A 72,089-nucleotide genomic window follows, 5' to 3' on the forward strand; every position below is an offset into this window, starting at 1 on the left:
AAATCTTTCCACTCCACACAATCGTATTCTGGTTTTAGACTTCCCTTTCCCTCTCTCTCTCTCTCTCTCTCTCTCTCTCTCTCTCTCTCTCTCTTTTTAATGTCTATTTATTTTTGAGAGAGAGACAGAGCCAGAGAGCGAGCAGGGGAAGGGCAGAGAGAGAGAGAGGGAGACACGGAATCTGAAGCAGGCTCCAGGCTCTGAGCTGTCAGCACAGAACCCGACGTGGGGCTTGAACCCATGAACTGTGAGATCATGAGCTGAAGTCTGAGGCTTAACTGAGCCATGCAGGTGCCCCAAGACTTCTTTCTTCTTCTTCTTCTTCTTCTTCTTCTTCTTCTTCTTCTTCTTCTTTTTAAGAGCATTGTTACCTATGAAAATATATGTGAGAGATAAATGAACCCTGACACTCTAATCTCTATAGATTAGAGACTGAGTTATTTTTGTGTTAAATGTGAAATAAGAATATAAACTTAACATTCAATAATGTATTTAAATTTGGTTTACATATGGGAAGATAAGTGTTCTGGTCTAAACAACCTGCCTATATTGATAAGCCATTAGAAAACTACAATACACATTTCTGATTTACTGTACATTCCTATCATAGAGTTTGTCATTTATAGCCAGTAACTATATTTAATATTTAATTGAATTCTGTGTATAGCAACCACAGCTAGGTTAAGTGGAAATTTATTTTTGATCAGTGCTTTTTGATGATAATAATTGGAAAATGATGAAAAAGTAACTGAATTAAACTTATTTATATTTGAGCAAATCCATTTTTGTAAAAATGATTAATTAGAATATTTATAAATACAGTCTATTATAGACTGTCAGATACACTTTGACATAGGATAAATGGATCCTTCCGTTTATTTCTGGAAATGTGCTATCTGAAAAACAAACTAAGGGAAAATGTGCATTTCTCTAAGGGTCTTTAAATATCAAAGTAAACAGAAAATAAGCAATTTCTGAGGGAAGATTCGGTTTACTCCATACCACTACCAAAATAGTCACTTATAAACTTAAAGCAAAAATCTGTTGCAAAAGTAGGAAATCAAGTATTGTGGAAATTGAACAAGCATCTTTTTCCCCAAGCTTAACTCATCTGTAGGATTTCTATCACAGTAGACTGCATTCACTTAACTATGCACCCTTTTATTTGTTTGCTTATTTATTCCTTCTCATTCTATTCCTCTATCAGGAGAAGTTATTAATAAGCATAATACATTTATAGCCTCAGGGCACCTGGGTGGCTCCGTTGGTTAAACGTCTGACTTCAGCTCAGGTCACGATCTCATGGTCTGTGGGTTCGAGCCCCCGACAGCTCAGAGCCTGGAGTCTGCTTCACATCCTGTGTCTCCCTCTCTCTCTGCTACTCCCCCCCCTCAAAAATAAATAAACATTAGAAAAAATACCTTTATAGCCTGTCTTAAAGTGTCAAAATCAGTATCATAAACCCAGTGTTAAAATTGTTCAGTCTAGTTAATAACATCACCTAAACTTGCAATATGAACCAATATAAAGTGGGTTTTAACTTATTTTCTTAGGAATATTGCTGATGAGCTTTTTGGATAATAACATTTATGAGCAAGATGTGTTGTTGTTATTGTTGTTGTTTTGTATGTAGTAATAGTTTAGGTGTTCTTCTTCCTGGACCATAATGGGTTTTAATTCATGGCAAGTACATGAAAATGAGACATGTGATACTGTTGTAAACACAGATCATTTAATTTCTCATATTGATAGAAAAGATGTATCAAATGATAGCTTGTCAAAAATGTAGGAGTCCATATCAATCCAAAGGTTTAAAAAGGAGAGTTAAATTTAGCCTGGGCCACTTGGGAAGTGAACAAAGAATGTTGTCCTTGTTTACCTACAAGCTGGATCTTCCCTTGCTATGTTGCATTAGCTGGTGAAGTAAACAAGCTGGGTTATTCTTTTTATACATAGTAAAATCTCCTGGCCAGTTTAAAGGAAGCAAGGGGAGCAAGTCCATGGATGAGTGGTGAGAACTTTGCTGAATAACTGAACATAACCTTTCTCTGTAAGGTAAGGTTAAAGAAAAAGTGCCACATGCCGTCAGGAGTGGCTGTTTCATTTGCCAAAGCTTTCTAAAACCCCAACATGCTATGGTGAAAATACAAACGTTTGCAGCTCAGGTATCTTCTATTAAGACTAGTTAGAATCAGAAAATATGTATTAGGGTACCACATTCACAATGGATTGTTGAAGGAAAAGTTACTGCTACGTGGCTTTCCCTAACCCCTGCATTATACGAAATTTCCATGTAATTTAGAGAAGATAGAAATACTTTTGGCTTACTGGATTTTATGATATTTGATTTTATGAGGTCTGATACCTGCATAGAAGTAGGCATTGCCAGAATCCACATCTGGCTCAAGGGAGAACACTTTATAAAGATTTATATGCATTATAATTTTTTTAATGTTTATTTATTTCTGAGACAGAACACGAGTGGGGGGAGGGGCAGAGAGAGAGGGAGACACAGAATCAGAAGCAGGCTCCAGGCTCTGAGCTGTCAGCACAGAGCCCAGTGGGGGGCTCAAACTCACAAACCATGAGATCATGACCTAAGCCGAAGTCAGTCGCTCAACTGACTGAGCCACCCAGGTGCCCCAAGATTTATATGCATTATAAACCACCCTGCCCTATATTGAAAAAGCTTTTAAAATTTAACTCCTTCTGTCTATCACCCATCATACATCCTATGACAGAACCTGTGGATTTTATCTAAAGAGATGAGAGCATCAAATGTGAAAGCTCAATCTTCAACTGAAAATTTTGGAATGATTATACAGATAGGAATCTTCTCATGTGAGGGCTGATCTTTGGTATTAATACTGAAAAATAATGAGAAAAGAACTAATAGTAATAGACACAGATTTTTTTTATATTATATCCTTAATGCAAAATAGCAGAGAAATAGAACGTCTAATTCTTAGTAAAGACTTTGCACTATCATCATGAAGAAACCAGCAATAGCTCCCCAAATACAATAGAGTATATGAATTAATATAATGGAAAGGAATTCTAATTCTCCAGAATAAGACTGAAGATGTTGAATGTCCTCTTTGCTGCAAAATGGAATGATGGGTAGCATATGCCTGGGAGAAATGTGAGATTGTCTTGAGCTCCAACCTGCTTCTCACTGGAATGCTTTCTCAAGTATGATTTGGTGTTCTACATGAATACATAGTACGTAATGTACTATATTATACATTTTATCATATACCTTTACATTTTTATCGAAAAATTAGAATTTTCTTTATATTTTTTATTGGTATGTTGAATACACTTATCTAGAAGCCGTTTGTATTTAACTTTTACATAAATACCTAACAAGTTAGGAATAATTTGAATAAAGCTAACAGGAAGTAAGAGACATTCCTTTTTTTCTATTTTTCACTTAAAAGGACATTTGCCATTAAAAATAGAGGATTAACATGAAAGTTCATATACTAAGGCCTACATCTTCTCTTGGTCATTACAATGTTACAGATAGGGGCCCCTGGGTGATTCAGTAGGTTAAGCATCTGACTCTTGATTTTGGCTCATGTCATAATCTCACAGTTCGTAAGTTCAAGCCCCATGTCGGGCTCTGCGCTGACAGTGTGGAGACTGCTTGGGATTCTCTCTCTCTCTCCCTTTCTCTCTGACCCTCTTCACTCTCTCTCTCCAGAATAAATAAATAAACTTAGAAAAAATAATGTTTACAGATAAATGTTATCCTCACAGGCAGGAGAGAGAATTATCTTCCCTGAGGTTTTGCCAGCCCATAAGTTGCTTCCTGCCCAGAGCATTTTCAATTCTCTTCTTAGTGCACTAATCAAAAATATTAGCAAATAGTTAGAGATCATTAATTTGAGGAATGTGCTAACCAGAAAGGCAGACCAAAATGCACAAAAAGAATAAGTAGAAAGGATAAAAAAAATTCAAATAATTTATTAATGTACTCAGAAAAATAAAAGAAGACATTATAATAATCCATGAAACAAAAGGATTGTTCAGAGAGCTAAAAAAAAAAAAAAAGCTATAAATACATGTGTGTGTTCAGAAATGTTTTTCAAATACTCGTTTGAAAGGTTGGAAGATAAAATTGAAAGTTGGAAAATAGAAAAATTGATGAGAAATAGTTGGGAGAAGTTTAGAAAATTAGAGGAAAACAATACTTCTGAAAAGAATAAAAAGAACAGGGCAAGCATGAAATATCAAATCATCTAAGAAAGTTTCCCAAAATAGTAGAACATGTTGTCTAGGTAGAAATAAGCCACTTAGTGCCTAGTACTCCCTGTACCAAAGCCCATCAAATGGAAGGAAACTCTGGAAAACTGAAGTTCAACAAACAGAGGATCCTGAAAGTTTCCAGAGAGGAAAAAAGATATAGGTTACTTGAAAAGGACCAGGAATCAGAATGGCATCAGCCATCTTTACAACACAGGCAAGCAGGAGAAAATAAAAAACCTCTTCAAAAACCTGAGGGAAATTGTTTGCAAAATATAAACCAAAAGTCAATGAAATTTGATAATAGAAAAACAAATTTTGAGACATTTAATCTCAATATTGTCTCCGTTGCCTTTTTTCTTAGGAAGTTACTAGTTGCTATGTTTCACCCAAATAAGGAAGTAAACCAAAAACGAAAAAAAAAAGAAACCTATGTGACCTAGGAAGAAGATTCCATGTAAGATGAGGAGAAAGGTATCTCCAGGATGAGAGAGGAAGATCCTCAGTCAGAAGCCTCAGAGCCTTCAGCCAAGACTGGAGACTTAACAACCCCGGAGAAAGTGTTCCCTCAAGCCATTTAAGTAGGTAGGGGCGCCTGGATGGCTCAGTCAGTAAAGCATCGACTCTTGAAGAAAGAAATTAAGTAGGTAAAATATCTGATGTATTAAGGGGAGGTGGATATTAACACGAGAGATTTTAGAGCAAATTAGTGATAAGTTCTTAGATAGCTGAGCAAATTACAAGGCAAATAATTGTCTGGGAAACCAAGGTTCTTCCAGAAGGGGAAACACCATCCTGATACACATTACCGCTAAATTAGGACTGGTCTTCACGTGCTTATTTACCGTAATATCAACCTTGGATATTAAACTAATAAAGTTAAATTATAAACATATTTTGGGAAGGGAGTGAGAAGTGTGAAGTGTGGAATGCACACATAAACAGTGGTTTGAAACATAGAGAACATGAGAGAATTTAGTACTTAATTTTCATAGTAGGAAGCCCATAGAGACTGGCTTTAAAAAATCACAGAGTAGAACTGTAAGCATGTTATTTATAGATATGAGAATAAGTGCTTAAAGAAAGAGCTAAAAGAATGAGATGAGAGCATGTGACTGCTATTGCTCTTAATAGGCTTTATAGATCCATTTGATGGTGGAAACTATGCTAAAAATAAAAAAAAATGAATTAAAGAAAAAGAAGGACTATACCTCCGTATTTGGTATTACTGAACAATATGAAGTTATCTCTATGGTGCTGACCTTACAGAAATATTGTCATTTTATACAGAATAATTGAACTTTTCAAAAAAAAAACACCCGGTGGTTGCTTTTGAAAGAATTCATATACTTTTTAATTGGTATGTTCCTCCCGTGTTTGACAAAATTCAGGCTACCGTAACATTTTGATAACCATGGTAATAAAACCAGCTTCCTAATGTAGGATCATAGGATTTTAGATTTAAAAGGAACATCTGAAATTATATAGCCAATCTCTTCCTTTTAGACATGAGGAAACTAAGGTCCAGAGAAATTAGTGACAGAAATGGAACTATTTTCAGTTAATTTTTAAAAGAACCTATCCACGGAGATGAACAGGAAGGATCATAATACAGAAGGTATAGAATCAGATTGATCTGGCTTCATATTCTGTTCCTACCTCTTATCAGCAAGATAATATCTGACAAATTAATCTCTCTTAGGGATGAGAGATGATAGTTTATTGGATTAAATAAAGTAATGTATATAAGATATATCCCTGGTATAGAATGCTCAATAAATTATAGCTTTATTACCAATAGAGTTAAGAGTATACATCCATAATATGTACAAAACAGAAGTTATTTTCTAGTCTGGATGACCATATAATTTATCATGCAAAGTAGTCTCTTCAGAATGAGAAAGCTCACTATTAACAATAATGCCCAGAACACAAGGTTTGGGGGTGGGGTGGGGAGCATTTTCTGGTACTTACTTTAATTACAGATTTTTCTAGTGTTATTGAGATAAAATTGACAAAAAACTGTAAGATACTTAAAGTAAACAATATGAAAATTTGATAATTTAATATGCGTGTTTATTGTGAAAGGATTCCCTCAATTTGAGTTAATTAACACATCTACCACCTCAATTATTTATGTGTTTTTCCTTTGGTGAGACTATTTAAGTTCTATTCTCAGCAAATTTCAATTATATAATACACTGTTATCAACTATAGTCACCATGTTATACATTCAATCTCAAACCTTTTTCATCTTTTAACTGAAAACGTGTACCCTTTTACCATCCTCTCCTTTTTCCCCAGTTCTGGCAACTTTTTTCAGTTGGATGCATATATACTTAGAGTCTACATATAAGTGATACCTTGTGGTATGCAGTGTTCGTCTTTCTCTTCCTGGCTTATTTCACTTAACATAATGTCGGGTTCATCCATGTTGTCACAAATGACAGGATATCCCTCTTTTTAAAGGCTGAATCATATTCCATTGCACATATATATGCTATCTTCTTTATCCATTCATCCATCAATGGACATTTAGACTGTTTCCATACCTTGGCTGTTGTGACTAATGCTTCTATGAACACTAGAGGAAGGATATCTTTTCAAGATAAGGATTTGATTTCCTTTGATTATATGCCCAGAAATGGGATTGCTGGATTAGGGTAGTTCAGTTTTTTTACATAGATATAATTGACATATAACATATTAAGTTTAGCTGTGCAGCATAACACATTCTATATGATTCTATATTTGTATATGCTGAGAAACGATCACCATGGTAAGTCTAGTGAACATCCGTCACCAAACATAGTTACAATTTTTTTCTTGTGAAGAGAACTTTTAAGATTCACTCTTTTAGAAAATTTCAAATATACAATGCAGTATTATTAACTACAGTCACCATGTTGTGCATTATATCCCCATGACTTATTTATTTTATAAATGGAAGTTTGTATCGTTTGACCATTTTCACCCATTTTGCTCACCCCTTACTCCCCACTTCTGGCAATCACCAATCTGTTCTTTGTAACTGAGTTGGGTTTTCGTTTCTGTGTGCTTGTTTGTTGGTTTTTTTGACTCCACATATACATGAGATCATGTAGTATTTACCTTTCTCAGATTTATTTCACTAAGTATAATGACTTCAAGTTCTATGTTGTTGCAAATGGCAAGATTTCCTCCACTGGATGTATATATAAACTTGTAGTGGTTTTTTTCACTCCTCAGTGAGTTCACTCCATTCCTCAGTCTTTACCAGGAGTAAACTCACTGCTGGGGTGGCTTTGAGAAGCCTAGAGAAAGCAATGTCAGTGCTGAGTGATGTGAAAATGATCAAGTTGCCCTGGCAGACAGTAGAGCAAGAAATAAAGAGGCTGAGGTTAAGTGGACATGTTGCAATGGATGTATTACACAAAGTGAAAAAAAAAAAAAAAAAAAAAAACCACTACAAGTTTATAACGGCCCAGAGGACACATGAGGAATGAGTTGTGGGAGGACCAGCATCGCTATAAAGTTCATTTCTTCTGCAGGCCAGGACTAAGAGTGGGAGAGGAGTCTGGTCACAGAGCTGAGTTCCACATGGGGATAATTGGACCCCAAAGTAATAGGGACCGGGTACACCACGCCACAAAATAGGCCAGGAAACTGAAATTATGATTAGAACCAGCAAGGTTGAAGGGGTAGAAAAAGGAGTGACAAACAAAAACCTGTGGAAATGGTTCACAGAATGTGGTATTCTGAGGCACAAAATAGAAAGGCAGCTGAAAAGGGTGTTATTTAACATACACAACTAGCAAAAGGTCAGAATTAGAAGAGTTAGAAACTGGAAGTAAGATCTTTCGTTTAGGTCTCAGTCCTGAGTCAGTTTTTAAACCAGAAATCTTTTTGACAGGACTGGTCTCTATGTTCCTAAACTGGAGGAACTTGCAGCACTGCAATGAATGTATATAATTCCTCCAGGACTTGCCCAAAGGAAACTATGGCCATTTACTCAGGTACACTGGAGAAAGTGGTTCTTAGACATTTTGAAGATTATTGGACATAAAGTCTGAGTTGGCATTGATGCCTGGAGACCTAAAGTATCATCATGGTTCCACTCATAATGGAGATTTATCAGGACTGGGCAGTAAATGGAGTCCTGGCTGAAGCCCAGCTCACAGTGGGCCTCCTTAGTCTCCATACCCTCCCAGCGGTCATTTTCCAACTTCCTGAGTACAATATTGGAAGTGATATACTTGGCAGTTGGAATAAACCTTACACTGGGTACTTGGCCTTTGGGGAATACTCAGCTGAAACCTTAAAAAATGACTTAAAAGAAGTGAATCAAAAGTAGGATTATATCCTGGGGAAGGGGAGACATGGCAAATATTAGTTCTACCAGTAAAATCCGAAAGTATCAGGAATAATGTTCCTTACCTTATAATTTCCTTCGCTAACCTGGTTCCTGCAGAAACTGGATGGGTCATAGAAAATGACTATAGACCACTGCAAGCTCAACCAAGTGGTAGTCCCATTCACAGCTGCTGTGATGGACGTGGAATTATTCCTGGAGAGGATTAATAAGGCTTTCAGTATGTGACGTGCAGCTGTTTTGTTTAGCCAAGAGGATCAGGAACAGTTTGCATTTGCCTCAGTTGGACCACAGTATTCACTGGCAGGGTTGCATCAGTGATATGTTAGCTCTCCTACCTTATGTCATATTCTGAAGAGGTATGTACCACCTGGAGTCCCATAGAATATCAGACGGATTCATTAAAACAAAGGCATCAAGGGGCGCCTGGGTGGCTCAGTCGGTTAAGCGTCCGACTTCGGCCCAGGTCATCATCTCACGGTCCGTGGGTTCGAGCCCCGCGTCGGGCTCTGTGCTGACAGCTCAGAGCCTGGAGCTTGTTTCGGATTCTGTGTCTCCCTCTTTCTCTGACCCTCCCCTGTTCATGCTCTCTCTCTGTCTCAAAAATAAATAAATGTTAAAAAAAATAAAAAACAAAAACCAAGGTATCAAGTTGACCAGCCAGGATGAGCAAGAGGTAGCTAAATTATGAGAACTTTGTTCTATCACACATATGCTCCAAAGGGCAGAATTAAGATTCAGTGACCTGTCACTTCAGTCAATTTTTATTCAGGGACATGTCAATCCCTAATCACAATGAATGAAACACAGCTCTTGATAGACCTCTTTGAGTTCTTGAGGCAACATATTCTGAACCTAGGAATACTGCTTCTGACAAACTGAGTGATAGTGATTTGAATGACCAGAGGCTACCAAATTTTGAGTGACACTTAGAGCACCAAGGGCTCTGTAGCAGGTCTGGGCTGTAGGGAAAGCTGTTCGGCTAGTAGGTCCAGATGACACCCTTAAGCCTTATGGCTCTAGAGATGCCAGTGATTGGAAAATATATGGTATGTAGTATTTGTCAAGCTCTTGTGAAAAACTTATAACAAAGTGCCCTGGGGTTCTATTTGTGTGCCTGTCTACAAGTAGCTCTTGGCAAGTCCCTGGGATTCTGTAGACATGGAGCACTAGACAGCAGGCCACCAAATGACCATGCTTCTATGATCTGGGTTATGTCAGACATTCTACTATGGTCTGAATGTTTGTGTCTCCCCAGAATTCATATGGTAAAATCCTGACTGTTAAAAGTGATGGTATTACAAGGTGAGGTCTTTGGAAGGTGATTAGGTCACACAACTGAAACCCTTATGAACCGGATCAGTGTTCTTGAGATCCTTATCCTATCTGCCATGTAAGGATACAATGAAAAGTCTGTAACTTGAAAGGGAGTCCCCACCTAACCGTGCTGATACCCTGATATTGGACTTCCAGTCTCAACAACTGTGAGAAATAAATTTCTGTTTATAAACTGTTCAGTTAGTGGTATTTTGTTATAGCAGTCTAAACAGACTAAGACCCTTCCAAGTCATAAAGATGTATGGGCCCAAATAGCAGCTCATCCTAAAAAGGAAACTGAGCAGGAAGAGGAGGAACAGATAAGCTGACTGAGCAGAGATCCCAGACCCCCAGACCTTCCACAACAGTTCCATCAGGGCCATTTCCCCAGTTCGCACCTATGACCATACCAGGGAAGAGGTGGGGTAAGAAGTCCATACCAGTAGCTAACAGAGGAGGAAATTTCAAACTTCTAACTTATGGATGGGTCAGTTTGATTTGAAGGCAAAAGCGAAGAATGGATGATGGCTATATGATGGTCATATTCAGGGCTGATTTTGAAAGAGTTAGGAAAATACCTTCCCATTAGGCAGAACTATGAGTATTACATCTGGCCATCCACTTTAAGCTTTTTATGTGGGAGAAAAAAAAATGGCTGAAGGTGAGAGTATGTGTGGATTCCTGGAAATTACCAATGGCTTGATTGTTGGGTCATGGGCCTGAAAAGACAATTATTGCTATAGCAGATATCTAAAGGTTACAGTTTACTGAGGATTCCGTATCAAAAATTACATAGCTTTCAACTTGCAAAAAAAGGACATTTAGTAAACTCATCACCTTTAGAGAGTTTTCTCTATGTCAAAAGAAATTTCTTTTGAAAAATTTCAGTTTTCGGTCTGGGTTTTAAAATATGTACCTTTAAGTATGTTGTAACTTTTCAGCCATATTTGGTGGCATTTTTCCTGTGTGTGTATGTGTAGAAGAAAAAAGTAAATGCAATTGTTTCCTCCTCTTGATGGAAAACAACAGTCACCAAAAACCACAACACGCTTGTATTTTTTCCACTGTGGAATCTTGAAAAGGAAGATGCCAGAGTGTGATGACATATATGTTGCCACCAAATACTTTAATTATCACATTTCTTCATGGAGCTTAGTATTTTCTTAGACGCAGCCACCACAGAGTGGGATGTCAGTGATCCAAAAAATTAGGCTTGCCTCAATATGCTTAATGTCAGGATTTCTTCAAGCATCTGTTAAAGTTTCAGTTTTTTCAATTTAATTTTCTTGCTAGCTTAATTTTTGTTAGTTAGGAACATTATTTTCAGACTTTCAAAGTTGACATACTTACATATGCTGTATAACCACCCATGCTTTCTGTATAACAGATGGGGAAAATCACGTGTCTTTCAAAGCATTTTCATCGTAGGGTGCCTGGGTGGCTCAATCGGATAAGCATCGGACTTCAGCTCAGAGTATCTGACTTTGGTTCAGGTCATGATCTCACAGTCTGTGAGTTTGAGCCCCACATCGTGCTCTCTGCTGTTATTGTGGAGCCCTCTTCAGATCCTCTATCCCCCTCTCTCTCTGCCCCTACCCTGCTTGCACGCTGTCTCCTTATCAAAAATAAGTAAATATTTGAAAATAAAACAAAGCGTTTTCCTTCTCGTGGTAAATATGTCCGTACAACTTGATTACACATCACTGTGACAGATTGTGACAAGGAGATATTTTCTCAAATGGTAATTATGTGTTGTTAGGTGCCTAGTAGAAAGATGCCTAACATGAAATATTTGAGCGTTCATGCATACCTTAAATGTAGTGATTCCTCTTAAGTATGAATGTTTTAAGGATTAGTACTCTCATTGTCTTATGAAACCATTCACCATCAGATGTGAAGTTTCAGAGAAGTTTTGTGTCTGTGTAGATTTTGGTCCTTTACTGGAGACATTTGATCATTGTTCCTCAATTTTAGGCAGAGATGAAGCTATTGCAATAACCTAACGGATCCTCTAGCAGTCATTGTCCCTTTTATGCTTTCATACCTATCACTTACTAATTATACTTTCAAAAGTGTATGTCCAAAGATTTTCATGACATCTTAATGCATCCTGCTTCAGGGTAAAACTCTTAGCACGACATTCAAGAACCTGTATGAAATGTACTCGTCTCACACTTTCTAGTCACATCTAGTACCATTGAGTATTTTATGTGACAAAAAAACGGGGGCATTCAGCTCCCTATTTTTTCTCAATGCTCTAAAAACCTAACCAGGGTCTTAGACCTCTGTGTTTCCTCTAGAGTACCTACCACAATATATAAGACATAAAGGAAATATAAATGCCATGGATTTATTTATTTTTTTTAATTTTTTTTAACGTTTATTTATTTTTGAGACAGAGAAAGACAGAGCATGAACGGGGGAGGGGCAGAGAGAGAGGGAGACACAGAATCGGAAACAGGCTCCAGGCTCCGAGCCATCAGCCCAGAGCCTGACGCGGGGCTCGAACTCACGGACCGTGAGATTGTGACCTGAGCTGAAGTCGGACGCTTAACTGACTGAGCCACCCAGGCGCCCCTAAATGCCATGGATTTAAAACTAGATGATTACCTTTTCGCGGCGCCTGGGTGGCTCAGGCAGTTAAGCATTGGCTCTTGATTTCTGCTCAGGTGATGATCTCTTGGTTCGTGCGTTTGAGCCCCATGTTGGGTTTTATGTTGGCAGTGCAGAATCTGCTTGGAATCTCTCTCTCTCTACCCCTCCCCACATCTCTCTCTCTCTCTCTCTCTCTCAAAAATAAATGAATAAAATTAAAAAAATAAAAAATAAATAGATGGTTACCTTTTCAACTGCATGAAAAAGCTATTACAAAAATGTAAGTATCCTGTTGGAATATAAAAAACTTGAGTGCAAGACCTTGAATACAATCCATTCCTTGCCAAAGATTCAGCATTCTGATGAAAGAACACATTGGCAGGAGGTGGAGAGTCTCAGTCCTTCAGAAGGAGAAAATGTGTGGTTTTAAGGACTAATAGTTAAGTACAGTTGAAAAAATTCACTCTTTATGATCAGAAATTTTATGGGTAAATTGCCTTTTGTGACCTTCTTGAAAAAAATTAATAGTCCACAATACTGCTGTCACAGAAGAAAGCATCTGAGTTCCAAAGGCTTGAATTAAAAGAAAAAATTTTATATACAACCTTGTTGTAGGATGAGGACTATGTTTCCAGTAACCTACACTCAGAGGCTTATATTTTAATTTAGAGATAGTCTTACGTGACATTTGTCATTAACAATATGACAGAGCCAACTGGGAAGCATATCTACAGATTAATGGCAAAGCAGAGAAGGCTCAGATTCTTTACAGTATGTTTGCTATTCTTCATGAAATCTGATTAGCATACATTTTGATGATGATTCATCTCCTTTGCACATTAGTAATATATCATGTCATTCATCACAAAGATAAATGTTTATCCATTTATTTACTCACCGTACATATTTTGAATCTCTTCATACCAGTCACAGAAGAGGCAGAAAAGAACAAGATGCTCTCTGCATGAATCAGCCTCTAGGACATCAAGGTAGGCAAATAAATATGGACACACACATGTGGCAGTCCAATATGGTAAATGTAATAATAAGAAGCATGTTAAATGTAGAGAGCTATCACAAATACAGTAATTAACTCTATGCATGTATGTATAAAAGCTTTTCTAATTATCCATGCCATGCTAATTAGGAGTACTCTAAGGAGATAAAGTATGTGTGAGGGTGTGTGTGAAAGCATGTGTGTGTGTGTGTGTGTGTGTGCGTGTGTGTGTGTATGTGTGTAATTATTCCTAGCTGAAGAAATATTACGTGTAAAAGAATGGAGTTATAAAATATCTACTCCACTAAAACATAAATCAAATTTAAAGGAAATGAGGCAAGAGATTTAGATTGGGACCGTATCAAAAAGGGTTTTGTAAGCTAACTACGAGGTATGGGCTTTAGAGCATAAAGAATTATAAGTCATAAGCATTATAAGCAGGGGAATCAAACTAAGGTTTTTGTTTTAGAAAAATCGATTTGGTGGCAATAGGAAGAGTAAACTAGAGGGAGAGGGCAAGACTAAACACAAGAGGCTATGAAAAATTTGCAAGAGAGTTTGTAAGAGATTGAGTTAACATGTAAAAGAAAAGAATGATGGATAGATTTGATAAATAGCAAGGAAGAGTCACTGAAAGTACTTGACCAATTTGATGTGGGGGAAAATGCATGGAGAAGATTCTTGTGCATGGCTTACAATATAACATGAAGGAACTGGTAGAGTGGTAGTGATTCCAATACAGGAAAAAGAGGACACAATTGATAGCATACATCTTGAGCTGAGAACTGGATGAGTGCACGTAATTCAGCTTTCAACAATAAGATACCAGAAGAGGGAAATACCACGTAGATGCAGATTTAATAATAAAGTGGATACATTTGTAGATCTTTCTTTGTTTTTAATTTTTTTAATGTTTATTTATTTTTGAGAGAGAGAGAGAGGCAGAGTGTGAGCTGGCAAGGGGCACAGAGAGAGGGAGATACAGAATCCGAAACAGACTCCAGGCTCAGAGATGTCAGTACAGAGCCTGAAGTGCAGCTCGAACTCACGAACTGTGAGATCATGAGCTGAGCCGAAGTGGGATGCTTAACTGACTGAGCCACCCAGGCACCCCCATTTGTAGATTTTTCTTAATGACAACAAAGTCTCTAAAGAATAAGGGATGTTATGTTGACCAGAGAGGACTAATAAGCAGTGTTATGGAGTCAACTAAGCTAGAAAGTAATGTTTTTTTTTTTTTTAAACAAAGACTATAGATATCAGTTACTAGGCCCAATTCAAGGCTGATGGATTGAATATTGAGATCCACAGATTAATGTTATAAATGACTTCTGAGTATTTGTGTGTATTATATATATATATGCATATGTATGTGTATACTTCCATATACACGTGTATATTCTCTCATTTTTTGCCTCTCACACATACATATATGCACACACATGTACATATAGGTATATGTATGTACATATATATATGCATACATGTGTGTGCATATATGTGTGCGTGTGAGTATTTGGTACATACCAGGAATTCACATAGACATGAAATTTCAGAGGCAGTTCGGCAACAGGAGGCTTTGTATAACATCCTGAGGTAAAGAGAGGTGGTAGGTATTTGAGGATACAAAGGGGAGGAAATCATTAGCAGAAAGGTGAGAGGAGATATTTGGAAAACAAAGTTGCCCTATTATGCAGATAACTCTCAAGTAAAAAGGAATATCTATTAATAGATCTTTTTGTGGTACAGGCCCTCTATCTAAATTCTTTTTAGGCAGTTGGGGAGGAGATCAAAATTTTTTTCTGAGTTTTTTGTGCCTGGATTGTTTTCAGTTAACAATAATCTACATGCCACTGTGTCCCATCTAGGGGCAGCCTACTTTTGACCCCTACAGTACACACACACACACACACACACACACACACACACACTGCTTTCAATTATTTATTTAGTCAACCAATACTTATTTGACTGCATCATTGGTAACAATACATGCAAAATAATTTAAAGAGAATTTTGACATACATTTCATTTGGTAACATGTTTAAGCAGTAAAGTTGGAGAAAAGTAGGTCTTTGGATCACCGGTCCAGGGCAATTTCAACTCTAATACATTCGTTGTCATCCAACTGCCTACATTTATTTCTTGTTATCAGCAGGGTATGGTTAATGAATGTTAACCAAAGAATACTTTTTTTTAAAGGAAGCTCAAATAAGCCACAGGATTTGAAAACTCAGTATGGAACCTAGTACATGAATATGTTCATTATTCTTTTCAATCGTTTTCTTACAGTTTTTTTTTAGAGAATCTGCTGAGACCTCTTTAAAATGTGGCCTTTGACACTATAAGAACCAAAATTTCTCTTTTAAGATATTTTTTAGTCTTTGATCAATAAAGCCAAAAAAAGACCTGTAAAATTACAGTACTATTGCTTAACAAATTGTCATATGTAGTTTTTGCTTAAGTAAATCAAAAATTCTTCCTTTATTTTAAGTTATCATTCCAAACTTATAATAAATCTCTTAAATTGGGTACCTCCTATTGAGAAGAAGAATGAAGATTATTGAATCACACACATAAAATGGCTTTGCTGCAAATTATATACATTGGAATGATATGTAAAGAAATTGAACAGCTTTGTTAACAAATTTTAAAATAAAAAGTCAACTTTTGTTGGGAAGGGTATCTAGGTCAGTCTTGTTAATCAAAAATAATGAAAAACCTAGAGCTGAACTTTATAGATCTATCACTTTGCATAGCCAAAACATTTTAGGCGAATGCAATCTTAAAACCACACAGATTAAACATATCAAAACATTTATTAACCAACCGGATAAGAATAATGTTGAATTTATCAAACCAAGGGAATCTTCTTCTTAAAACATTTTCAGATTGAGAAGAAATTGCCTAAAGCCGTTCTTCTAAAATCACAGTGGTAAGGAAACCTTCTGTCTTTTCTCCCTCCCTCTCTTCCTTTTGTCCCTCCGTTTCTTCCTTTCCTTTTCTCTTTGTTTCTCTCATTCCTTCCAAGCTTTCTAATCCAATGTAAACAAATACTTCTGTAAAATATATTTGATGTTTGCTACTGATCCCTGCTAACTTCTTATCAAATCTCCTTCTCTGTGCCACAAAGCCCTCAACTTCACACTTTCAAAAGCCCCTGTCTCTGTAAGTACCCCAGTCTTGTCTCCAACACTGAAGAACTGTGAAGGATCTGAGATTTCACCCTACTTGCAAGTTCATAAGCTTGCAATTTCGTTGACGCTGGGGGAAACATGAGACTCCTTGGTCAAAGACAAAGTCCTTTATTATTCATAGCACAGTTGAACAACAAACTTGCATCATTTTCCCTTATCCCAAGTCTCACAGGGAAGCACACATGGGCCCAGATGGACTACGTTTTACAGAGAGGAACCCTAAACATAGGGGACCCAGATCTTTTATAATGGGGATGAACCTGTCCATCTTTCCTCTTGTGGGAGTTATTACCTTTATTATACTAGACAAAAACCATGCTTGTTCCAGAGGGAGACACTATCTTTAACTTCCAAGGATTTTTGCTATACAAATATCCTCAAGAAGACAGCCTGGATTAAAAGCAATGGGCAGTTCTACTCACAAAATGTAAAGAAATGTGAGATTTATGGAGAATTGGCTACCAAAAGTAGTTGGCTTTGTCTCAGAATTTTATTTTTTTTTATTTTTTTTTTTTTTTAAATTTTTTTTTTTTTTTTTTAACGTTTATTTATTTTTGAGACAGAGAGAGACAGAGCATGAACGGGGGAGGGTCTGAGAGAGAGGGAGACACAGAATCGGAAACAGGCTCCAGGCTCCGAGCCATCAGCCCAGAGCCTGACGCGGGGCTCGAACTCACGGACCGCGAGATCGTGACCTGGCTGAAGTCGGACGCTTAACCGACTGCGCCACCCAGGCGCCCCTGTCTCAGAATTTTAAAAGTGGTTTCTAGGTGACTGGGATTTTTGCCATCCTGACTTATTTCTCTAATTTAACATAATCCTTTATGTACTTCGATCTCCAACTGTTATATACCTTTTACACTGTCAGTGGACATATCCATTTGTAAAATCTCAGGCACCTTGGACACATTTAGACAATGGTCAGTCCTTTTGACCCTGTCTTGCAGAGAATGTAGGTGATGTTTGCATGTATGCTTTCTGGGATTTTTTAAAAAAATGTTTTCATTTATTTTTGAGATAGAGAGATACAGAGCATGAGCAGGGGAGGGGCAGAGAGAGAGGGAGACACAGAATCGGAAACAGGCTCCAGGCTCTGAGCCAACAGCCCAGAGCCCGACATGGGGCTCGAACTCACGGACCGCGAGATCATGACCTGAGCTGAAGTCAGACACTTAACCAACTGAGCCACCCAGGTGCCCCTCTGGGATTTGTTGTAACTTATCTTGTTCTGCTTTTGCTAAACAGTTGACATACTCAGCCTGTCTTTATCTAAGAATCAATCACTCAATACGAGATCCTTATATGTCTCAATACAATCTAGATATCTTTGTTGTGTGTGTGTGTGTGTATAAAATACTTATTTATTATATATTTGTTTTATATTTACATATTTTGTTTGTATGTAACATATAGTTAAATATATATATTATATGTATATATAATATTTTTTACACTTGATCTTAGCCAAAAGGCCGAGAAGCGATATATATAATATATATAATATAAATAATATATATTTATATAATATATTATAATAATATATATTTATATAATATAATATATATTTATATAATATAAAATCTATAATATTTAATATACATTAATATAATATATAATATATTTATTTAATATATATTTAATATATAATATAAAATATATATATAATATTTTTTAACCTTTTTTCATTGTATTTTCTCTACTTATAAGTGTCACTGTTTCTGCACTCAGACCAGTCCCACTGATGAGAATTTTGTGGAGGTGTGTATTTAATTGTATAATGTTTACTTTTTCTATTGCTTCATCTTGTTACGTGGCCCTTTATATTTAACTATACTTTATTATTAATGTGTTTTTATTAGTTTCAGAACAGCAGGGATAAAGTGATAATGGCTGCTTAATTTCTTTGGTACATTGGCTAGTAGAGCACTGGTGTATTAAGATGATAAATAAGCATTGTTTGGTTATTTGATTATGTTGCAGTGTTTTGCAATATTCAGAGAAGGCAGAGAAACTTGAAAGGAAAAAATGTCTTCTATAGAGATAATACAACTCTCATTTCTTTAAAAGGAAGTAGTTTTGTGTTTGTCTCATCTGCCAAAGGGCTATATATTCTAAGCCATATTAGGGCTCTGTGGGGAATAAACTATGCACTTCAGATGTTTTAACCTTTAATTGGTATCGAGACACTGTGGACCAGAGAAATATCCACATAAACAACTCATGATGAAAGTGAATTTGAAAAAGCAAGATTGGAAATGAGGCTGCAGCTGGAGAAGACACAGAAAAATAACATTTTCTTCTGAAAATTGAACAGCACCCTTGCATTTATTCCCTTAAAAAAATTTATGTGTCTTTTAAAAATGTATTATCTGTATAAATTATGAATGTAGTATATGTTTATTTAATCTAGTAAATCAATCCAAAGTGTAAGGCAAATGTTTTGAATACCCTTCTACCATACTGAATTAACTAATGATAACAGCATGTCTTGTATTTTTCCATACCTTTATGAATTTTCATATGGACATAGATAAAAATATGCAAACCTATAGGTATGGCTTATTGGTATAGTTGTTTACAATAAAGATTGTAATAAACATTTATGAACATATTTTTATGATTTCTACAATTTGAATTTAAACATATAACAGCTATTCTTCTCAGTAAATTCAGAATTGATATAATTATTAAACAACTTCACTCTTGATGATGGTTATTGTTTTGTTTTTTTGCTTCTATGAATATATAAAACCCTTGCACATAAAAATCCTTGCAGTAAAAATTCTTGTACTTATGTCTTGGCTATTTTATTTCTGTAAGATTATTTTAATAATAGGATTTCTGGATCAAAGATTATGGTATTTTAAATTTTAACAGCTACTGATAGATTTTTTAATGCCAATTCCCATATTACTTCCAAAGGTTCCCCAAATTTCGACTTCATTCATCTCTATGAGAATTCTCCTCACCACTATATGCTATTCCTTCTTAACATTTTTGTCAAACTAATGTGCTACATTACTTTATTTAATATGTATTTCTCTGCCTGACTATTAACATTAAACAGTTTCTCATGAGCTATTGGCCATTGGACTCCTTTAGCCAATTATCTATTATCAGTTATTTGTCAATTAGTTTACATTTGTTATTTTTATGGTAAGCATAAATCTATATTTGTTATTTTTTTAACTTTGTTTTTTTTTTTTTAATTTTTGAGAGAGACAGAGACAGCATGAGTGAGGGAGGGACAGAGAGAGGTGGGAAGAGAGAGAATCCCAAGCAGGCTCCATGCTGTCAGCATAGAGCTTGATGTCAGCATAGGCTCAAACTCACAAAACCACAAGATCATGACCCAAACTGAGACCAAGAGTCAGATGCTTAACTGACTGAGCCACCCAGGTACCCCCATATTTGTTAGTTTTATGGGAAGCTTTAATTACTTGTTTATCATTTGTGTTGCAAATATTTCCCAAGTTAACATGTTTTTACATACTAGCTTTTGGTGTCTTTTGCCATACAAATTATATGTAGTGCCATATACCTTCGATTTTGCTTATCACAACTGAATTATCTGTATTGCTTAGGATGATCCACCCATTTCTAATACTTTGAAGTTAATTAATACTTCTAACACTATAGATATGAAGCAATCAAATTTATAAAAGATTTTCTGTGGTCTAGGCTTAGAGCTGAGTAGTTATGTGAGTTTGGGGATATTTCAGAGTCACTTTGTACTACTCTTTCTTGTACTTATTTTTCCAGGATTTAGGATTGTCAATAAGACAAAATATGTCCGTATTTATAGCTATGCTTATATCTGTTTATATCCGTATCTATCTTTGGCAGAAGCACCTACTATGTTCCAAATATTGCTGTAGTTTTTTCACAAAATGCTTATAACAACTATAAAGCATTATGAGGGAAATCCCTTGAACTACTCATCAGCATTATATGAACTGTTACTTGAAATTCAGAGAATTTCACCAATGAATGGGGTGAGGATTCCCACTAATGTTGGGTAAGGGGAATTGGCTATACTCTTCCAAACTCAATCTGTAAGTGCGGATAGTAAATAGCGTGGAACTCACCAGAACTGAATGCTTAGTTGCTCACCCAGAGGAGAGTTATGTTTTTATTTGATTTCCTCTCAATGTAACATCGAGATCTCTATGTATTTTTCCTCCAGATATTTCAGATTTATAGTCAAATCAGATCTAGCTTCCTACTGAATTTCTTTGATCAACTGCTCATATATAGTTACTTATATACATGGCAAGGGTAAGCATATAAAACTATAGTTAAGCATTTAAAACTCATCATTTTCTGTTTGAAACTCTTTCATGTCTTCCTTTTGCATTTAGAATACCTTTATCTCTGTTTACAAAGCCCTACACCTTCTAGCATCAGCTTGTGTCTCCTACCCATGTCATGTCTCTATCTTATTTGCTTTGTCTTCTCTAGACACACAGGCTTCTTATGACTCTTCAAAGACAGCAAGGTTATTCCTTCTGACTTGCCTGAGATTATTTCCCAGTGCTCCTTATCATGTATCAGCTTAAAGACCTCCTCCTCAGAAAAGTCCTCTCTTTTTATCCAGTCTGAAGCAGACATCAGTCACTTCCCATTGTTTCTTATTTTTAACTCCCTGAATGCCAATATATTTTTAGGTGAGAATGTTTTATCTCCCCTAAATAGATCCCTATGAATTCTCAAGAGAAGAATTTCAATACTGCCCAGAACTTCAGAGTTAAGAAATGAAGCTGGCATTCAAGCACATGTAGACTACATCCATTGCCCATTTAGTAACCAGTATTTTGTAAGTGTTAAGAAGGATATGGTCAAGAATATGAGATATTGCCAAGAAAAGTAGTTGACTGAATCAAATGCTATCTAGGGTTTACATGGTTTAGTAAAAAAGTCATAGAAATTTGACAAAGCTGTTTATTTCTCTGGAGTGATAAGGGCAGACACCAAAATGTATTATACTGAGGATGGAAAAATAAACAAATTTTGAGGGAATCCATGAAGAGACAAAGTTTTTCTTAGACTGAAAGATAATGTCTGAGATAGAAAAGCCTTAAGTCTCAGTTGTTGATAGGAAGGATCTATGAGGAGATTCTGAGGGTCAAAGAGTGGTGGGAGGGATAGTTCCTTGAGCCAGGGTCTCATGAAGATGGAAGGAATGGAAGAGAATGAAAAGGCTAAAGATAAAGGTTTAGCATAGTTTGGAAGAAAGAAAGGCAGTTTGGCATAGTGAGTAACAGTAAATAATTTGGAGTTGAACCACCTAATTTAAACTGATTGACATCAATTTCCTTCACTGAAAAATGAAATATGTAATAGATATTTTGAAGGGTTGTTGTACCTATTTGAGAAAATTAGAGTTCAATATGCATATGTTGCTCTGTGGTAGTTATCACTATGTGGTAGTTAAACAGCTTACCCAAAGTAAGTTCCTGGTAAGTGATGACCAAGACTTGAGCCCCTAGTACCAAACCCAGTGACTTAATTACTATCTCTTCTGCCCTTCAGGATACAGTGTTCCCTAGATATCACCATGTCTACATAGGTGATAGGAACATAGGAACATGTTTTCTTGTACCTATAAACACAAACATGGCAACCCTTCAAACATTGCTGATATGTTTCATCTGAGGTGTTTGAAGGGAAGGAGACCATGGACAAATATGTGCTAGGAATGATTCACCTAGAATATCATTACTTGTAGTTATCCAGGTGGATGCTGAACTCCTATTTAGCAATACCATAGGATTAATTCATGTCATGTACATATAGGACAACTATGTCACTCTTCAAGAAAATAATTCAACTGTAGGCTGTCATATTTGCCCCATAATAAATACATGGTTGGTGGCAAGTGGTATTTACTCATGAGAAAGAAATATTAATTAAAGTGTCAAGATCAAAATGTAGCAGATATGTAGCACATTCCACATTTTTTTTTTTTTTTGGTCCTCCTTTGCCCTGCTTGATATTATATCTCCTACATATATGTGTTCTCTTCTTTTTAAGAGACTTTGGGGTCAATCCCAACAAGGTTTAATTCCTGACCTACACTTTATAAATTTTGGAATTTTGACAGGTTACATAGCATGTTTGAGCTTCTGGTTTTTCATCTATAATAAGTGGAAGTAAAACCTGCATCATAGTAGGAATGATAAAATGAAATTGAATAATGTACGTTTCATGCCTTACATATAGCAGGTAAGCTGTATACCTTGAAGAGTTGCCTCTCCCCCCTTGTTCATTTCATCTAATCATGGGATTGTAACTAGGCCTTCAAGGAAAACAATTTTCAGATGTGTATTTCTAGTTTCATATCTCCAATTGCATAGTTTTTTTTTATTCTTCAAAGCACAAAGCAAATAGCACAATCTTAATGGTAACATTAACGATAAACTTTCTTCTTATAAAACTTCTAGTGTCTTATATTTCTCATGTTATTTTTCATTTTTACCCTAATCCCTCTTTCCAGACATAGACTTTGTCAGTAGGAATTCATTAATTCAGGGGCGCCTGGGTGGTTCAGTTGGTTAAGGTCCAACTTCAGCTCAGGTCATGAACTCCCAGTTCATAGGTTCAAGCCCCTCTTTGAGCTCTGTGCTGACAGTTCAGAGCCTGGAGCTTGCTTCAGATTCTGTCTCCCTCTCTCTGCCTCTCCCCAATTTATGCATGTACATGCACTCTCTCTCTGTCTCTCTCTCTCACACAAATAAAAAATAAAAACATTTAAAACAGTTTTAAAAAAGGAATTCATTAATTCACTCAAGTAGGGGCATCTGGTTGGCTCAGTCGGTTGAGAGAGTCTTGACCTCAGCTCAGGTCATGATCTCGCAGTTCATGAAACTGAGTCCATTTCAGGCTCTGTGCTGACAGCAGGATCCTGCTTGGGATTCTCTCCCTCTCTCTGCCCCTCTCCTGCTTGAATGCTCTCCTCTCTCTCAAAATAAATCAATTAACTTAAAAGAAAAATAATTTATACCCAAATCATTTTTAATCAGGCATGATTATTAATCCAATGTCCCATATCATGCTAGGTTGGCATATAAGCAATGTCTTGGCAGAAAAGTTACATAACCTGGCAAATAGATTTCTTAATTATAGTTATCAGTGAAAATTAAAATGTGGATTTGATCATGAGGTGTGAAAATACCTTTGAACAGTCCAGAGTCATATATTCAAGGGGAAAATGATATACATTTTAACTGTGGTACATTATTTAGGTAGGTTTGCTTTGTTTGTTTCTCTTAATGTAAAGCAGTCACCATATCCATATAACCACATAATTCTGAGATAGAATCTTTTATTATCACTCAATTATTTCAGGGGAAATAATCTCTTTTCTACTTATTTCTACAATACTATAGAATTACCATTTATTTCCTAGAACAGCTTATTTATTTTCAGTTTATAATATATAATTCCTTCAATATAAATTTATGATTCACTATCAGTATATCCCATAGTTAGGATCCCATTGCATTGTCTTTCATAACAGCTTAAAAATTGCTTTTTTTCTTAAGGAATCTAGTAGCTCACAATATCTCTTATATTGATGGTCAATTTCATGCTACTTCTAACTACGCACAGAAAACCAAACAAATTTGGATGCGGCATGCTGATCCTCTATCTATCTTTCATTGAGTAGTCATTCTAATATTTACTGATCTCTATCTTAATTTTAGATATTTTTCTGATACGAAAGGAGCTGCATATGTACATGACATTACTGAGTGAGTAGTCATTCTGAATTTAAAAGTCTTATTTAAAATGTGATAAAAAAAGTAAAAAAATGTGATTAAATGTGGTTTTAGGAACTAAATCTTTTTAGTTCATTAAACTAAACAAAACTAGTTTATTAAACTTAAAAAGTTCTCATTTAATAAATATAAGTGCTGCTAATTTTCTGATCTTTAACATATCTAGCATCATATATTGACATTAATTCTAATTTTGGATTTAAGTGTAAAAGATAAAAGGAATGAAAGATTTATTTTTACAAAATAACTTTGCTCCTTTCTAGAAACAACTCTTACCATTTTTAGATTAAAATACAAACCTATAATTGTCTTTATGACCGCATGAAATTAGAATTATAATCAGAAAAACATTCTTACTCATGAAATTTTTTTGATTGGTTAAATCAAACACAAAATAATTATGAGTTTTTAGCTACTTTTAGTAAACACAATAAGTTTACAATAATTTATTGTTTGAAATGGTCAAGTCTGTTTCACCAGTTACTTTTCCTAATCCTTAATGTTTATTGTGTTCAAAAATTTGATCTGCTTCAGAGGTTTCTGGATACTTATTTTATAGGAGACATAGTTAGGAAAAATATATATATTGGAAATATAGAGCATATCAGTAGAGAATAGGTATATTATATCACATAAGCAACATTAAAAATAATGAGAGTCTTAATTATCAAAGAAGTCAATTAATTAAGTCCAAATACTGGCTTCAATTTTGTACAAATAAAGTTTCTTCTATTTATGTTGGGGAAAATGAAACAAATGGCTGGTATACTAGGTGTTATTTGTGTAAAGGAGCAAAAATTATAGGTATAAGTTAAATTTATGAAAGTTTAATTAAGTCATAGGCCTGGTTTTTATCAAAACTATATAGAGTGTTACCCAATCTGATAATTGATGATAATGAAAAATAATTCTTTAAAGTTAATATTTACATATATGCCTTATTATTATAAGTGCTTACTTCAAAGGCGATAATATCAATGAGAATACCATTGGATTTTTTTATCTATACGTGACAATTTGGATAAACTTGAGATGTATGGTTTATAATAGGATAATAATCTTTTGAAGTAATTTCTTAATTTTGATAAGCTATGAGGCCCACAAAGGCATGAAGTCGGTTTATTTTTGTTTTACAGCTATAGCTTGAACTTTTAACATTGCATCCAAACCAAAAAAGATACTTAAATACACATTAAATGAATGCATGGATGAATTTTAAAATGACGCTTTATTTATTCTAATTTTATTGATGAAGGATTTTAGCACCACATGCATTATATGAAGTACCAGTTATTATTACTAGGACATGAATTTAAAAAGAGAAACACTAAGATCAATAGCTACCTTAAATAAGACTTCAAAAGGAACTGTGACTCAAAACTTCATCAGGATGGGCTCAGCCTCAAGAGACAAAGAAGCCCTTTCTGACGATGTATAATTAAAAAGGGTTTAGAGAGAAGCTCTAATTTTCCATGGAAATAAATTCCACAAAATGACAGCTGTCCAGTTATATCTGGTTTCATAGGCTCTCTACAAGGAACTCAGTTTTTATTGAGTTTTCCACAAATATTTAGACTCAATTTTAAAATGTCACTTGCTCCCCCTCCACACCCCCCTCTCACCCCCCCCCCCCCCCCCCGCCCGCCTTCCAAATTAAGGCAGCAACTGAAAAGCCAAGATGTAGTCCTTCATGTTTTGGATTTATAATCAACATTTTCTTTCTTGGACAAATGCCCAGTTCTTGGTATACTAGAATAGCAAGGGAAACAGGGGATTATTAGCTTATGTTGATTGTTTAAGTCCAAATGATTCCCAGGCTACAAAAATTCGAGTAACACTGAACAAGTTAATTTAGTAAGGGCAAGAACCAAGTTAGAAGATCACAGCACAGGGAAAGGTATTTTGGTTTTTCAAAAAATGTTTAAAAGTTATTGATAGCAACAGTTTTGTAGTCCCACCTCAGGATGGCTGTCTTGAGATGCCTGACAAGACATACAATGCCCTCCAAGCCAGGTCCTGCTCTGTGCAATCTAATAGCCCTTTATTGTTCCTAAGTGAAAGTGAAATGTGTGACTATAAATAATTGCTTTTTATAAACATACCTAAATTTACTTCATCAAAGGAGTGCTGTCCTTTAAAATGAACATCTTGAGAGAGGGTCTATTTATTCCATTACACAAAGAATTTGGAAAACTTCTTGTATATTCTTGCAAATATGTGAGTCATGCAGAAACAAAAATCAATCTTAGAACTATTAAAAACACAGACTATTTGGGGGCTAAAAATGGCATGGCCCAATTCCATCGCTTACATTTTTCATGAGTCTTGGTTCCAAATGAGCTCCATCTTTTTTGTCAAATGAAATCCAAGTTTAAAATATAAAAGTCCGGCGCTACTGGGTGAGTCAATAAAATATACCACAAACTATAAAACTACTTCCAAAAGTGCTTTTCCAAAATGCCTGAAGGGATGGGGCCATCACTGACTTGGGACTATAAACTCCCAAGTGACTATCCGGATACAGGCTTAAAAAAATCACCAGCATATATTTTTAAATTATACTCCATAAATGATGGGTGCACAGTAAATGTTAGAAGCCTTTACATTTTTTCTTGAGTTTTAAAATACATAATACATAAGTAGTAAGGTGGTACCCTAAGGAATACCTTTAATTTGTGAATTATTATGTATCTATTGTAACATGCTTATATTTTGAATGGGAATCAATAAACAAATGTCTGGCTCTTCATTGTGCCCACATGATTAATCAGAAACAGAGCAGTAGAATGAATAGAAAGTAGTAGAATAAATCTACTACTACTATTTTATTTATTTATTTTTATTATTTATTAATGTTTATTCATTTTTTAGAGAGAGAGAGAGAGAGAGTGAGGGACAGAGAGAGTGAGAGACAGAGAGAGAGAGAGAGAGAGAGAGAAAGAGAGCATGTGTTGGGGAAGGACAGAGAGGGATAGAGACACAGAATCCACAGCAGGCTCCCAGACTCCAGAGCTGTCAGCACAAAGCCGGATTTAGGGCTCGACCTCAGGAACCGCGAGATCATGACCTGAGCTCAACTCTGACGCTTTACCCACTGAGCCACCCAGGCACCCCTCTACTACTAATATTTTAGGCAAAATACCAAAGTCTCACCAAGGGAACTAAAAAGGAATGGTTTATATGTAAAAACAGGCAAGGAGTGACATAGAAAGAAGGATTATTGCAATGAAAAATTAAAGACTGTCTTCAGAGAAAATAAAATAATTTCCTCTTCCCAAATATAGCTTTAAATTGGAAGTCAAACTATCTTGCAGAAGTGAAACATTCCAGACTTTTTTTCTTCAAATTTTAAAATTGATTAATTAGAGGAAATTAGTGATTGGTATTTCATTTTCAATTTCCAAATATATACACAAAGCTATTTCCTTCTTGAGCATTTTCCATGTTTTGAAACGATCACATTTCCTGAAAGCAAACTCTAAATAAAATCAGATAATAAGCACAACATATGCAAGTTGGATCTTAGACACCTTTGAGTTTTCAGTTCACCTACAGGATATCATACATTGCACTTAAAAGTTAATATTAATATACAAGGCTGTCTTGTACCTTGAAGCTGTGAGTGGAATTAATTCACCTGCAGTATAAGACCTCAATCCAATTACTGAAAATCCTCTACTTTTCTGCCAGTCAGTCTTAGAGAAGTATAAAATCAAATGCTAGATTTTAAAAATCATCACATGCATAAATCATGTAAACTATCAACAAATATTAATTGTGTCCCTACTGTGCATAAGACAGGATGGGATACAAAGAAATGGTTCATGACCTTAGGATTACAATATATATAGTTGGTGAAAAAAGATCTATACCAGAAGTCTAGTAGGTTCTTTATTGTAGTACAATCCTCTGAAACTATGTAAAAAATTGTTTCAAGACAGGATCGGTAGAACATTTATAAGAATATCAAATGAGAGAATAGTAAACATCTGAAAAGCTCCTAGAAAATTTACTGTTCTAAAGGTTAGCTATTATGACATAATTTCCTAAAGATGAATTCTAATCAGAAACTGGTAAGATGTAGGCTTTACTTTGCAAATTCAGTGCATATTATTGACTAATTGAAGAAAGGTTAAGGCAGAAAAAAAAATGGACAATACCAAATGATTCAAATTTGGCCCTTGATAATATAGCCAATGGGTTATTTTATAGCTACAACCCAATCGTTACTATAAAAGAATAATTTCACAACTGTCATGGCATTAAAATGATTTTGATAAGCATTACAGCATTAAAATATATTAAAGAATAGAAAAGATTTATATCTTTTTATTCGGTGCTTAAGGGAAAAAACAGGCAAACAAATGATTTGCTTTTGTTTATAGTCCCAATTATCCTAAGTACTTGGTTTAATTTGTTCTCTTCCTGATTAAATCTAGAAATATAAAGATCTGATGAGAATGCATGTTTCTGTTAAATGTTGATTGTGGATGCAGTAGAAAGGATATATGGAATTCTTTTCATTAAACTGGTATTTTATACTTTTATTGCAAAACATAAATGTTATATCTTACGGCTAAAGAATTAGCAGTTAATGTGTATCTACTGTTTGAAATATATGAGCAATTATTTAATAAAGCACACATATATAGATTATCAAATTATTAAAATCTTGAGTACAAAACAGAACCCAAAATTGATATGCACATACGTGGTATGTATGGGCCAGCATATTGATAACTGAGAATTCAAAATAAATTTGATCAATTGATGTAAAGTACTATTTGTGATCATTTGGAGTTGTGGGATGAGTAAAAAGAACAAGTCTATGTTTGTTTTATAAAGTTTGTACAATGGGATCACAAAGAAAGTAAAATTCCTTTACTGCCAGAAAAATAAGTGACTGTGAAAGTATTTTACTTTGTAGTGTTAAGTTTCATCTTACTAAGTACACAAAGTCCCTGAACTAATAAGAATCCATCCCTTGCTTCCAATGAATAGACTTAAAACTATTTTAGCCACGGGGGGGGGGGCGGGAAACTTATTTCTGATATAAAAACTTAAGGTATGCTTTTGATCCACAGAGGCAGGAAGGCACCATATGAGTTCTGAGAACACAGATCAACCTGTCCGACCCCTATGAACTGAATTGCTTCCAATTGTATAATGGACTGCAGTCCAGCTAGACCAGCACCTCTCAAAAGGGCGTGCTTTTCCCAGAGAACATTGGAAATGTCTGGAGACAACCCATTGTCACAATTTTGGTAGGGGGGCAGCAAGGAGCGTGCTGCTGGCATCTACTAAGTAGAGATCACAGATACTGCTAACATCCTATTGTGCACAAGACATTCCCTCACAACAAAAATTATCTGGCCCCAAATGTCAATAGTACCAAGGTTGAGGAATTCTGAGTAGATTAATTGTCTTCTCCCTGTTGACAAATGGATGAATTTGGAGTCCCACCGACTGATAAATCTATGGTCCAAGATAAACCCCATTGTATCCAGTACCAGCCAATCCTATCTGGCCATAAAAATACCCTGCTACAGTGTCATGGGAGAAATTAGAGGTGGGATACATGGCAAATGCTAATATTTGTTTCTCTGAGAATCTATTTTCAACTTTAAGAACTTTTCGGTAAAAGTACTCAATTAATTAGTTAATGGAAGTGCTAGTTAGGGAGGACTGAATTAATGTTTTCCCCCACCCACAAATCACACACTGATTCAAGTTTCTTTTGAAATAAGTACCAAAGAGGTGAGATCCACATTCATGAAGAAAGTAGAAGGTACTTATACAAGATCTGGAAAGAGGGGAGAGAGTAATTCACAAAACTTTGTAGGGACATTCATTTTATCTTGAAGGTAGTCAAATTACCCATTCACTAAATATTCTACTAGCATACAAGGCCCTTCTATTTATTTCTCTATACACTAGATACTTACTATTTTTCATGACATTCCAGAGACATAAGAAATGTGCAAGAATCATTGAAACAAAGGTGTTTAAGGACAAATGTGTTGATCAATGATAAAGATGGAAACTGCGATCTTGTCCATTTCTATCAGTGACACATTACTCTTTTTCGTTTTTTAATTAAAAAAATTATTTGAGAGAGAGAGAGAGAAAGAGAGAGAGCACAAATGGGGGGGGCAGAGGGAGAGAGATAATATTAAGCAGGCTCTATGCTTAGCATGAAGCCTGATGGGGGTTGGAGCCCACCACCCTCGGATCATGACCTGAGCCGAAATCAAGAGTAGGGCGCTCAACCTAATGAGCCTCCCAGGCACTCTTTATACTACTCTTTTCTAAATCACAGTAAATAGAAGAGTGCTTGGTTGGCAATAAGTGTTCAATAAATATTTATTGAATGAATAAACGTTTATTATCCAAAACATGAACTCTCTTTCAATGCATTAATACTCTTCCTTTGTTTTATCTAGTTTTTTTTTTTCAAGCCAGAGTTTTCCATTTTCCTGTACTTTTCTCACATTCTTTTATTCTCTCTTCTGAACGTGACACTCTGAGAGGCACTTCCATTCTTGCCATGGTTTCCTGATTGTTTCTCATGACCTTAATATTAAATTTTTGACTACCGTGCTGCCAAATTACTCCTTTTAGAAGATATCGTTCTGCATACTGTCTACTACTTTTAGCACATTTCAAAGTTCTTTGCCAAAAAGGAAACGTCTATAGCTTTATTTTTTTTAATTTTAGTTTATTGGTTTAATTTCACTAATTAGCCTTGAATTGTACAGTTTATGTACTATATATATTTATTTATAGTAGGTTACATATATATGTATATATGTATACTATATATACTATATATGCATATATATATATATATATATATATATGTAACCTACTATATATGTATTTAAAGATCACTAGTGGTGTGCTTAGGTGGCTCAGTTGGTTGAGCATCCAACTCTTGATTTCAGCTCAGGTCATGATCCCAGGGTCTTGGATTTGAGCCCTGTGACTCCCTTTCCTTCTGCCCCTCCCCTGCTCATGTTCTATCTCAAAAAATGTAAATAGATAAATAAATAAATAAATAACATCCATACGTAATAAAATAAAATAAAAAATACAAGTAAAAATGACTCTTGGCAAAATAGGTAAGAAGGCCAGTATGTCATTCAGTAGAATGGTCCTTAACTAGGAATTAAGAGACTTTTTTTGTTGATCCAGGATTTAACATTAAATAGTTGTATGAATTTCAATAGACCTCTTAGATGAATTTCGAGCTATATCTCAGCTATACAATGCTTTATTGTCTCTATGGGAATGTTGTCTGATATTTGGATTCTAGCAAAAAAAAAAAAAATCTTTGCTCAATACCTTCATGAAAGAAAAAAAGTATATAAAGAAGCTAAAATTTGGAGACTCAGGACCCATTTGTTACTTTAGCTACAAACAGGTCTCACAGAGATTGTGTTACAGAAAATATTAGGAAGATGAAAATAAATGATTTGCCATATTGTTGAGAGAAAATTATTCTTTCGTAAAGAAAAAGTTTAAAAGTGAAATGTCTTTTCCCCACTCATCTTGGCTTCAACCAGTCCAGCTGCCTTTTAGCAGCCAAACAGTCCATTATCACTATTGTGTTTGAATCATCATGGCCTTGCGATGAACTGCTTGAGGAAGACGGCTTGAATAAAATACATACATATACATTGGCATCATTCTTCAGTCCCCTTTTTTTTTAGTGGCATTGCTTTCAACTCGAGTTGGCTCTTGTCCAAAATGAAAAAAAAAAAAAAAAAGAATCAGCAGTTAAACAGCTGGTACCAATTATATTAACTTCAGTGGGACTTACATGCTCAAGTGTGCAAGGAGCAAGCTGAATCTATGATATAATGGACTTGTTAGTTTGTAACCTGACCGTGGTCCTTAGGCTGTTTGTCCAGGGACTCCTATTTGAAGTCATCTCCAGAATTATACACCTACACTCTCACAACAAGCAAGTGTTAATAGTTTTGTGTTTTTTTAATAAGCTCATTAAATTACCGCTTACTTGTATACATACACCAAAGGATCTTACTTTCTGGGGAAAAAAAATCTGAAGAAGCTGGATGTAAAAGTTTGAACAAATACTTATCTGAAAAGTAATACTGTTTTTTGACATTAGCATAAGGATGTGGAACTTCAGAAAGATAAGTACTATGATAATGAACACAATGAAATATACATCACAGATTATTTTCTAGCATCAAAAGTTATTAGAAATATAGTTCTTCTAAGTTCACTCATAGAATGGAAAAACTAGTAAGTGTCTTATACGTTATTGGTTCATTTAAAAATATTTGTATTTAGAAGACATGCAATGATATTTCATACTTCTTCTTATATGTATACCTTATGTTTTATAAAGTCTTCTCACTTTTTAAGGAGCTTAGATTGCAATGCTAACTATCTGAGATGCCATTCTCTAGAAAGAGAAAGTAAATGTTAGCAATATTAAATAGCATTGGACCAAAAAAAAAATACCAGTTCATAATTTTAATCCCTAAGAAGTACAAGTTCTAAATTTGGAAAAAATATACTGTTTTTAATATGTTCTAGTCTGAAATAGAAATTCTCTTAAGTTTACTTTAGGAAAAAAAAAATCCATTGCTTTCCATCAAGACAAGCATCTCACAAATCACAAAGAGGATTTTGTAACTAGGCAACCAAGGTCAGAGAGACTGTGACCAAGGTTTGGAGAACCAGCTGAACACACACACCGGGAAGAGTGAGGCTTGGAACTGCAATAAAGGAAACTGATGTATTTTAAAGCACTCCTTTTTAAAACCTATCATTCCATAACACTATGCCGGTGTACATTCTGAAAAACAGCTGATAAATCTGCTCCAGATCCACATTTGAATAATAAAATTGTATTTTATTCAAATGATTTTCCATTGTAAACACAACCTGATCAGCCAAGGAACTAGAGAACAAACAAACAAAAAAACACCCTTAAATAGACATTTTTCTAACATAGGTGATTTCACTAGAATCGTACATGGATATGTGATTTTCCTAGGCAAAGATACATGCTCATCAAAAAAGGATAGATTTGGGGCGCCTGGGTGGCGCAGTCGGTTAAGCGTCCGACTTCAGCCAGGTCACGATCTCGCGGTCCGTGAGTTCGAGCCCCGCGTCAGGCTCTGGGCTGATGGCTCGGAGCCTGGAGCCTGTTTCCGATTCTGTGTCTCCCTCTCTCTCTGCCCCTCCCCCGTTCATGCTCTGTCTCTCTGTCCCAAAAATAAAAAAAAAAAAAAAAAAAAAAAAAAAAAAGGATAGATTTGCTAAATCTTTAGTCACGAATGTTAAGATGAATGAGATGTTTTCATGAGTTCTCATACACGTTTCCAAGTAACTTAAATGGATGTTTGTGTTTTTTATATTGACACAGGGCATAGCATATTGATCAATACGACAGCATTATGATACCTATCAAAATTCTAGAAGGAAGCAAATATGACTAAAATCAAATGTTGATTTTAATTGATTGTAGAGATGTCAGTTTCAGAAACTCAAAAATTGTCATAGGCCAGGAGCCCCAAGCCATCGTGTCAGAAAATTTTATTGAGTATTGCGGTCATTTTGCACGGTGAGCTGTTGAAATGTCTCATAGGGTAAGCAGTATTGTGAATAGTTTTAAAGCTTGTATGTGACTTCTAAGGTCTTTTGAGTCTCAGCTGAGTGGATCTGGTAGCCAATTTGGATACATCTGGCTATTATTCTGTTTACTTACTTTCCACTCATTTTCCCCAAAAGACGTTCATATCTGTGAAAAGAGACACCATTGCAGCGGCACCTGGGTAACTCGGTCGGTTAAGCAACCAACTCTTGGTCAAGGCTCAGGTCATGATCTCACAGGTCATGAGCCTGAGCCCTGCTTCTGGCTCTGCGCTAGCATTGTGGAGCCTTCTTAGAATTCTCTCTCTCTCTCTCTCTCTCTCTCTCTCTTCCTTGCTCTCTGCGCCTCCCCTCTTGCACTGTCTCTCTCTCAAAACAAATAAACTTAAAAAAAAGAGAGAGAGACACCATTGCCTAAAATGTGCACCAAAATTCTCAGAGAAACTGTTATCTTGGTTGAGTTGAATTAATGTTTAGTTTTATGATATCATATTTAAATTCTTCCAATTTAAACTTAATTATGAAATTCCTGACGCCATCTTAGCAATATGTACCTTGTGGTACATATTGATCAAAGAAATTAAAAGAACATGGGATGTATTTGTGGAATCAAAATTTCAAATTACTTTCACATGTTGTAAAGGCACAGGAAAGGGACGGATAAGCATTTTTTAATCATGTCCTCACCTCTAACTCATCCTTCTCCCTTCTATTTTTGCCTATGGCACATATAGCTTAGCTTCAATGAGGTCATAATTAAGTGGAATCTTGTTGTTGGTTTAAAGAGAAACTTGTATATCATAGTAATGCTGTGTTTGCTGTGTTTACTGGACCTTAGTGTTATCATCTCAGTACAGATGCCTGACCCCAAATCACAAGCAATGGTTCATGTCTTTCTATAGGATACTGAGCAAGTATATTTGTATGCCTATTAGTTTATAGGTGAAATCATAAGCTGTTTAGTTCTGCAGTATTTTCTGAACTTATAACCCTTCCCTCTTAGCTGACCTGCAGGAGGCTGTATAATGTACTTCAGGGACCCTAGATACATTTGAGAATTTATGTCTGATGGGAAAAACAGCAGGAGAGTAATTCAGTAATTTAGGCTCTGGACAATAGCGGACTATATCACAAAAATGTGAGGCACCACTTTAAAGTTCACTTACACACCATGTTATTAGCCAGATTGTTTTTAATGCATACACAAGTTGTTGTGTGTGGGCCGCCGGGGTGGCTCAGTCGATTAAGCATAAGGCTCTTGATTTCAGCTCAGGTCGTGATCTCATGAGATTAAGCCCTGGGTCAGGCTCTGTGCTGGGTGTCAAGCCTGCTTGAGGTTCTCTCTCTCCGTCTCCCTCTGCCCCTCACTCCGCTAGCTCTCTCATTCTCTTTCTCTTAAAACGAAACAAAACAAAACAAAACAAACAAACAAACAAACAAACAAAAACAAAAAACAACAGCTGTGGTAAGCCAGACACAGAATGAAAACTGTGTGTGTGTGTGTGTGTGTGTGTGTGTGTGTGTGTGTTTTACAGATTTAGTGTTATGACAGTCTATATAGACATTATTTTAAAGGTCTAATCTGTGCATTTTTAAACCAAATCTTTAATATGTTATATTCTATATACATTCTAAAGGTAAATATCAAATGTCTACTTAATGTTTTCTTAGAGGCCAGATTTAAGTGGAAACAGACAATGTAGCAGAATTTCCAAAGAAATTACCCCTAAGCCAGAACTTACCAAGAACACTATTAAATGAATAAGGGTTTTCCCCTGGTACAAGCACTACATGTTTCCATGTATCTTTTAGTGATAAAAGTAAATTTCCTTAAAAAATATTGTATCAAAAAATCATTCTTTGTACTGGCAAATTTGTTGTTGAATATGTTTGTATATGAGGATGATTAGTTGAAAAACTTATTATTTAGTAACACAAATTTTTAGATTTGATAAACATGTAAATATATCCTCTTTAAACATGTCTGTAATATCCACTTTTATCTTGCCATAAAAATGAATGTTTCCAAACAGATTAGCCATAAGGTTTTCATGTATTTCCAAATTTACAACAAATGACATCTGTGAGCCAGATGGAATTAACAAAAATGTCCCTTTTACTTCCTGTGTTGCTCAAGAGAAAATAATACTGATCATCTTGACCTCAAAACTACAGTTTTATTGTTTTCAGATTCTACCATTTTCCACATTTGCTCCTGGAACAAAATGATTGTCACATTTAACAGCTTTTTCAACTGATTGTGTCTTGTTCTTGGAAGAATTTATATTTTCTTTTAGAAAACAAACACCTACTGAAAGTTAGAAAACTTCCATACTAATGTGATAGTAAACTACCTGGGCCTTCTACCACGAATCTGGCTTTATTACCTCTATTTTGTTATAGTCTAGTAGACAAATAATGTAAAGATAAAGCAAGTATTAGCTCAAATTTTAAATTTAATAGGGGTAGGGGTGCCTGGGTGGCGCAGTCGGTTAAGCGTCCGACTTCAGCCAGGTCACGATCTCGCGGTCTGTGAGTTCGAGCCCCGCGTCAGGCTCTGGGCTGATGGCTCGGAGCCTGGAGCCTGTTTCCAATTCTGTGTGTCTCCCTCTCTCTCTGCCCCTTCCCCGTTCATGCTCTGTCTCTCTCTGTCCCAAAAATAAATAAAAAACATTGAAAAAAAATTAAAAAAAAAAAAAAATTTAATAGGGGTATATCCATTTAAGAGATGAGAAGCTTTAGAAGTTATTCCCTAGAATATCTAAAATCATCTAAGTCTTATACAAGAAAAGTAAAAAGGCAAACTTCATAATTTTCAGGTTAGTTCATTTGGTAAAATAATGTTTAATATATACAATTTGACACATTTAGTACTTCATTTTATTTATCTTGTTCTAGGCATAGCAAAGCAAATGGACAACTGATATAGGAATACATTTGCTCAAGACATTGCAAAAGAGAGCAACACTAAAGAACAAAGACAAAAACTTTGTGATTTTAAAGAAGAACCTTATTTAAAAATTCCTTGCATTTGCAAGTGGAGGTAACTGAAAAACTGTATGAAAAAAATATTTGTTTATGGAATCTGGGGCTTTTGGGATTATGTTTTTATTTTAGTACTGAATGGTTCGTATTTTCGAGTCAGCATTTCCCATTAGACTACAGTTTCCTAAGGCAGAATAATGCTCCATTCATTTCTGTATCCTGAAAGGTTAGCAGACTGATTCATACTCAGTATGGAAACAATGCAAATTTGATAAATGAATGCATAAAATGAACTCCTTTCATCAATTCCATCAATAACCACCAGTCAATATTACTTATGTCCTGTTATTGAAAATGTAATTAAATAATGCATTTTAAACAATATAAATGAACAATTCTTTGTCAAAAATGTATATAGTTGCTGTTTGTCTTACCTAATCTATTCCGAAAATGGGAAAGAATTATTATTAAATGTTTATTTTTATTTATAAACCAAACTACAAGGGAATTGGTCTATTTCTCCTATAATTCCTTGGTATCACTATACACATGCTAATTTTTTTTTAAATGGAAGAAATTTTGCAACGAATTGTTAGTGGTATCATTAATCTATGTGCAGAATACTATCATATAATTAATAGTCTTCTGGGTAAAGAAGAAATATGAGGACTATATAATTAACAATATTTTTGCAGACTTTACAAAGATAAAATGGCATGCTGCTAAAACGTATTTTAGTTCTATTTTAGTCTTATTTTGTTCACAATATTTATAGAAATACTTGAAAGATAATAGAAATTGTTGCATTCTTAAAAGGAAAAAAATATTAATGTCTTACTGAGACCTAAGCCGTTTCCCAAATTTATGAAATAGAATCTTCAGAGGCCTTGTACAAACATTTATTACCAACTATGATCATAAATTCCAGTCAGTCTTAAGTTGTGTGATTGTGTGTGTATGCGTGTGTGGTAGTAACTATTTACCTATCTATCCTGTCATATATCTATTCATCTTTTGATAGTTCTGACAGCCATAAATATATACTGTTCTTCATAGAAACTCAAACATGACTGCAGGAACTCTATGCAACTTAATACCCCACATGGGGTATCAAATTATCAATATTTATCCTTAACTTATTACTGTTTCCTTCCACAAGGTTCATAAAGAAAAATACATTTTATTGTTCCAACAAAGCTTGAAGCTTTGGTTAAATGTTAATACATGTTACATTTATAAACGATTATGTATAAACACATGTACCCATACAACACAAGGATATATTTTCACCACTAGGCAAAAATAAGAAGTAGTAAAATAAAAGGAATTGCTTAGATCCAGAAATATACTTGTACCCTCCAGTGTGAATTGAAAATCATGTTTTCCAGATCTAGTCTGCCCTGGCTTCTATGTTTGTCTGACAGTTCAGCAAAGTTACAAAATGTGTATCAGTATTGAAATAGGTACATTGGAGTTAAAGTTTAGCAATCTTCCTCTGTAGGACAGTGTTATTTCTAACTATTACAGGATATATATGGAGCACAAAAGGAATATAGATAGGTGTGATTAAATGAAACACAACGCATGATGTCCATCTTGAAGGACAAGCATTAAGCAGCCTTAAATGTTGAAAGACTCCTTTTAAATCACACAATTGTTAAAAAATAAATAAGTAAATCACACAAATGTCATAATGTGTGTCCTGAAATTGCTGCTAGTCTTTTATTTTCAAAGTTTAATTACCACTGTTCACAACAGTTCTCCCAATACGTTTCCATGAGTGAAGACCATCATCCACACTGTGTCCAACTGTACATATGGTCTGAAATATTCTGCATATTTGCCCCCTCCCCCCCCCCGTTTTTTTTTTTTTTTCTACTTTTAGTGTTGGTTTAGTTTTTCAGTAGAGTTGTACTATGGTATTCTGGTAAAACAGCGCTGACCTGTTGTCTGACTCATACAGCTTGATTGTTTCCAGAAGTGGAGATGTGATTTCATTTCTCCTGTCTTTCTTTTTCTTTCTTTCTTTCTTTCTTTCTTTCTTTCTTTCTTTCTTTCTTTTCTTTTCTTTCTTTCTTTCTTTCTTTCTTTCTAACAGCTTTATGGTGAGTTAGTTTGGGATGCATTTGATATTCCTTATAATGAAATTGAAACAAAAAAGAGAGAGAAAGGACATGCTAAGAAATAGGGAAGACAGATATGATGAAGTGTCATTTTCTATCTTCCTTAAAGTGTATTTATTTTCATTGTGTGGTGGTCCTGAGAGCAATTTGAATACTTGGATCAGATTAAAAAAATGCCCTTGTCACAATATTACCTCCAATTTGCAGAGAGGAATGTGATAACTCCATACATTTCATAATTTTGGTTCATGCTATATTAAAATATTTGCAATATAAGTTTTTATTTATTGAAGTTCCCAGCGTAGTGGAACCCTACATTTAGCAATTTCCAATATAAGGGAATCTACCTCAAACAAAAAGAACTATGCAAAAATTGAGCTTTTTGCAAATCTTTAAACATAAATGAGTAATAGACTTCAGATAGACATATGGTTTAAATTTCTTCAGATTAGTCTCTGCTTGTTCAAACATGTAGATCAGGAGTCAAGGATTGGCAATCTTTTTTTCTTAAAGGGCCAGAGAGTAAATATTTCAGGTTTGTCGGCGTTATGATCTTGGTCACAACTACTTATAGATTCCATCGTAATGTGATAGCCACTACTGACAATATGTAAATAAAGAGTTGTGGCTGTGCCCTAATGAAACTTTGCTTATAAAAACAAGTTGCCCACTGTAGGTTGCAGACCCCTGATGTAGAAACTTGTTCAGTATTATTGGGTACATAGAAATTAATGTGATTATTGACCTTAACAATCTTTAGGAAGATTAAAAAGTTTTAATAGACGGATGAAAGTGTGTGAGGTAAGTTGAGACATGATTCTGATCTGGGCTGAAAATAATAAGGAAGGCAATATTTAAACAATGAAGGTTTGTGTTCATGTATCCTCAAGTAAAGAAATGTTACTCTTGATAAAATCTTCCGATTTTAAGTCTGTGATTTATTAAAGCAATATATTTTATTTACTATATACTTGTTTGATATGGCCTCAGAAGTTAAAAACAAAGGATTAGGAAAACAATCACAAGCTCAAAATGTTCAATTCCCAAATGTTTCTGGCTTTGTACAAATCGGGAGAGGAGAGTACCCTGCTAAATGTTCTTTCGACAATTGTTGAGTGCAAGGTTATATATCTAAATTAGATCAAACATATTTAGCATAATATTGAATCTTATGTAATTGAGTTGATTTTTGTCTGCATATCCTATCAATAACTGATAAGGTATGTTGAAATTTCCTACTCTGATTTTAGAAATGTCTATTTCTCCTTAGTTTTGTAAATTTTCGCTTTACATATATTGAGGTTTGTTACCAGGTGCACACAAATTTAGAATTGTTATATAGTCTTGATGGACTGTCTCCTTCATCATAATGAAATGTCACTCTTAAAACTTGAGGTTCACAGTGCTTCATACATCTTCATCAATGAAACAACTTCAACATTGATTTTAGAGAATTGTCCCAACACTTCAAATATCATGGGTTTCACATCATAGCCTTCTAGGGATCCAAATTGAATATTAAGTTAAACTTGGTGGTAAATACTATATGCCTCTTACTGTGCTTGTTTTTTTTGGTGTATGCTCCTCTTTTCTTTCATCTCATTCTTTAATCTCTGCATCTCTGCTCAATTATTTGAGAGAGAGAGAGAGAGAGAGAGACAGCACAAGCCAGGGAGAGGGCAGAGGTAGAGGGAGAATCTGAAGCAGGCTCCACTCTGAGTGTGGAGCCTCATAAGAGGCTCTATCCCATGACCCTGGGATCATGACCTGAGCCAAAATCAAGAGTTGGATGCTCAAGTGACTGAGCCACCCAGGCATCCTTATGTGTTTAGTTATTAACTTCAGTTATGTTATTGTTCAGTACTGGAATTTTGGTGTGTTTATTTATAGACACTAGTTTTCTCATGAAATTTTCTGGTTTTTTTTTTTTCTTTTAATAACTTGAACATTAAATCACAATTATTTTAAAATCTCCTTTAGACAACTCCAGTATATGGCTTTCATATGTTTTCTCTTCTCTTTTTCTATACTTTATCTTGATTTTTGTCAGATCTTGAACACTTTTACGCTAGGCTAATTTTGCTCAAATGCCAGACATTACAAATGAAAAATTTGAGACTTAATTTGAAGCTCCATACAACTTATACTTCCTTAGAGAGCTTTTGGTTTAATTTCTGACAGTTTAATTAAAGTAAGAAAAACGAAATCTAATCAGTGATTGAGATCATTCAAAGCTTTGATTCAGTACCTGTGAGGAATTTTATTTCCTGTAAACCCCTACTGCCAGGGCATAGTCTCTGGGGTTCTCAGATTTCAGAGGGAGGGTTGGTCTGAAACCAATTTCTTTGCTATAGCTGGAGAGGAACCTAGAGACTCATATATTTATTGAACTCTGTCATATGTTACCCAAAGACATCCGAACATCATTTTGCATTGTAGCCATTTTGTATCCTGGCTAACACTTGTTAATGTAAGTCTTTTAAATTTTTCTTAGTTTGGGTGAAGTGTATCTTGTGTTTTAACTTTGGATTTCCCTTGGTAGTTAGTGACATAGTACATCTTCTCATGCATTTATTGACCATTAATATACTTATTTGATGAAGCATCTGTTGGTATCTTTGTTGGTAGCATTGTTGGCTTCATACTGAGGTGGGAGTGTTCTTTACATTATCTGAATACATGTCTTTTGTCAGGAATATATATTGCAAGTATTATGTCACATTTTGTGTCTTGATTTTTGTTTTTTTTTTTTTTTGTTTTTTGTTTTTTGTTTGTTTGTTTGTTTTAGTTTTCTTAACAGTGACTTTTAATGAGGTAACACTTTGAGTTGTGAGAAAATTCTGTCCATTTTCCAAAGGCTCATGGTTTTGGTGTCCTACTTTGGAAATCTTTCCCTACTCCAAAGTGCTAAACATTTTCTATCATATTTTCTTCTAAAAGCTTTATTTTATTAGCTTTTACCTTTAGATCTGTGATCTGTTTTATTTTGATTGAGGTGTTCTGTGTGAGATGTTCACTTTTTTTCTCATGTAGATATAAATAATCATTGCCCCACCACATTATGTTGGAAGACTTTTCTTTCCTCCACTGAATTGCATAGAACTTTTATTTAAAAGCAACTGATGGGGCGCCTGGGTGGCTCAATCAGTTAAGTGTCCGACTTCAGCTCAGGTCATGATCTCGCAGTCTGTGAGTTCAAGCCCCGCATCAGGCTCTGACAGCACAGAGCCTGGAGCCTGGTTCAGATTCTGTGTCTGTCTCTCTCTCTGACCCTCCCCCATTCATATTTTGTCTCTCTCTGTCTCAAAAATGAATAAACGTTAAAAAAATTAAAAAAATAAAAAATAAAAAAATAAAAGCAACTGATGATATATATGTAGGTCTATTTTCTGACTATTCTATGCCATTGATGTATATGTTTATCCTTTGATTATCAGCACTCTTTTGATTACTATAGCTTTATAAAACCTTGAAACCAGATGGTATAAATTCTCCCAATTTGTTCTTGTTTTTGAAATTACTTTTGTTGTTGTAAGTTTGTTTCATTCTTATATAAATGTTCAATCCTGCTTCCTTCCCTCTGCCACAAGTGTTGATCCTGAGTCTTCCTTCATAAACTCAGATTCAGAATATCTTTCCCAGTCATCTGGACCTGCAACGCTTCTATTTTATATATGGTAAATTTGAATTTCTTTGAAAATAAGTGGAGATTAATGCCACAACATAGCACATGGCAGAGACATTTTTATACCCATGCATTTTTAACTAAGAGACTCCCAGGCTATTAAGCATTTGTTTTTCTGTCCAAACCCTTAATCCAGATAATCATTCTCTCTTTCCAGAATATTTTAATAGCCTCCTGACTGGTATTCTTTATCACTCCTGCTCCATCTAATCTATTCTACATTGTAGTCTATAATGCTGTCAGATGTTTATTATGTTTACAGAAGTCATATCATTTTGCACTCATACCAAATGCCCTAAGTGGCTCATTGCACAAAGAAAAAGAAATTCCAAACCCTTTGGTTGTTAGAAAAGCATTGCATGATCTTTCTCCTTCCTACATCTCCAGTCTCACATCCGTCTGCTTTCTTCCTTCCTTCTTGTGCTCCAGCTTTTATGACTTTCTTTTAGTTTCTGGAATTTAATAACCCCCCATAGAAGGCTGTTGCATATGGTGTTTTTTTTTTTTTTTTCTCACAACTAGTTCCTCCTTATCCTTCAAATTTCAGTTTAAGTATTCTTTTTTGAGCAAAATATAAGTGTAAATGCTATGTTATTCTCAATCACAGAGCTTGCATGTTTCACAATTCATATTTCTAAAAGTATTTGACTATTTATTTTGACTTTCTCTTGTACAAGGAAAGATGGTGTCTGCCTTGTTGCATTGAATCTGCAGTGGTTTACAGAGCATCTTAACGGTAGCAGTATTAACCTGTGTTGAATTAAAGGAAAACTTGGTGTCTGCTAGAATCCCTCTGCTTCTCCCAGTCTCTCCTAAGAACCATTTTTCTAACCTTATTTATTTTTCTCAAGCTTCTTCGTATTTTGACAATGAAATAGGTTATGGCACTTTTGATCACTTCTTAGAATTATCCTCTTTTCTTCTTTGAGTCCATACTTTTTAATTCCGCTGCTTATCCTATAACTTTAACTTCGTGATTCTTCTAACTTTTTTGTTTCATGGTCCTTTAAATGTGAGTATTTCCTAACATTTTATTCTTTAGGAAAATACACGGATTTTAACTATTGCAGATGTCCGGTCTTCTCAGATGGAGTGTCTTAGACTCTGTGGGCGACTATGACAAAATACCACAGATTGGGTGGCTTACACAACAGACATTTATTTGTCACAGTTCTAGAGGCCAGGAAGTCCCATGTTGTGGGTGCCAGCTGATTTGGCTCTTGGTGAGGACTTCTTCCTGGCTTGCAGATGGCTGCCTTTTTTGCTATATCCTAACCTGGCAAAGAGAGGAAGCCTTGGGGTCTCTATTATAAAGGCAATAATCCCATCATGGGGACTCCATTCTTATGACCTCATCAAACCTAATTAATTCCCCAAGACCCCATTTCTGATGCCATCTCATTGGGGTTATGCTTCAACATATGAATTTGGGGGTGAGGGGAAACAGAAACATTTATCTCAGAATACCCAGTTTCAAGGTTTTATTTCCACCTTCCATCCGGATAGCTCTACCAGGACCTGATGGACAATTAAAACTCAATGCGGTGTAAAACAAATATTGTATTTTTTTTTATATTTTCATTTTTAACTTACACAGATTTCTGCACATATTTACCTGATAATATTCTTATACAACCTTTTACAACACGAAGAACATTTTGTAAGGAAATATTTTGTACTGAGCATCTTAACAAGCCAATCTTCCTGCTAAATAGAGAGTTCACACAAATTAACTAAAACACACATGATGTTTCCATATATAAAATGTTATTTATTAAGTGAATCAAAAATTGAAGAAGGCAGTCTTAAGAAAATGTCCTTTTAATTAGAAATTGTGAAAAGCAAATTTGGTCATTGATTGAATATTTGTTATATGGTGATTACTGTGCCATGGATAAAATATTAAGCAAGGTCAATAATATAATATCTCTGTCCTCATGTATAATACATTTTAGTGCAAAAGAGAGCATTTAAAAAAATTAAATACTTGCAGAATTTTAGACTAACAAACTATAAAATACAAGCTGTGGGAATAGCGTAAAAGTGAGAGAATAAGCTATGGTCCAGATGATCTGGGGAGGCATCCTGATAAAATGATATTTAAATTCAAAGGTGAAATATGAGAAGTTATTTAGGTAAATGGGGTAAGTGTCTCACACCAACTGAGAAAGCAAAAGATATATGTACATATATCATCACAAAAGATATATATCATCCAGTCTTGTCTGTAATTATAGAGAAAGAAAAAAAAAACCCTAAAAATCCAATAATGGATGAATGATTAAGTAAATTATGGTACAAACAGCTGATGAGATATTATGAAGATGTTAAAATAATTGGGAAATTTGTACTGATCCCATGAATATCTATTGTCAAAAATGATTCAAATTGTATATGCAAATATAATTATATAATATATAAGTACATACTTGTGTATATGTGAAACACACAAGCACATTAAAAACCAACCAAGAGCAACAACAACAACAACAACAACAACAACAACAACAAAAACCCACCTCATATCTTTGGATAATTTAATATTTATGAAGATGCCATTTTAATGATTTGTCCTCAGTTTCTCTATACCATTGGTCTTCTACACTACTGCTGTGCAGTGTTTTCTTGCTGCCCACTAAATCCATATTTTCCCCTTCTGTCTTAGGTCACATTTCCTTAACTCCGTTGTGGATTGGTGCAGGTATATGACTGAGTTATAAGCATTGCACTATGAATGGAAAGAAGGGTCCCCTTTCCAAGTCTCCCCTATATAAGCCTTCCACATGTTCCTCCTACAAACAGGTGCCAATATGGGATTGAACGTGCAAGAGATTTATTGGGGGAAATGGGGAGGGAGACGTATGTGTGCAGGAAAAGCTTTCCAGGTCTCAGCCATGTTGCGGAGAGAAAAGGGAATGAAATTACACCAGAAACATCTTTAGCTGCAGTGCAGTTCTGGGAAAGTTTCTGCAAGGCCAGGGAGAATCCTTAAGTTGAAAGTGCCTGTTAGAGGATTCCTGCACCTCCCCAGAATGTGTCTGCTTTGCTCTCCCTGATGCACTCCATCATTTGTTGGGGCCAACCTGTAGGAAGTGTGTCTTTGTCAAATGGTGGAAGACCCAGAGGGATCGTATCTGTAACCTGAAGTCACCTACACTCCTTGCACTGGGAGGTGCATTTATGGAGAGGTGAATTTCCTTGGCTGCCACATTCTACTCCTTTCACCACACAGATCAACTTCTCCACACAGGTTTGATGAGAAGCTCTTCCTGCTTCTATGGGAGAAACTCAGAAGACTGAGGTTAGTGTGACAAACTAGAACCCCTGAGCTGCAGTTGTCTCAAGGTGATAAATAGAACTCATCCCCTCCATGTTTCATATATCCATTCTAAATTCCCTTTACTCCCAACTTTTACCTTGGCAGTTTTTGGTGGCTTAGCTGCTGGTGTGATCCCAACCTTCATTCCTGAGAAGTCTGAAATCTTGGCAGCCAAACATTTCTCAAACACGAATGTGGCACCTGTCCATTTATAGTTACAGTAGGGTATGACATGGACACAGAAACGGATCACATCAGTTACAAAGTTTCTAATTGGAGTCAATTACTGCTGCCAGCATGGTGATGCCTTCCTTGCCTGTTGGTCTCTTGACGTAAGGAGCCTAAAATGCTCTGTAGCATGTACTTAAATAGAATCCTATTGTTTCCCCTGACAAAAGTGCACTCCCTCTGTAGACCAAATCCTGTAACCCTGCTGAATCTAGAGTTGAGAAACCAGAAGCCCAGAACCATCCCTTACTCCACCGTGAGTCTTTGGGAATCATGGTTGTATTCGTTAGAGCTCTCAGAGAAACAGAACCATAAAGAGAGACTTATTTCAAGGAATTGACTCATGCGAATGTGGAGGCTGGGTGAGTATAAAATCTGAGGGGGTAGGCAGGTCGGCTGGAGGCCCAGAGAAGAGTTGCTGTTTTGGTACAAAGGCAGTATGCTGCAGAATTCTCTCTTGCTTGGAAGAGGTTGATCTTTGTTCTTGAGGGTTTCGACTGATTTGGTGAAGTTCACTCACATTATGGAATGTAATCTATTTTACTCAGGGTCTGTGGATTTTAATTTAATCTCATCTAAAAAAGCACCTCTACAGACACACCCACAATAATGTTTGACAAAATATCTGGGCACCACAGTCCAGCTAAGGTGACACATAAAATTAATCACCAAGGATGGCAATTGGGCTACTCCTGTTTCCACGTTCTTGGACCCATATATTCTTCCTATTGGAGATATAATTCCACGTCAAGGTCTCTAAGTTAATGCATATGCTACATCTTAAAAGTGGGAGGATTTTGTTTTCAGAGTGTTGCCTTTGAACTTGTGTTTCAGCTGTGCTTTTAGAAGGCTATTCTAGCAGTCGGTCAGGCCACCTTCCTTGAGATAATGTAGTACGTGATACAACCCATGAGTCATATGGCCATGGGCTCACTACCACATTTCTTGTGTCATGAAGAGAAGCTTCTGGTAGTATGCTATGGTGTATGGAATTCCATGCATTTCACAAGTCTCTGGATCGTGGCCCTGGCTGAGCATCTATAGGAAGAAGAGACAAATTGATACCCAGAGTAGGTATTGGTCCTTATCAGGAATAATCACTAACTTTCCTAAGGTGAATGTGGCTCAGTGTAGTCAGCCTTCTATTATGTGGGTGGATTCCATAAGGATTAATGTTATGTTGGATAATCAGCATTGGTCTCTGTTGCTGACATATTAGACTTTAAGAGATAATAGTGGACAGACATTGGAAAGTGGGAGATCAAGCTGTTGGACCCATGTAGATCCTTGGTCTCCATGGTCATGCCATTCATATGTCCATCATACTAGTTCTAGGGTGGCCAATGATGAAGGCTGGCTTAAGTATGCTCGTCCAGTTATTTGATTCATTTAATTATTCAGTGCCTATTCCATGGTGGATTTATTCTGGAAGCCATAATCACGTGATATAAAATTTCCACTTTTTTCATGCCTATTCCACATATAAATTCACATGTCTCTACTCCAGCCCCATTTGTCTTTGCTCTTTCTGTTCTTTTTCTTTTAAGCCTCAACCAGATGCCTAGGTCGTTTGTCACAGACTGATCAGTAATCTCACCTTGGGTCATTTTTTCCTCCCTATTAAATGGATGACCAAGTGTACCAATAATAGATCAACCCATTAGATATATTGCCTCTACCGACTCTTTTTCAAAGTAGTCCTTAAATGTGGCAAGAATTAACCACTATCCATTGTTCATTTGCTTCCACACATTGAGCCAAGCCATCAGTAAATCCAGATCTGACTTTTCTTTTGTTCTCTTTCAATGTATTGTATAAATTCTTCATTCTCATGTAGTCATAAGTGTGAGATAAGAGGAGGTGTTATCCCAACTGCTGTGAATTACATGGAGTCTGGGCTACCTGCTTATGCAACTTGTTCTCTTTCCCTGCTCAGGATTGATGTCAAACATATCACACACTGGACTTCATCTGGCATTATGGCTTGGCCTGTCCAACAGACCCCAGCTTGCATCAGGCTGTTCCAGGCTCATGAGAATGTGGTGCTCCATGGCCCAAGAATTCTCACTCTTAGTGACATGCCAGAGGCTCTTTAATAAAAGGCATATACTTCTCTGCTTTAGATGGCATGGTCTTGCTCCTGAATCCCAATGTCCACACTACAATCCTTCCACTAGGGCTGCCATTAGATCCATCTTCCAACTTTTCCCATCTCCGATAGCATACAGTCTACCTTATTATATGGGCCAAATGACAGGGTAACTTGCATTGCAGTCTGGCCCTGTTGCAGAACTCTTTCCTGCTCCAGGCCTGATCCAAAGTTAGCTTTCCATGACACAAGGATTATGAAACAAAGCAATGGTCCTAGGTGTAGAACATGTTTGCTTTCCAAAACCCCAAATGACCCACCAGACACTATGCTTCCTTATTTATAGTAGAGGATGCAGGAAGCAATTATTTATTTTTTATTTTGAGGAAAGATCTTGGTATATCCTGATTTTAAGAATTCTAAAATCTTCGGGGGCGCCTGGGTGGCGCAGTCAGTTAAGCGTCCGACTTCAGCCAGGTCACGATCTCGCGGTCTGTGAGTTCGAGCCCCGCGTCAGGCTCTGGGCTGATGGCTCGGAGCCTGGAGCCTGTTTCCGGTTCTGTGTCTCCCTCTCTCTCTGCCCCTCCCCCGTTCATGCTATGTCTCTCTCTGTCCCAAAAATAAATAAAAAACGTTGAAAAAAAAAATTAAAAAAAAAAAAAAAGAATTCTAAAATCTTCATAGAAAAGAAGTTTCCTTGATAAATGTAGGGTTTATCTACTACCTCTGGAGAGCATGTATATTACCAATGCCTCCACAATTCTAGTCACCTTTTGCTTCTTCTGCCTAACCAGCATCAAGTCCTAAATGTTATGAATCAGCATAGTGTTCTTAAGGACATCTAGTTGGTCTAATTTCTTTGTAGTATATTATAGCACAGGGAAAGATCATGAATTTAGTCCTGAGAAGAAATTTTAAATTGAGTATTATTGCCCTTTCCAGTGAATGCAAACTTTTTATGATCTTCTAAACTGATTGGATTTGAAAAAATCTACTTACTTGATTATCTGCTCAAGAGCATGTAGCCGAGGTCTTATTAATCTACTCTAGCAATGATACATACAAGTAGTTGTTGTGATTGGATTTGGTTAAGCCTGTGATAGTCTACATATATTTTTCAGAATCTACCTGGTTTCTGCAGGGATCAGATTAGTGAATTAAACAGAGATGATAATGACCACTACCGCTGCATCCCTTATTACTTTAATCATCATCATTATCATCATCATCATCATCATCATCATTTCCATTATCCCCCATCCCTTGATAAAAGGCTCTTTTGATTTAAAATTTTGGCTGTCAAGGGGCACCTGAGTGGCTCAGTCGGTTAAGCATCCAACCTCTGCTCAGATTATGATTTCGCAGTCTGTGAGTTCGAGCCCCGTGTCGGGCTCTGTGCTGACAGCTCGGAGCTTGGAGCCCGCTTCGGATTCTGTCTCCCTCTCTCTCTGCCCCTCCCCCACTCGTGCTCTGTCTCTGTCTCTGTCTCTCTCTCTCTCTCAAAATAAATAAACATTAATATATTAAAAAATAAAGTTTTGGCTATCAGGAAAGAGGTGACAGAGATTTCCAGTTGGTCTTGCCTACTATAAAATCTCTTACTCCATAGGCCAGACCAATGTGGGGATTATTTTCAACTGCTAACCATATCAACTCCAATTATGTACTTGGGATCTGGTGAAATTACCACTAGATGGGGTCTATGGGGTCAGCAGTCTCATTTTAAAGTAAACTTTATCCTTGGCTCCATTTATTACCTGGCACCTTTAATCACCTACTGTAAAGGGAGCCTTGATAGCAATTTAGGTAACTGTGTATATCAGTGTCAACTCAGACCCTGTGCTCACTGATCCTGGAAATGTTTGGGTATGTAGGTCCTCCTGGGGAAGGACTGCGGTAATCACTATAGTGTGCACTTGCCAGAGTATGGCAGAATCCTTCCCTCTTGACACCTGGCCACTTCTTTAGTAAGTTCTGGATATGAAAATTGGTTCAAGGTTGAGAATCGAGCAAGTCCTGATGCCTTCCTGTTGGGACAACTGCCTTCATTCTCCTGTTTCTTCATTCTTCCCCTTTTTCTGGTTGTGAAAGTCAAACAACGTCCTTACTGACTACCAGCCTATTTGCCCCTTGGGATATTAACGTTGATGAGCTATCTCCAAACATCCTGCTGGGCAATCCTTTTCTGCTGTTCCTCCAGCCTTGAAAGTATATAATAATTTGCCTCTTGATTTCTAACAATTAAGCTCTACCATCTGAGCTCTGTTTACTTCATGGAACAACATCATCAGGGATATTAAAGGGCCGGCTCTGTGACTGCAGACAAGGGCTGATATTGATCTTTTCCTGTGGCGCTGGCTCCCCTGTCACCAGACGTTCCTGATGGCCGTGGAAAATAGTATGTCCTGGGGACCTCACATAAAACCTGACCTGGTAATTCTCTTGGCCTCACATAATATATCCATTCCAGCATGCCACTTTACTTGGTCTCCTTATTCCCTTCTCTACTGTCAGTCTAGACAGCTTGAGCATGTCCTTTTTGCTCAGCATTGGTCACAGCCCCCTTTTAGGCCTATCTGAATCACTGGAGGAGTAAGTAATGTGTCCCATTCCATGGGGTCCTTGCTAGGGTGATAATTCACTATATCTTTTAGAATGTGCCCCAATTTTGAAATATTACTAACACTTCAAGTCAATAAAATATTGCCTATCCAGTGATATATACTACTCCGCTTGATCAACTTCCCTTAAAATCCTAAAGACGGTCCTTGGCTCATGTTACTGGTATGCCAATAATTGTTGTTTCCTTCAATGTATAATTCCTTTTCTCCCTTCTTGACCCGGCATTTCCCCAGCCCAATAATCCTGTGATTTAACCCCTGTGATTGACTTAGTAGCTGGGAGAGTTGTTGAAGGGAGTTCCTGAGAGAAGCTCCTGAGTCCTCATAGGAGATGAGCCTCTTTAGCGTCTTCAGGCAAGGAGCTCGCTCTTACTACGGAAAAGTACACAAACTGTGAACTCGGAGGATTTAGAACAAAAATATCTGCAGAGACCCCACCTTCGGAGGAGTCCATTCAGGAACCCTCAGCTTATGTTCCAGCGTTCCAATGAAAGCCGTGATTTTAGAATGGCACACCCACCGTAGCTGGGCATGTAAGCATGTCCGGAACTGTGAAACTCCAATTGTGCAGTCTTCTGTTGGATGCTTAGCTCTGTTTGTTCTTTCATTGCAGAGTAAGAGGCTGTCTGAAAGCTACCTCAGAGCCCTGTGGCTCTCACACTGTAACTTTAAGGCCTGAATGTCACAGTATCCTTCCGCAAGGCAATAATCCAACTTTTCAGTAATCAGCTTCCATACCTTCTGAGCATTGTTGCTCTAATATTTTTCAAATGCCTGAATTATTAAATCTGTAAAAGAATTTCCTTCCACAGGGATATTTTCCTAGGTCACCTCTGTGAAATCATTAGTGATGCAAGTGTGCCATGTGCAAGCAACTATCTGTGCCCCCGTTCTTCAGAATAGCAACCTCCTTGCCTGACAGTGAGTGACTTAGTCCCAGACCCCATTTTACTGCCTGCTTTCTGGCACTGCTTCCATTTGTTTGGGTCCTCTCAGAAAAATATATTAGAAAGGTTTAGACATGCAAGTCATTTAGTGAAGAAAATCATCTGAGGGGAAATGGAAAGCCAGAAAAGCGTGGGAGGGGGCTCAGTCCTTGATAAAGGTCTGATCCCCATGGAGGAGAGGGGGAAGGAAGGAACTTTATGTAGGGAAAGTCTTAGACTACTGTGCAATTCTTAGAGATTTTCAGCAAGACAGATAGCCAAATCTGCACATCAGAGAAATGTGAGTCTCCCAGATCAGGCTTGCCTTAGTATTTCTGCCATGCCCAGTCATGGACGGTGGGAAGTGTGACTTCTGCACAAATGCAGTGTTTGATTTCAGAGTACAACAGCTGCAACCATCCGTCAGTTTTGCTCCCTGCATTCAGAGATTTGGGAAGAGCATTGTCTTGATTGCTAAAGTCCAGAATGCTTTTCTCCCCTTTGGAGTGCATATGACCCTTTGGGAAGCCATGTGTTGAAAATGGCAGAAACTCTGTCAGCTTGAGTTCCTGAGTGGAGGATGACACTCTCAATTACCATTATGTGAGAAAGAAACTTCTATTGCATTTAAGCAATATACATTTTGTAGTTTGTTTACAATAGAAGTTAACTCGTTGGTATTTGCATTTACCTTTTGTCTGTGTGCTTTTGCTAACATCTAACAAGCTCTGACCCATATTTTCACAGATCCCACTGTTGCCCACTTGCTAATCTCTATGTTTTTTTGTTTGTTTGTTTGTTTTGTTTTGTTATATTCTGATCCTATAAGCACTGACGTGTCTTTACCCAGGAGTTGTCTCTTTCCCCAAGAGGAATCAAATCTTTGAGATGGAAATTATTTAAAATTCCAAGTGCTAATTCTAATTCTTCCCAGTGCTTTGGTCTCTTATCCTGATTATTTATTAGGTTTCTTTTTTTCCTAGTCTACTTCAGCATCTGCTATTCGTGTATTTCTGAATCCTGTGTATTTGCCTGGTACTTGAAGCATTTTGAATATTCTGATTAATTGAAACTGTCCGTATATTCCCTGAGTTTTGCATGTTGGCTAATATAGCTTTTTCTTGCCTAAATTAGGGGTTAATGTCCTCCTCTGGTTCCTGGCTTTATGCCTTCTTTGAAATACTATGTTAGTTTCATATCTGGAAATTTTCAATCTTCTGTTTCTCTCTGTTCTCTTATTTTACGACCCCTTGGTTTGAGGCTATCTTCCATAAACTTGGTCCACGGTTTAAAGAGGGAAAGCGGGTGCCTAGATTGTTTTCTGACCTGGTTCAGATTTCCAGCTGTTTGCAAGTCTGTCATTACATAGGGCTCTACTTTAACACAGCCATTTTTCTCTCTGCAGTATTCTCTGATATCTTTCTTCCACTCCCAGGCTATCTGTCCTTTTACAAATGATACAAAGCAGAAAATTTACATAGTTCCCAGTGATATCTTTAATTCCTGAGTTATTTTATGCCTATTTTGTTTAATTGGCCTTATATAGCCTCTTTAAATATTTTTGCTATATGTCGCTAATTGGCTATTTTTATAACATTAAACTTTTTGGAAGTTAACATCTTTGCAACTAGTGTAAAACTTTGAAGACAGAAACTAAACATATATGTATATGTATATGTATATGTATATGTATACATATACACACACACACACACACATATATATTAAATCTTTAATTCTGTACAGTGTGAAAATATTTAATGTTCTAATGGAAATTTTTCAAAACTCCCAATTTGAAATCAGGAATTATTCAGATTGATTGTCCAAATATCCCCGGATTTCTCACTTTTATTTTAATTTAATACAGTGTGGAGCTAATTAGTATAAAAATATTGCTTTTTAATGTAGCACAGCTATTCTAATCAAATAATCAAAGAGGGGCACTTTTTGTTAGTCTTTCAAACCACTGTCGTCCTTATTCACCCTCTTTAGAGTTGGTAGGAATGATTAAATGACAATTCTTAAACAGTCTGCAGAATTCAAAGTGGTATTTGCTCACTCTGACTTCTAAAACCCTAGATTGTTGACAGGTGTAGGGAACATCCCATACTTTCTACTCTTACCTTGTAAAGTCCTAGCCATACGTACTAACTAACCCAAGCTCTAACTCTTAGAGTTAAAAAAAAAAAAGGAAAAGAAGAAATCAATATTTGTTTATTTGGGCACACTATATGTATTGACTTCTTTGCAACTGTTCAGTGGAGTTGCAAAATATTGTAATACAATGTGTAGCATAAAGAGTACAGTACTGGGGGAGCAGGGTACCTGGGTAGTTCAGTGAGTTAACTATGCATTTCTTGGGTTTGGGCTCAGGTTATGGTCTCACGGCTTTGTGGGTTTGAGCCCCACATCGGGTTCTGTGCTAGAAGCATGGAACCTGGTTGGGATTCTCTCTCTCTCTCCCACTGTCTCTGCTCCTCTGTCTTTCTCAAAATCAATAAATAAACTTAAAAAAAAAAAGAATACAGCACTAGGGTTAGCTGTTCTCCAAACTGAGTCTTGATGTCTTTGTAAGTGAATAGTAAAAGTTACAATGAGACTAGCTTTGGAGATGGGACCAGATATAATATGTAAACACTCAGCATTGGAGAGAAACATTGGTAAAGCTACCATACTAAATAAATGGTAGTTGTTATGAGGAGGAATAAGAGGAAGAAAAGAAGGACACAGGCAAAAAGAAAAAAAAAAGGGAGAGGGAAGAGAAGAAAGGGGATGGGAGAAAGGCATAAAAATCCTCCCCATATACCTGGTTATACACTGTTCTGTAATCCTTACAAAGATTATTATGAACACTGTAATGAATTATTTTGAATTCATTCTGAAAGAATTTTTTTTTTTTTAAGAACTGTTAAACATTATTAAGCATCTGACTTCAGCTTAGGTCATGATGTTGTAGATTTTGAGTGTGAGCCCCATGTCGAACTGTGCTGACAGCTCAGAGCCTGGAGCCTGCTTAGGATTCTGTCTCCCTCTCTCTTTGCCCATGCCCTATTCATGCTCTGTCTCTCTCTCTTTCAAAAAAAATAAACATTACAAAAAAAAAAAACTTGTTAAACATTAGAAAGCTGATATCAATTTCAATTAATGGAAACTGTATGTATGTATATATATATTTATTTATTTATTCTGAAGTTAGCTTACATACAGTGTAGTCTTGACTTCAAGAGTAGATTCCCATGATTCATCATTTACATACAACACACAGTGCTCATCCCAACAAGTGCCCTCCTCACTGCCCATCCCTCATTTTCCCCACCTCCCCAACCCACTGCCCCCATTAGCCCTCAGTTTGTTCTCTGCATATAAGAGTCCCTTATGGTTTGCCAATTTCCTGTTTTTATTTTATTTTTCCTTCCCTTCCCCTATGGTCATCTGTTGAGTTTTTCAAATTCTACATATGAGTGAAACCATATGATGCCCATCTTTCTCTGATTGACTTATTTGGCTTAGCATAATACCCTCCTGTTCCATTGATGTTGTTGCAAATGAAAGATTTTATTCTTTTTGATCGCTGAGTAATATTTTAGTGTGTGTGTGTGTGTGTGTGTGTGTGTACATATATATGTGTGCACATACATATATATACCACGTCTTTATCCATTCATCAGTTGATGGACATTTGGGCTTTTTCTATAATTTGGCTATTGCTGATAGTGCTGCTAAAAACATTGGAGTGCATGTGTCCCTTTAAAATTTATTTTAATCTTTATTTATTTCTGAGAGAGAGAGACAGAATACGAGCGGGAGAGACACAGAGAGAGAGGGAGACACAGAATCCGCAGCAGGCTCCAGGCTCTGAGTTGTCAGCACAGAGCCTGACGCAGGTCTCAAACTCGTGAACCTTGAGATCATGACCTGAGCCAAAGTTGGTCGCTCAGCCGACTGAGCCACCCAGACACCCCTACATGTGTCCCTTTAAGTCAGCACTCCTGTATCCCTTGGATAAATTCCTAGTAGTGCAATTGCTGCGTCATAGGGTAATTCCACTTTTAATTTTTTGAGGAACCTCCATACTGTTTTCCAGAGTGGCTGCACCAGTTTGCATTCCCACCAACAGTGCAAAAAGGTTTCCCTTTCTCCACATCCTCACCAACATCTGTTGTTTCTGGAGTTGCTAATTTAGCCACTCTGACCAGTGTGAGGTGGTATCTCAATGTGATTTTAATTTGTATTCCCTTAATGATCAGCGATGTTGAGCATCTTTTCATGTGTCTGTTAGCCATCCAAATGTCTTCTTTGGAAAGGAATAATCACCGGATTATTTGTTTTTCAGGTTTTGAGTTTTGTAAGTTCTTTAGAGATTTTTGATACTAACCCTTTATCTGATATGTCATTTGCAAATATCTTCTCCCATGCCATCAGCTGCGTTTTAATTTTGTTGATTGTTTCCTTTGCAGTGCAGAAGCTTCTTATCTTGATGAGGTCCCAACAGTTCATTTTTGCTTTTATTTCCCTTGCCTTCGTGGACATGTCAAGTAAGAAGTTGCTGCAGCTGAGGTCAAAGAGATTGCTACCTGTTTTCTCTTCTAGGATTTTGATGGTTTCGTGTCTCACATTGAGATATTGCATCCATTTGAAATTTATTTTTGTGTATGGTGTAAGAAGGTGGTCCAGGTTCATAGTTCTGCATGTTACTGTCCATTTCTCCCAGCACCATTTTCTGTCTTTTGCCCACTGGATACTCTTTCCTGATTTGTCAAAGATTAGTTGGTCATATATTGTGGGTCCAATTCTGGGTTCTCTATTCTATTCCATTGGTATATGTGTCTGTTTTGGTGCCAATACCATACTGTCTTGATGATTACAGCTTTGTAGTACAAGTTAAAGTCCAGGATTGTAATGTCTCCAGCTTTGGTTTTCTTTTTCAAGATTACTTTGGCTATACGAAGTCTTTTCTGGTTCCATACAAATTTTAGGATAGTTTGTTCTAGCTCTGTGAAGAATGTTGGTGCTATTTTGATTGGAATTGCATTGAATGTGTAGATTGCTTTGGGTAGTACCAACATTTTAAGAATATGTGTTCTTCCAACCTATGAGTATGGAATGTTTTTCCATTTATTTGAGGCTTCTTCAATTTCTTTCATAAGCTTTCTATAGTTTTAAGCATTCATATCTTGTTACTTCTTTAGTTAGGTTTATTTCCTAAATATTTCATGGTTCTTCATGCAATTATATATGGGATCGATTCCTTGATATCTCTTTCTGTTGCTTCATTGTTGGTTTATAGAAATGCAAACAAATTCTGTGCATTGATTATATATCCTGCGACTTTGCTGAATTCACGTATCAGCTCTAGCAGTTTTTTGTGGAGTCTTTCTGGTTTTCCATGTAAAATATCATGTCATCTGCGAAGAGTGGAAGTTTGACCTCTTCCTCACTGATTTGGATGCCTTTTCTTTTTCTTTCTTTCTTTCTTTCTTTCTTTCTTTCTTTCTTTCTTTCTTCTTTTTTTGTCTGATCGCTGATGTTAGGATTTCCAACAGTATGTTAAACAATAGTGGTGAGAGTGGACATCCTGTCATGTTCCCGATCTCACAGAGAAAGCTCTCAGGTTTTCTCCTTTGAGGATAATATTAGCTGTGGGCCGTTTATATATGGCTTTTATGATGTTAAGGTATGTTCCTTCTATCCTGACTTTCTTGAGGGTTTTTATTAAGAAGGGGTGCTGTATTTTGTCAAATGCTTTTTCTGTATCTATTGACAGGATCATACGGTTCTTATCCTTTCCTATTAATGTGGGCTACCACTTTGTCAATCAACAGATATTTTGGTTGTGAGATTCTTTTTTCTTCTTTTCTTCTCGCTCTCTCTTTTTTTTTTTTTTTTTTTTTTAATTTGCCACAGACCTGGTTATATCACTTTTTGGCTCTATCTCCTGGGGAAAGTCATTTAGATTCTTTGTAAAGTGATAATTAATACCTCTCTGCAATTTAACTATCTTAAGGAATAGATGTTCTTCACGAGATTGTTTTCCTTTAAATTAAACTTTCAATTGAACTTTCTTTAAATTAATTTCCTTGACTAAATTAAGCTTTAAATAACTTTATCAACCTGTTGTAGACTATTACAGTAAATACAACTGAAATGATTTTAGCTCATTTGTCTCTCTTCTTTCTCTGCTGCCCTCTTTGTCCCTTTTTGTGTTTTTTTCCCCTATTCTCCTCTCTCTCTTTTCCTTCTCAGCTTTACATTCAGATAAAGTTTTCTTTTTCTTTTCAATTTTAGCATTTTCAGTCCTAGCTTTTGAGTGTGTACATGTGTGTCTATAGCTTGTGAATGAGTATATCTGTATATAGAATTCAGCAGTTTATTTCTGAACCTATTTTAAAGTAATAATTTTAAAATATTTCTAAAAGGCCGTTGTTTATATTGTTTTATATGTTCAATTAACATTTGAAAGATAACTTCCTTATTTTCCTTCATTTTATTTCTGCTTAAAATATCAGAGCTGTCATTTTAAAGTATTACTAAAAATAAAATGGAAGAAAAGTTAATTCTAAGAGAAAGACCAAAAGGAAAACAAAGCAAAAAACAATCCAAACCACCTCCCAAATGCCTTTCATCATACCCTGCAAGGTACTGAAATAGAGTTTTCTATTCCTGTCACATCCAGTCGCAGGATTTACCAGAAGTGGACCTTGTTCCAGTTAGATGAAGTAAGATTATACTGAAAGCTGCTGATCTGTTTTCAGAAGAATTGTTACAATCCTTGAGAGAAATTGTTTAGAGTAATAGAATTTTAGCAGAAATGAATCTGTTACTACCCGGGAAAAAAATTGTTACAGGCACCGAGACTTAAGATGCCAAACTTGCAATTTTGATCATGGTTTATGAAATTAGGACATAGAGGAAGGGAAATACATTGGAAGAGAGTTTTATTATTTTTTTCAACAGAAACTTAAACCCCTGTGAATTGCACCATTTCATTTTTTTTTCTCTAGATAGCTCTTAGACAATAGTTATTACTCACACCGGCAATGAACTTCACTTGCATGTCAGTTCACAGTAATACCTCCTTCTTCCCTGGCTAATCCAAATGATGAAAGGAACACAGGCTATTTTCTTTTGTGAAAGCTTTATCTTGAGGGACGAAATTTTAAAAATAACATTTCTTTGGAAACACTAAATTGATCAGGTTTCAATCTAGAATAAGTTATTGGGGTCAATCATCAACCTAAAAGTCACTATAGTCCACTTATAATTTAGGAATTTATTTCTTAACCAAGTACAATTACATTTTAAGTAAGTATATCTAGGTGACATTGCTATAGGCAAGACTTGAGAATGAAAGGCTACATTTGACCCTAAACGAGGAAGTGTGTCCTTTACATACAAAACTGACAAAAATATTATGAAAAATAAAGAGAAATTGAAGTTTCTGCCCACAGTTTCATATTTTAAAATGCAGTGGTTTTTTTGTTTTTTTTTTTTTTTTTGCTTTGTTTTGGTTTTGTTTGTTTGTTTGTTTGTTTGTTTTGTAACTGGCTTAGTCTGTTCAGGCTGCTAAAACAAAATATTATAGACTGGGTAGTTTATAAATAACAAATTTATTTCTCACAGCCCTGGAGCCTGGAAATCTGAGATCGGGGTGCCACATTGTCATAAGAGGTCCCTCTTCTGAGTTGCTGATTTATCCTTGTACCTTTATGGTAGAAGGGGCTAAGAAGCTCTGTGGGACCTCTGTCATAATATAGGACATTAATCCCATTCATGAGGGTTCCACCCTCCTGGTCTAATCGCCTCTGAAAGGTCCCACCTCCTAATACCTTCCACACTGGGCATTAGATTTTCAATGTACGGATTTGAAGGGACACATTCAGACCATGCAGTAATAGTGGGGCAAAAGGAATCACAAGATAAATACAATTTTTTTGTGTGTATGTGAAATGTAAACTCAATCTAGTCATTTCACTCAAATCTGTCTTTGCTCCTTATGACTCAAGATGTCAATTAAGGAAAATAAACAAGAAACAATTAGTAATTTCTTAAATTGAAGGTTTTTCTAATTACTAAAAGATTGCTAACGATCCACTGTTGATCACAAGGCCTATGATGTAGGAAACTTGTCTCCTCACTCTTACTCTTTTCATTGTGGTCACTGCTTAACATACCCCTGTGATTATATCAGCAACTGATTGCTTCCCTAGCCCCTAGGAACATTTTTGGCACAATTATTTTGGATTAACCCCAAATACATAATTTAGCAATATTGTGATCCAGGTTTTTTCCTTCTTTTTTCTTTTTCTTTTCCCTATTTTCCTTGCTCTATGATCTCCAAAATCACTATAGCATTTATTGCTGAAAATTCCAAGCATATGCATGTTAGCAACATCATAGCCAAAGTAGACACATAATATAGACTTTAGAGAAAATGTACAATGCTTAATGGGGCACGTATATTTAGACCAAAGAACTCATTCAAGTTTCTAAAACTATAGTAATAGTGAAGAAAAACTTCCTAATCTGTGAAGAAGCAGCAAGGTATCTTTGACACAGCAAGCATTGGATACAACGATTTTGCCCTGTTACTTAATAACTTACTCTGAGAATAAAAATTAGCTTTCTATGTGTGTACTTCTTTTGTAAAATGAGAAAAATATTAACTATGTCCTTTATTGTTGGTATGATATAGTTAAATATAATTAAATTATCTGTGTTGATGTGCCTATCACAGGATTTGCCATATAGTCAAGAAATACTAGTTTCCCTGTCCAATGAATGTGAATCTGCCTTCCATGTTCCAATAAAAACACCTGTGTACTTAAGACTTGGAAAAATCCCCCTATTGTTGTGAGTGCAGCAATGCAATCTCGTGTTTTATTATTTTGGACAAATCACTTTCCTTCAGTGGATATCCAGACCTGCTAACTTACATCAGAGTATAAATATGGTAGGTATAATTATGCAAGAGGATTATAATACCATCATTTTACTTCTGGTCTCAGCACAAGTGTCTAGACAATATGGAGGAGAATAAAGTGGTTTTTATCTTTAATAGCCTATGGAAGAGACTACGAGGCAGAGAGTAGCCTTGTTAAATGTGAGAAGAGGATTTTAAATGGGGAGAATTTTTGTTCCCTGAGTACAACGCCCCCCCCCCCCCCAGCCCTTGATATGAAGGGGCCCTTCAAGTTGAAGAAGGCAACTGGTCCCTTCAAGTGGAAAGAAGTCTTCAAAGTGACCAAAAGGAGAGCTTGATATATGTTCCCCGGGGACTCAAGAACCAGAAGTGAGGCCACACAAATAGGAGGAAGGTGTAATGGTTGCATAGGAAGAAAATCATGCACCCACAGATTTTATTGCAAAAAAAAAAAAAAAAGAATGTTTGCGTATACACGCTCCAAATGCGTTCAGTCAAGGAAAATAACCAGAAAAGGGTCAATTTTGAGTCTGTCAAAGGGAGACAACTGAAAGGATGAAAATACCTTGGGCTAAATCTTATCAAACCACCAGACGCCCAAGGGATAAGCAAGGAGTGGCAAAATGACAAGGCATGAAATGTCTTGCACCCACCCAGTGAGGATTGTAGTCCAGCTATCCGCAGGGTTAGAGAATTTCAAAACAACAGCAACAACAACACCACCCAACCCCCCCCCCCCCAAAAAAAAAAAGATCTAGGAGCAAAATTGCTTCATCTTGTGAATTACATTCTTTGTTTATGCAGCCATGGTGTTTGCAGAACCCTCAAGTGAGGAGGAATTTATCTCTAATATGCACTATTACACACAAATTCAAGACTTGTCTTATTTTTGCATTCAGATTGCACAAAATATCTCTACCTCAACATTGTAATAATGCTGACTGGCTAATTTTTTTAGATATATTTGAAGTCCAGAAACTGCTAAGATATAACACTGTAGCAATATAAGTGAAGTGACTACTTTCCAGTCCTTTTCTGCTTGCTTTCTTTCACATACTTTGGAAAGGTCAAACCATGGAATTTCCAAAATAGGAGAAGCAGCAGAGGAAACAAAATAAATAAATTGTATCTCCCTCCTTTTTAACCTACCCTATTGGTTGATATTCCATTCTTCTGTTTATATAGGTGTGTGGTTGTAGCACAACCTGTGAGTAAACAGAAATAGGCCGATCTAATAAATTATTTTATAATCTGTTTCCTCTCTGTCCGTTTGAGTTTTACAAAGATCTGTAAACAAGTGGATGTAACAATGCTAATTTTCCGAACAATATATTTGCCCTTACCCATATCAATAACAAATAGTGTTTTTTAAAAATATTTTTATCAAGATTGGGTTTGAAATCTGTTTTCTGATTGACTATTTGCTACTGGAAATAGTCCAAAGCAAAGAGAATTAAACTATATCCTACAATTTACTAAAATATTGGAGCATAGAATAAGGATTGCTAGGTACAAAAGGTATATACCATCTTGACTTTTTTTTTTTTTTCAGTAAATGGTAATAGGCTTATATTCATCTAAACATAAGCCAAGTAAACAGATGTTTTTACACGTAAAAGAAAACCCTGAGTTGTTGAATTGCTCTAGTATAACTGGGTTCAAACAGACACTTGAGGGTTTAAGAGGGAATGCCATGACCAACAAATCCAGACGTTCCTTGAGCTCAGCTAAATCCAACAGAAACATTCAGCTTTATACTTTTACCCTTGAGACAGCTTGAATTCAATAGCTATTTGCAGAGTTATGCGATGGTAAGACAAAAATGAATGTACCATGTAAAACAGTGTTTCAAATAACATAGTGGTTTGAAGACATTTATTCTGATTTTTATAAGGCTTTATTTCTTTCTTACAAGTTGGTTTAGCTTGTTAAAAGAATATTACCCTCTTAAAAAATATAAACTTTTTCTCCTTAAGGACAACATAAACATAGTTAACCTACATCGTCACATTCTTCCAAGACTAATATTGAATAAAAGAGGGCATTGTGTGGACAGTCAGCAATTCTTTCTCTGCTCAATATCCCTGAAACTGTAATTATCTGAGGTGTTGCTATAAATCCAGTATTTGCAACATAAATTCTTTAGAGAATGAGGTAATCGCATGTGTCATAAGGGAAGAAAAAAGTTTCATGTTCACTTTTTTCCCATCATTGAATTTATACTTCAGAAGAAATAGGGTAAACATTATGCAGTCCAATGCATGAAATCATTTAAAAAAAAAAAAAAACTACTTTAAACAACACATCTAGTAATTATAGTAACAGTTTGTCTTGTTACTAATGAATGTAAAACTGCTAATGACATTACTGTTGTTGTTGTTATTTTTAATGCTTTCTGGGCATATTATTTGACAGGTTTCCACATTGACATTGTTTTTCATGGCCTTTTGTATAAAATTCAAACATTTTCATACCATCCTACCTAAATTTAAATCATTCTTACCTCTTCCAATTTGCTCTACTGTACAAGTTCACGGTTACCCCAAAATTGCTTTCATTAGGAACTTGTAGAGCAGACTGAACTTGCCAATAAAATATCCTTAGAAAGTTATTGCCAAGAAACTGTGTGCATTTTTTGGTTGTTGTTTGTTTTCAGAGTCTTTGCTAACACACACACACACACACACACACACAGGATTATTTATAATTCCTAAGCATTCTGAGAAAGAGGCCCACCTTCAAGGTTTAGGAGTGGATCAGGCCCAGGAGTCTCCGTCCCGGTTCCTGTGAGTCAATGCATTGCAACATGGAACCCTGTAGTAACCACAGTGAAAGGCATTGAACTCCCAAAACTCTTAGCTTTCTCCCAAGTGCTTCAGGGTGCATTTCCACAGATTCTTATTAAAATTAACGGCTACTGTGAACAAGACAGGGAGCACAGAAGACATAACCCCTGCCCTACTGCAGTTTCCAGTCTAGTAGAGGACACATTTTAAACATGGAAACAAAGACATGTACAATATGTATCATAACAGAAAATGCGCATGCTAGAAGAATTTGGCTATGATGGCATCATCTAATAACACAGATTTATTTTCTCACACTAAAGAAATGCTATTGTGACAGATAATAATTTCTGAAGATGTTCCCACCAATATATTCTATCTTAAATGCTCTTTGTACAATGCAGAGGTAGATTTTATGGCTTCTCTTGCATTTGGTGAGGCTCAGCTATGGCAAATCTGACAATATATGACTTTTGTGACTAAATTTTAAGAGGAAATAAAGCTTCTGCTTTTCTGCTTCATCCTTTTGGGATTCTTGATCCTGGAAAAGAGCTACCGTGTTGTGCAGAAGCCAAACAGCTACATGGATTGGCCAGGTGAAGGTGTTCCAGTCCGACCCCCAGATCCGGCTAAAGTCTCAGGCAAGAGGTAGCATCAACCTCTACTATCCGAGTGAGTGCATCTTCAGATGATTCCAGCCCTGCCTTCAAACCTCCCCAACTGACCCTGAATGGAATAGGAATGAGCTGTCCTTGATAAACAGCAGATTTGTGCGTGAAGTTAGAATTAATGTTGTTGAGGGGCACCTGGGTGGTTCGGTGGGTTTGACTTCGGCGGGTTTGACTTCGGCTCAGGTCATGATCTCACAGTTTGTGGGTTCGAGCCCTATGTCGGGCTCTGTGCTGACAGCTCAGAGTCTGGAGCCTGCTTCGGATTCTGTGTCTCCCCCTCTCTATGTCCCTTCCCTGCTCGTGCCTTGTCTCTCTCAAAAATAAATAAAAATTTTTTAAAAAGAATTAATGTTGTTTTAGGATTGTCTGAGCAGACTTTGGTACTTTGGTACCTGTGAGTGGGGTGCTAGCAAATTTCAAATAGATGACACAGATTTAGATCTACAGATATAGATATATCATCACTTCGAAGCACATACCATGATGAGCCATTGTATTTAGATCATCATTATTGTTGCTCAGGTCCCAGGACTGCTAGTTCTCCCTGCCCTCAGCCGTCAATATTTTTTCTAATGGTAGTTAATTAATTGTCCATTAACCTCTTCCTCCATGCTTCTAATTCCCTTACAAACTACATATTTAAACGCCTATTACTTCTTTAAATACTAATTATAATATTCAATTACTGAGTAAAGAATTCAGTAAAGAATCCTACTGGGCAGGATTAGAAGTGGCTGCAGTTCTACACTCCAATTCGGCCATGATTTTAAAGCAATGGAAATTAAGGGGATACTCACATGTATGGGTAGAAGCGATCCTTCACATCTCCCTTGCCTCTCTTTCAATGTCCTCCCTTTAGAGGGAAAAAGTGTTCTGCGTACCTAATGTTTTTTCATCTTATTAATCACCTGCCAGTGTGAATATAAAGTTCTGTGTAAGGCACTGGGATGAACGGGAGCAGCGTATGTATTTATTTACTCCTTTTGGAAATTTTGCATCATTGCCTTCGTGTACATCTTGTCTTGTTATTCTAAATGCTGGTCGATAAAATTGTTTGCTATGCAATTGCTTTACATGACTAGAAAGGTTTGAAGCTTAACTGTTTCGAAAGTCTGTGTACGCATGTGTCAGTGAGATCAGGAATTTCTGACCATTCGCCTATCAGATTTTCAAATCTCTATGTCAAAATGTCTTAAGACTTAAAAACGTAAAGCCTAGGAACATGTTCTATTTTTTTAATGTTTAGACATCCACTCCTGTTTTCTACTGCTAGAGGACAGAAGAGTTCAAGTGGACAAAGGGAGAGGGAAGTCATCATGTTTTATGGGCTCTCCTCTCTAGTGCATTTTGAGCTCTAAAGAAACGTGGTGGCCACAATCTTTGCTGGGATTCTGGCATCCTGTGATACAAATATCAGAAATGAAGAGAGAGAATGCTCAATTTGTGCCTTTATTGTCCTGCCACTCACTTCCTCCAACCATATGTCATTAATAAAGCTAATGGGGTTTTGGCACCAAATCAACTGTAAAGGGATGTGGTATAAGTGGGGGTAGACGAAAGTGGATGATAGGAGCAAGGAAAGCACTCACAGGTCCTCTGTGTAAGTAGCGGCAACCCCATCAGCCTTCTCTTTGGTTGCTCCCTGACAGGGCTGGGGCCCTTCTCCAAGTGACTGTGTCTCATGCATTCATGGGCCGCTTTCACACCACAGCCCCTTTTGTTCAGATCTGAAAATACAGCTTATTGCTTTCCTCCCCTCAGCTGCCATATGGCTTTGTGGAAACTGGCCTAAAAGGAAGCAGGGGGAAAAAAAACCCTAGAAATAAAACAACCAACAGATGAAATTGATTTATTTTCGGCATTAAGAGATGGGGGTGGAGGCCTTTCAGAAACATAAAACCTTGCGCTGAGCCGGCAAACAGGCTGCTCGTATGACAGCGTTTGTATACGTTTTTCCAAAAAAATAACATGTGGCAGAAAATAGAAGCCCCATTGTTTTACCGAACTACTGTATCCAATTTGAATGAAACGCAATTTTCAAGCTTAAGTAAACCGACTTCCCAGTTTGCCAGCGTATTTAGTTTTAGCTGGACAAAATACTCCAGAACTTTAAAATATGTACTGAACATCAGCCTTCTCGAAGTTTATCTTACTCAAAAACTTTCGCAAATAATTCTAGACTGCAAATCACTTTATTTTAGTTCCTCTGCTTTAAGCTTCTCGATTGAGGCCGTTCTCAATTGCTTTAAAAGCCTAGTTAAATATGTCTAAACGGTGGGTTTGGAAATGACATCTTGTCACGATGTACAGATGCGACAGGAGTGCTGAAAACACAAGCTAATGATGGAGATATATTTGAAAAGACAGTTGGATCTCTGAACAAATTTGCCATATTGAAACATTTAAATTAAGAACAGGAATATTTGAGTTCTACAAGACTATTCTATAGACTGTAACTTTTTCGTTTGGATATTTAAAATGGTAAATAAAAGGGAGTATCATTGACACAGGTATATAGAAGTGAAATTAGTTTATCGATATTTATAGTCTGGTGCTCACATGTACTTGCTAAAACACACACGTTATTTTCTATGAGTTCCCTGTATTTATTCAATAGCTATAAGCACTGGATTACCTCTTCTTGGTTTCTGAACTTTTATTTTAAACCTAGGTTGAAATATATCAGAATAAACTGAATGCATAGGAGAACATAGGCGGTACATACTTAGGTTGCTTCTTAATTTATTTAAGAAAAAACAAAATCAGAAAGATGCCTACATTCGATGGTGTACATGACATTGAGGCAGAGTTGTAAGTTTAGCTCTATTGCTAATACATTACTTGAGTTTAGCTATTCATTTAATGTTCTCTAACTTTGCTTTTTTATGTTTTATTCTTATTTTATTTTTATTTTTTTTAAGTTGATTTATTGTGAGAGAGAGAGAGACAGTGCAAGTGGGGGAAGGGCAGAGAGACGGAGAGTGAGAATCCCATGCAGGCCTCACGCTGTCAGCACAGAGCCCGATGCAGGACTCTAACTCACGAAACCGCAACACCATGACCTGAGCTGAAACCAAGACTCAGACACTTAACTGACTGAGCCACCCAGGTGCCCTTGTGTTTTTTGGGTTTTTTTTGTTTGTTTTGTTTTTCTTTTTTTTATGTCTTAGAATTTTCCAAAAATTCTTTAAGAAACATATCTTTGTGTTTAAAAGAAATCTTGCTCCAAAGGCTTGTATTTCAATACACAAAATTAGTGCTACTCTTGAAATCTTTAGATTTCTAGAGAAAGTTGCTTCAAGAGATTCTGCACCTCTCCTTCTGTCTTTTGGGTCATCCCTAGGCAACTTTTTTTTGATAAACCAGTTGTTTGATTTGTAAAAATATTTATCATTTTAAAGTTGAATTATGAGAAAACAAATTGAGGGTGTAAATTTATCATGGCATCTGGGTATTGGTAGTTTTGACAGAAGAGGCTCCGGTCCCCACTTGGAACATAGGTCTATGGGCAAGACATTTTTGAGATCCAAGCCAGGCAGGTAAATTTTGAGGACTTATGCTATTTAGAGGAGGCAGTATTTAAGAACTTTCAATGGCTAAGAGTTCTATTTATATACTACACACACACACACACACACACATGATATTTACATAATATTCTGTGACATACATTTTAAGTAACAGATACTTATAGCTATAACTATTTAGGAGAGAAATTTGTTAAGAAAGGAATCTAAAAGAAAAAAAAAAACCTGTCCTTTGGTTTTTCTGCTGAAAGTCAGATTAATTTTTATTAAGACCACATGGCATTTGGCACTGTGCTTTAGAATTGTGAAACCCAAGATAGGGTTATACTACCTGAAATAAAAAATACGGGGGGGGGGGTGGGCAGAAAGAGTGGTTGGTCTCAAGCAGTATCAATATATTCCAAAGAGTTTTTAGTTGTGAAATGGACGATTGCTATCAGCAATACATTGTGATTTTAGTCTCTGTGGGTTCTTCTCTACGGTTCACATTCTGCAGCCGTACTAAGGAATCTGTTGTGTTCCCCTGAATCATAAAGAATTAGTTTCTTCTTAGGCAGAAATCTGGGAAGCATATGGTCTTGTGCAGATGTGCGCATGTGTAATGCTTCCTCGCCTCAGAGTTCAGACAATGGCATGTGGCTCATGGCTCACTTTGTGTCTGTCCAGTTTCTGCTCCACATGTTTTCCCACTCAGAGGAAATAGAAATGGAGCTGCTTCTCACCTCATTACTTGTTCTATACAGAATGTCCTATGAAGGCTTGATGGTTTCTATGGTCCCAACAGGAGTCAGAAAAATCTTAACTTGTATAATGTTTTGAGCCTTTTAAGATTTTTCTGCCTCATTTTCAACTGTGACAAGAAGATGTAAAGGAGGAAACAGGCATCTCAACAGCTCAGCTTTGACACTTAAAAATAGTTGAAATTCTCCCTTTGTCGTTAAGAGTTTTGTCTGGAGTTTTGAAATCTGTTTCCATTGCTTAGTGATAATAAACTTTCTGGTTTATTTATTTTACTATGATTTCATCTGAATATTATTAAAACTTCGTCTTTATTGGAACCATTATGATTGCAATGACTTCCAAGCAAAAATCTGCAATTACCATATAAGGAAAAGATTAAAAAAAAGTTTGGGTAAAGTATCTGATTGTGAATACTTCTTTTTTTTTAATTTTCAATTTTGTTTTGTTTTGTTTTTGAGATAGAGAGAGAGAAAGGATGAGGAAGAGGGGCAGAAGGAGAGAGAGAGAGAGAGAGAGAGAGAGAGAGAGAGAGAATCTTAAGAAGGCTCCATGCTCAGCACAGAGCCCAACATGGGGCTCTGTCTCATGATGGTGTGATCATGACCTGAACTGAAATCAAGAGTCCAATGCTTAACTGACTGAGCTACCCAGATGCCTCTTCACGGTAGCCATTTTGAAATAGGTGTTATGACATTTTCAGAAAATCTCTTTCTGTATCTATGTTCTTTGTTTCAGGTCTAGGGTTTTTCCTACCTCATCACAAATGTGAATATACATTATGATAGATGAGATGATCTTATGGGACGGGACTATTTGAGATGACGAATCTGGTGTTTACCAAAACATTCTTGAAAGCATCCTTCACGTTTCTTTCATAAAAAAGAGTTTTATAGAGTTATTTGGAAGCACACAGATTGATGGACTTCAAGGCTGCTTCAGCAGTTTGAGTCTGAGTTTTTTGGCTGCCTCCATAATAAAATTTAAGGTATTTCATATTTGGGAAATGGATCCTCAACAGGGATTTGGAGTAATGCAAAGTTGCTTTAAAAGACAAAACCAGACATTGAGTATCGTTTCAAAACTAGAAATTTACCTTATTTTCCACTGTTTTAGGCACTTAATATTGTTTGCATTGCTATGAATCTTCTCTAGAAACTATGAAAACAAGAGAAGGATTCTTAAACAAACAAAAAATACGTGCAGTAGGAGTCACTCTCAATGTCTTATACCCCATCACTCTCTGGGAATATCTGTATACTGACAGAGAGGCACATTTGTAGAACAAGTGCTTAAATTAGAAAAATCACATTTTGCTGTACAAAATTTCTTCTGTCATGTAAACAGGAATAATATTTGGAAGCAGGAGGCGGGTATCCTTCCAGAATTCTTTAGAAGATATAAGATCTGCAACTATTTTCCTACCAGGTCTGAAAAGGTCACTTACAATCAAGGTGTATTTTACTATCAGAACTCTTGCTTCTAATCATACCTGTGGAATCAAAAATAATTAGACATATATAGGTCCTATTGTCATGAACGACTTAATAACCATGTACATTTGAGCAATAAAACTCTTCCTGATCCTAAAGTTCCACATCTATATGATGGGGTTAATTATATCAACCTGTGGGGCTTTTGTAATGATTTGAAATAATTTAATAAATTACAAAATTCTTTGCCAGGAGTATATTAGGCACTCACTAAATGATAAAATAGAATAGATATAAAACATTTTCTATTTGTGTGTAAAACTGTAATATACAGGCATTGTGCTGAGTGTTAAGTCCACATGAACTTATCGAACATTCTCAACATCCTCTAAAGCAGACTCCGTCATTATCTTGATTTTAAATATGAGGAATTTAAGGCTTAGAGATGTTAATTTGTCCACGGTCACTTGGTTAATACTAACTATAGAGATGAGTATAATACCAAAATACTATGACACAGAGTTCTTAACTCCTTGAATAAATGGTTTCCATTTTGACATCCATTTATCTCCACTAACTGTGGAATTTATTTCTATATAAGCATTATTCTGTCTCTGTAATAATGCTTAAGGATGTACCTTATAAATTTACACTTGCTTATTCTAGATCAGATGTGTAGTTATTATTACTCTACTTACCAGATCATAGGTGGCCATGTTGCATTTTACCATGTAAATCTACCTACCTGATCTGGAATCACCTAAACTGCTTAATCCTGCAATATAGCCTTCTAGCCAAGTGAAATTTAAATTTACAGGTTGAAGATTTTTTTCTTCTTTGGGAAAACATAAATCTAAAAGATAAAAAAAATCTGAAGAAAAGGAATTGAGTAATTGGAACACATTGCTTTACGCAAGATGATGTCAGAATGATGTTTGACAAATTGTTAAAATATTTTAGGATGCCTCTTTTGAAGACCGAGGATATTCAGAATACATCCTTAGATATTTAAGTCTAAACAAGCAGCATTAAGGATACAGATTCCACCACCCGTGAAGCAGGTGAACTCGACGAGAAAGTCACAGCGACCAGGCAGCCTGAGACTTCCCTGACCATTTGATGACACCAGCTGCTCAGAGGAAAACACTTTGAAACTGTTTTTCTTTTAACCTCCTGGGATATTTTTGATTTCATCTCTGGGTATTTCTTGGCATGGAAATCTTGGACTACAATTTATCTTTGTACTGGCAAGAGGACTCTAACTCATGATCTCCAGCTTGGATAATAGAGGATTATTGGCAAGGAGATTTCTGTGGTTGGCCTGTAAAAGCTTTTTCTTTTCCTGTTTCATCAGTCTTTTGATTGTTTATCTTTAAGTCATACGATAATGTTTTCTCCCTCTTCTTTTGTCCTAATGGAGCATTGAACTTGATTTGAATAATTTGTTTGTATTCATGTCTGAAAGTAGCATTGCAATTTTTATCCCCAAGATGTAGGCATTGTGGAGTATGTCCCCAAATCATGGTATGATAATATTTTCGTTTTTTCACCCTTTAACATTCTTCGTATGACTCAGGAGGCTGCATGAGATTTTATATTTTGTTCATCTTGTTATGAAGAAAATTCCGTGAACAACTTTTTTCTTTTTAAACTCTGGACAGATTATCTTGAGCCTTGATATTTCCTTAGTGTACTAGCACTTTTGCCTTTTCTTTCAAAACAACTCTTAATTAGGAAAGTCAACTTTTCATTTTGACCAAATGTAAAATTTTATTTTCACATTTATCTTGTTGATTTATGAAATTACAAAACACGATACAAGATGAAACAAATTCTATAACGATAATGCATGGTATAAAAGTCAATAAATGTTATTAATGATTTCTTAAATGACATAATTGATACTCTATATTTTTGTTGTC

The 72,089-nt window shown here is 36.1% G+C and overlaps 1 long non-coding RNA gene across 1 annotated transcript; it reads left to right on the plus strand.

Moving 5' to 3' along the window:
* The first annotated feature begins 13,437 nt into the window (after positions 1–13,437).
* LOC131506132 (uncharacterized) lies at positions 13,438–37,440 on the plus strand. Its single transcript, XR_009258746.1, has 4 exons — positions 13,438–13,500; positions 18,413–18,463; positions 24,412–24,459; positions 37,015–37,440. It is a non-coding gene; the product is annotated as an uncharacterized LOC131506132 (long non-coding RNA).
* The last annotated feature ends 34,649 nt before the right edge of the window (positions 37,441–72,089 follow it).

Source organism: Neofelis nebulosa, chromosome 3 (genome assembly GCF_028018385.1).
Source record: "Neofelis nebulosa isolate mNeoNeb1 chromosome 3, mNeoNeb1.pri, whole genome shotgun sequence".
NCBI lineage: Eukaryota > Metazoa > Chordata > Mammalia > Carnivora > Felidae > Neofelis > Neofelis nebulosa.